The sequence below is a fragment of the Melanerpes formicivorus genome, unplaced genomic scaffold, assembly GCF_026170545.1.
Source record: "Melanerpes formicivorus ecotype bairdi unplaced genomic scaffold, bMelFor1.0.p_v2 SCAF_9, whole genome shotgun sequence".
Lineage (NCBI taxonomy): Eukaryota > Metazoa > Chordata > Aves > Piciformes > Picidae > Melanerpes > Melanerpes formicivorus.
The window spans coordinates 14149161-14219325 of NW_027142361.1; the positions used below are offsets into that span (position 1 = coordinate 14149161).

General features: G+C 50.2%; 2 protein-coding genes across 12 annotated transcripts; one reads left to right on the top strand and one right to left on the bottom strand.

The window, feature by feature from the left end:
- Positions 1-11031: 11031 nt before the first annotated feature.
- Positions 11032-22098, top strand: LOC137443417 (low density lipoprotein receptor adapter protein 1-like). 7 transcript variants are annotated; one of them, XM_068143103.1, is made up of 9 exons: positions 11032-11146; positions 13691-13833; positions 14702-14814; positions 15467-15581; positions 15919-15991; positions 16406-16518; positions 17400-17449; positions 21240-21280; positions 21430-21671. In XM_068143103.1, the coding sequence occupies exons 1-9, from the start codon at positions 11062-11064 to the stop codon at positions 21585-21587; spliced, it is 891 nt and encodes a 296-aa protein (XP_067999204.1). In that variant the 5' UTR covers positions 11032-11061; the 3' UTR covers positions 21588-21671. The 7 variants fall into 7 exon arrangements, with proteins under 7 accessions (XP_067999204.1, XP_067999205.1, XP_067999208.1 ...); XM_068143104.1 differs by having other exon boundaries at positions 21243-21280; XM_068143107.1 differs by lacking the exons at positions 21240-21280; positions 21430-21671 and adding an exon at positions 19309-21214.
- Positions 22099-23293: 1195 nt separating this feature from the next.
- On the bottom strand, positions 23294-42801 carry FNDC4 (fibronectin type III domain containing 4). Of its 5 annotated transcripts, none has more exons than XM_068143112.1 (6): positions 42636-42801; positions 35055-35166; positions 34372-34576; positions 33411-33500; positions 25995-26128; positions 23294-24943 (listed from the first exon to the last, which is right to left on the bottom strand). In XM_068143112.1, exons 3-6 carry the CDS (start codon positions 34559-34561, stop codon positions 24908-24910), a joined length of 450 nt encoding a protein of 149 aa, XP_067999213.1. In that variant the 5' UTR covers positions 34562-34576; positions 35055-35166; positions 42636-42801; the 3' UTR covers positions 23294-24907. The 5 variants fall into 5 exon arrangements, with proteins under 5 accessions (XP_067999213.1, XP_067999212.1, XP_067999211.1 ...); XM_068143111.1 differs by having other exon boundaries at positions 23294-24940; positions 25995-26106; positions 35055-35170; positions 42636-42785; XM_068143110.1 differs by having other exon boundaries at positions 25995-26106; positions 35055-35170; positions 42636-42785.
- Positions 42802-70165: the final 27364 nt, after the last annotated feature.

Sequence of the window (70165 nt, forward strand, 5' to 3'; positions counted from 1 at the left end):
TGACATTCCTGTGGGTAATGGTCTTGCTAAAAAGCTCATCAGGCTTGCTCCTTCTAATTATGCAAACATTCTGGCAAGCAGAATTGTGTCAAGAAATTATGGTGGAGCTCCTCCTACGGTTGGCCAATTCACTGATCAAATGAGACAATTGGAGGATAGCATGACATGTGTTTCTGTGGTTTCAGCCATTGAAACTCTGTCTGGTGAAATACAGAATTGCATGAGAGAGTTAAAGGATGAATTTAAAAACACCATATCCCAAATGGCACAAAGAGATAATTCCAATTCTTCCTCCTGGTGGATACAAGTTTCATCTGTGAGGAATAGACGTCCTCCAAGGAGGACATTCCAAAACAGATCAAATCAAACCAGACCACCAAGGCAGTCACGTAGGACTATTTGCATAACTCTGCGTGATCGGTTTGGTGAGAACATGAACCAGTGGGATGGCCAACCAACTTCTAAACTTTTCAGGAGACTAAGGGAATTGCAAAGTGGCAGAACCCGAGGTAGCAATACCAGAAGGGTAGCTGTTACTTCCACAGTTCCCCAGAACTAGTAGCTCCAACAGTGGCTGCAGCTATAACACTGCACACTGTGCACAATGCACATGTGGGCATGTTCCCCATAACTAGGGGTGCCCTGCCTCCCACCAGGGGGAGGAGAGGGATAATAGAGATAACAGAAACAATTGGGATGTGTACATCCAGTGGCCTGGCACTTCACAATTTCGGAAGTACAGGGCCTTGGTTGACACAGGAGCTCAGTGCACCATAATACCATCAAATTATCAGGGATCAGAGTCTATAACTATTCTGGGAGACACTGGTGGATCTCAAGAATTAAGTAAGGTGCAGGTTAATATAAGTTTATAGTTTCATAGTTTCATTCAGGGTTGGAAGGGACCACAAGGATCATCTAGTTCCAACCCCCCTGCCATGGGCAGGGACACCCCACACTAGATCAGGCTGGACAGAGCCTCATCCAGCCTGCTCTTAAACACCCCCAGGGACGGGGCCTCGACCACCTCCCTGGACAACCCATTCCAGGGTTTCACCACTCTCATGGTGAAGAACCTCCTCCTCACATCCAGCCTGAATCTCCCCACCTCCAGCTTCATTCCATTCCCCCTAGTCCTATAACTACCTGAGATCCTGAGAAGTCCTTCCCCAGCCTTCCTGTAGGCCCCCTTCAGATACTGGAAGGCGACAATTAGGTCACCTCGGAGCCTTCTCTTCTGCAGACTGTACAGCCCCAACTCCTTCAGTCTGTCCTCATAGGAGAGGTGCTCCAGCCCTCTGATCATCCTCGTGGCCCTTCTCTGGACACGTTCCAGCACCTCCACATCCCTCTTGTAATAGGGGCTCCAGAACTGGACACAGTACTCCAGGTGGGGTCTCACCAGGGCTGAGTAGAGGGGGAGGATCACCTCCCTCGACCTGCTAGCCACACTTCTCCTGATGCAGCCCAGGATCTGATTGGCTTTGCGGGCTGCAAGTGCACACTGAGAGCTCATGTTGAGCTTTTTGTCCACCAGCACCCCCAAGTCTCTCTCCTCAGGGCTATCCTCCAGCCAGGCACTGCCTAGCCTGTATTTGTGCCTGGGATTGCCTCGACCCAGATGCAGGACCCTGCACTTGCTCTTATTGAACTTCATGAGGTTGGCCTGTGCCCACCTCTCCAGCCTGTCAAGGTCCCTCTGGATGGCCTCCCTTCCCTCCAGCGTGTCTGCTGCACCACACAGCTTGGTGTCATCAGCAAACTTGCTGAGGGTGCACTCAATGCCACTGTCCATGTCCCCCACAAAGATGTTGAATAAGATAGGTCCCAGGACTGATCCCTGAGGGACTCCGCTTGTCACTGGCCTCCACTGGGACATGGAGCCATTGACAGCCACTCTTTGGGTGCGGCCATCAAGCCAGTTCCTTATCCATCTAGTGGTCCACCAATCAAACCCATGTGTCACCAGTTTGGAGACCAGGATGTGGTGCGGGACAGTGTCAAAGGCTTTGCTCAGGTCCAGGTAAACGACATCAGTTGCTCGCCCCTCATCTATTAATTTTGTCACCTGCTCATAGAAGGCCACCAGGTTGGTCAGGCAGGATTTGCCCTTGGCAAAGCCATGCTGACTGTTCCCAATCACCTCTTCACTATTCTTTTGAGCGAGTAGTGACTCCAGGAGGATCTGTTCCATGATCTTTCCAGGCACAGAGGTGAGACTGACTGGCCTGTAGTTCCCTGGTTCCTCCTTCTTGCCCTTTTTGAAGATGGGGGCAATGTTTCCCCTTTTCCAGTCTGTGGGGACTTCACCAGACTGCCAGGACTTTTGAAATATAATAGAGAGGGGTTTAGCAACCTCATCTGCCAGTTCTCTCAGTACCCGTGGGTGTAACCCGTCGGGTCCCATGGACTTGAACACTTTCAGGTTCTTCAGATGATCACGAACCTGATCTGCACTTACAATGGGCAGTTCTTCCTCCCCGTCCCTGGCTTTGACTTCCATAACATCAGGAGTGTGGCTAGAGGCCCTTGCAGTGAAGACTGAGGTAAAGAAGTTATTAAGTACCTCAGCCTTTTCCTCATCACAGGTGACCATGTCACCATTTTCTTTTCTGAGGGGGCCCACACCTTCCCTAGTCTTCTTCTTCCCATTAATATACCTGTAAAAGTTCTTAGTATTCCCTTTAATCTCCCTGGCTAGATTCAACTCAAACTCTGCTTTGGCTTTCCTGACCAGGACTCTTGCTGCTCGGGCAGCTTCCTTGTATTCCCCCTGTTCTACCTGTCCTTCCCTCCACTTCCTGTAGAGTTTCCTTTTAAGTAATAGTGTGTCCAGTAGCTCCTTGCCCATCCAGGCAGGCCTCCTAGCATTCTTACCTGCTTTTCTCTTTGTTGGTACACAGAGCTCCTGGACACAGAGGAGGTGGTCCTTGAATACTGACCAGCTGTCCTGGGTCCCTCTTCCCTCCAGGGCTTTGTCCCATGACACTTTGGCTAGCAGATCCCTGAAGCGATCAAAATCTGCATGCCTAAAGTCTAGGGTCATGAGCTTGGAATACTTCCTCCTGATTGCCCTGAGGATGTTAAATTCAACTGCTTCATGGTCACTGCAGCCAAGGCCGTCTATGAGCCTCACATTGCTTACCAGCCCTTCCCTGTTGGTGAGAACAAGGTCCACCATAGTACCATTTCTTGTTGGTTCCTCCACCATTTGGAGGAGGAAGTTGTCTTCTATGCAGTCCAGGAACATCCTGGATTGCTGGTGCCTTGCTGTGTTGTCCCTCCAGCAGTTTAACTGGTAAACAATGGAGGAAGCATACAGTTGTGACCGGACCTGATGCACCTTGTATTTTGGGAATTGATTTTCTGAGAGAGAAGCGTGTTTCAAAGACCCTAGAGGTTACAAATGGGCTTTTGGAGTAGCTTCTGTAGAAATTGATGGACAAAAACTAAAGCTGTCAGTGAGACCTGAGCTTTCTGATGAATCTGCAGTTGTGGGACAACATAAGATACAGGACACTAAATTGCCAGTTGCTTCTCAGACTGTGCATCACAGACAATACAGAACCAACCGTGACTCTTTGTTGCCCATTCAGAATCTGATTCGTCAGTTGGAGAGTCAGAAAGTCGTCAGCAAAACTCATTCACCTTTCAACAGTCCAGTGTGGCCTGTGCGAAAGCACAATGGAGACTGGCGTCTGACGGTCGACTACCGAGCCCTGAATGAAGTAACTCCACCTATGAGTGCAGCAGTACCAGACATGATGGAACTCCAGTATGAGCTGGAATCCAAAGAGGCCAAATGGTATGCTACCATAGACATTGCTAATGCATTTTTCTCTATTCCCATAGCAGAGGAATGGAAGCCTCAGTTTGCTTTCACCTGGAGAGGAATCCAGTACACTTTCAACAGACTGCCAATGGGCTGGATCCACAGCTCAAGCATCTGTCATGCAGTAATCCACGATGCTCTGGAGAAAGGCGGTGCTCCAGAACACATCAAGTTCATCGATGATATCATTGCCTGGGGTAAAACTGCTGAAGAAGTCTTTGAGAAAGGTAACAAAATCATTGACATTCTTCTGAATGCAGGTTTTGTCATCAAGCGAGACAAGGTGAAAGGACCTACCACAGAGATTCAGTTTCTGGGAGTGTGGTGGCAAGATGGACGCCGACTCATTCCAGTGGATGTGGTAAATAGAGTCTCTACCATGGCAAATCCCACAAACAAGCAAGAGACCCTACATTTCTTGGGGATCGTGGGATTTTGGAGACTGCACATTCCTGGATACAGTCAGATTGTGAAACCTCTGTATGATGTGACTCGAAAGAGAAACCATTTCCACTGGGGACCTGAACAAAAAGCAGCCTTTGACCAGATAAAGCAAGAGGTAGTTCAAGCAGTGGGTCTGGGACCTGTCCCAGATGGTCCAGACATTAAGAACATTTTGTACACGGCTGCAAGTGACAATGGTCCAACCTGGTGCTTGTGGCAAAAAGCTCCAGGTGAGACACGTGGACGACCTCTTGGTTTCTGGAGTCGAGGTTACAGAGGTTCAGAGGCAAATTATACTCCAACAGAGAAAGAGATTCTATCTGCCTATGAAGGAGTAAAAGCATCTTCTGAAGTGATTGGAACTGAATCACAACTTCTCTTAGCTCCCAGATTACCAGTTTTGAATTGGATGTTCAAAGGCAAAGGCTCCGCACCACATCATGCCACAGACTCAACATGGTCTAAGTGGATGACTCTGATAACACAGAGAGCTCGAATGGGAAATCTTGAAAGACCTGGTCTAGTGGATGTGATCTCAAGTTGGCCTGAAGGTACCAACTGTGCTAAACCTCCAGAGGAGAAAGTAACTCGTGCTGAGGAAGCTCCTCCTTACAATGACCTTTCTGATGATGAAAAGAAATATGCTTTGTTCACAGACGGTTCCTGTTGTCTTGTCGGAAACAAGCGAAGGTGGAAGTCTGCAGTGTGGAGTCCAACATGCCGAGTTGCAGTGGCGAAGGATGGAGAAGGAGAATCCAGTCAGTTCGCAGAGGTAAAAGCTGTCCAGCTAGCTCTCGACGTAGCTGAATGTGAGAGATGGCCAAAGCTTCATCTCTACACCGACACATGGATGGTAGCCAATGCTCTATGGGGTTGGCTAAAGAACTGGAAGAAGAGTGGTTGGCAGAGGAAAGGAAAACCCATTTGAGCAGCCAATCTGTGGCAGGACATTGCTGATCGAGTCGAGAGAATTCCAGTGAAAGTGGGACACATCGATGCTCACATTCCTAAGAGCAAAGCTACTGAGGAACAGCAACACAACCATCAGGCAGATCTAGCTGCAAGAGTTTCTCAAGTAGACATGGACTCTGATCTTGATCTCGACTGGAAACACCGAGGTGAGATATTCTTAGCTCGGTGGGCTCATGATTCGTCAGGCCATCAAGGCAGAGATGCAACATACCAATGGGCTCATGACAGATCCATAGACATTTCCATGGATGCTATCACACAAGTCATCCATGACTGTGACGTTTGTGCTGCTATTTAAGCAGGCAAAACAACTTAAGCCCTTGTGGTATGGTGACAGATGGTGCAAGTACAAATATGTTGAAGCTTGGCAGATTGACTGCATCACTCTACCACGTTCTCATTCTGGTAAGCAATACGTGCTTACTATGGTAGAGGCAAACACTGGATGGTTGGAAACTTATCCAGTTCCACATGCAACTGCACACAACAGCATCCTTGGTCTGGAGAGACAGATCCTGTGGAGACACGGAACTCCAGAGAGGATTGAGTCAGACAACAGAACTCATTTCAAGAACAACCTTGTAAAGAACTGGGCAAAAGAGCACGGTATTGAGTGGATATTCCACATTCCCTACTATGCACCAGCTTCAGGGAAGATTGAATGTTACAATGGTTTGTTGAAGACCACTCTTAAAGCCATGGGGTTGGATCTTTGAAAAACTGGGAAAAACATTTAGCACAAGCAACCTGGCTGGTAAATAGTAGAGGTTCAGTGAACCGAGCTAGACCTGCACATTCAGATCTGATACAGAAAGTGGAAGGAGATAGAGTTCCTGTTGTTAGAGAAAAGAATCTGTTAGGTAAAACTGTTTGGGTATTTTCTCCCTCAGGAGAGGCTAAACCTGTCCGAGGGGTGGTTTCAGCTGAAGGTCCGGGTCACACTTATTGGGTAATGCAAGAGAATGGTGAAATTCAGTGTATTACACAAAGAAATTTAACTTTAGCTGAAAGAGTTTAATTTCAAACTGTTGTACAGCTACATCGCGTCCAAAGGAAGAATCAACGAGGAATGTATGGTGCACGATCCCTGAGAGCCCTGAGTCAACTAAGAGACCCTGAGAATCCCTGTTTCCCTTTTCTTCAGTTCGTCGGCGAAGAAATGAACTGTTTTCCATTTTTCTCATTTTCTGATTTTCTTGGACTTTTGAATCATCTACATCTGAGTATAGCCGGAATGGACTATGAACTTTACTTACAAACTGTAAATATTGTCTTGGATTGGATGGACAGTATGAACAGCCAATGAAATTGTTTAGAAGGGGTGGACTGTGACCGTTTGAGGCTGCGCCTTTAAGAAAGGGACACTGTGACTGAATGTTTTATAAACAAAAGACAGGTCTAAACTAATTTCATTGGTGGATTGGTAGATTACAGCTTTGAACTCTGCGTCCAGCAGAGAATTCTCTCAGTTTGCACTTTTTCCTCCTTTCGCGCTTGCGGCTTCTGGGCTTTCTGCCAGACTGACCTTGGAACTGATAAACATGAGGCCTGAAAAAAAAAAACATCTACTAACATTTTTGCTCTAATTATAACCGCTTTTAATTAACAATTGTTCCTTTTCTCTCTTTCTAACACTCTCTGGGGAAAAAGGAGAGAGAAGGGGGTACAGGGGGAACCGTCCTCCTGGCGGGGGAGGGGAATCTCATTCCTGTGTTACTTTGTTGTATATTTCTGTGTATATATTGTAAATACTGTAAATTGTGCGTGTATATATATATATATATATTCTGCAGCCCCTAAAAACCGCTTGTAAATATAGCACATTCCTTTGCTTATCCGGCTGTGGTTTTCTTTCAATTGTTTTTTCCCTTCACTTTGTGGGGGGGAGAAGGCTGAGGCCTTCCCCTCAACCCTGGACACCCGTGCAGCAGAATTGTTTCCCTGCCCACAGCCAGAAGTAAGTGCTTAGTGAAGCTCGAGTGCCATCTTTGCCTCTCTAAGAGCAGCCACAGTGGTGGGACACCCCCCTGCCCTGAGATGTCTGCTTTTGATTCAGAGGCTGCAGCTGCCCTTTACCTGAGAGACAGCTTGAGAAAACCTGGTTCAGAAACTCCAGCAACTCCATCAGGAGCAGCTTCACCTACATCTTCTGGGGACTGGAACTAGGATGATTCCTCACAACTGCTACTGGGTACTTCAGGGGGATACCTAGCAGAAAACTTCTCTGGTGACATAGAGAAAATGGGGTTCACAGTGTGATGGCAACTGGCTGAAGAGCCTAGGAAAGCTGCTGGGCATTTGCTGCTGAAAATGAGAAAAGCAGTCAGTACTGAGAAGTTTCTCATATTGATGGCAAAGGATTTAGATTTCTGTGCAAGGAACACCTTTGCCTTTTTGAGATACTTCCATCAACCTCAACACAATCCTTCCCAGAGACCTGCTGAGCAGACTGATGCATGGAGGCAGAGCTAGAGCAGCAGAGCACAAAGGTAGCCTGACTGAAATCAGGAACATATGGGAAATACATTGTTGGAGTGAAACCTACATACATTGCATTTTGAGACTTAGAGCTGCTAACTTGTGAAAAAAAGCTGAGCTCAGAATCTCTCCTGCATTTCCCTTTCCCTTAAAACATTTGGTCCACTGATACCTGAAGTTGTCTCCAAGGCTTTACAGCTGACTGCATTGATCATTCAATAATTAAGTACTGTATGCAGCTGGCTGTTATGCAGACGGCTGTTATGCAGCCTCTGAAACCTAGTGAGTAAACACATGCCTCAAAATTCAGAAATTATCTTGGGATCTACCTGCATCTTTTGAAGGGCAAGTGTCAATGACAGTGTGGCCAAGTGAGTATGAGCAAAGAAGCCTCTGATTTATCTGCTGTATGCTGGAGAAAATGGAGTCAAACAGGATTTGGGGGCTCACCGTTTGGATGAACTTGTTGCATATCACCTTCTTGTCACCCCTACAGAAAAAGGCAGACAAAAATGACTATCAGTGAAGCCAGTTCTGCCCATTCTGGTTACCCTGCTGTCTGTATGCAGTACGGTTTACTACTGCCAAGAACAGGCTGTTGCAGTTTTGTACACTGCTGTCTATCAGAAGCCAACTTGAGCAGAAAATTAAAAAAAAACAGCTTCTGAACTTCCAAACTTCTGGCAACCTGCCTTTCTGAGCACTTTTAGCACACCACTTAAGTTCTACATCTATGAAACAAGGGACAGCAGTAGAGGCTTTTCAGGTCCAGCTCCACAGTGGCTCAGCTGGCCAATGCTCCCATAGGGAAATCACATCTGTTGCTCACCACAATAAGATCTGGGTGATTCCCTGCAGATGGGATAATGCACATCTGTCCTGGCTTCAGCTGGGACAGAGCTACTTTTCCTTCCTGATAGCTAGAATAGTGCCAGGTTCTGGATTCAGCAGGAGAAGAATGCTAATGTTTTCAATTGTTGATAAGGAATCCAACTTCCCATGTTTATCCAGTGTGCAGGAGCAGCAGAAGCTGGGAGGGAGCATGGCCAGGACACCAGACCTCAAATAGCCAAAGGGATATTCTTTATCATAAAACATCATGCCCAGTATATAAACTGTGGGGGAATTGGCTGGGGGAATGGATCTCTGCTGGAGCATTGGTCAGTGGATGTTGAGCAACTGCATTGTGCACCACTTGTCCTTTCCATGGGGTTTATTTCTTTATCCCCCCTCATTATATTCCTTTTCATTACAATTATTGTAAGATTTTATTTTAGTTAATAAAATATTATCTCAACCTATGAGTTTTACTTTGTTTTTCAATTCTCCTCCTTACTAGCGACTGCATGGGGTTCAGCTGCTGGCTGGGGTTAAGCCATGACAGCATCACAGTTGAGGATCAAGCAGGACATTGGTACAGTAGTACCAGAAAGTCCACTCCATGGCAGGATGGAGACTGCTGCCCTCTCCTCATAGAATTATGGAACTGGAGCATCTTTCTGATGAGCAAAGGCTGGGACTGGGGCTGTTTAGTCTGGTGAAAAGCAGACTGAGAGAATGTCTCAATGCTCATGAATATCTAAAAGGTGGCAGTCAAGAGGATGGGGCTGGACTCTTCTCAGTGGTGTCCAATGACAGGACAAGGGGTACAAACTGCAACCCAGGAGGTTCTATCTGAACATGAAGCAAAAATTCTCCCGTGATGTTGACAGAGCCCTGGAACAGACTGCCCAGAGAGGTTGTGGAGTCTCCTTCTCTGCAGAGATTCCAAACCTGCCTGGAAGCTATGCTGGGCAACCTACTCTGGGTGACTCTCCTTTAGCAGGAGGGGTTGGACTAGAAGATCTCCCTTCCAACATCCACCATGCTGGGATTTTGCGATTCTGTAATCACAAAATGGTTTGGGTGGGAAGGGACCCTTACAGGTCCAGTAGTCCAACCTCCCCACAGTGAGCAGGGACATTCTCCACCATGCCAGGCTGCTCAGAGACCCATCCAACCTTGCCTGACAAATTATCACAGTATCACAGTATAACTAAGGTTGGAAGAGACCTCGAGGATCATCGAGTCCAACCTGTCACCACAGACCTCATGACTAGACCATGGCACCAAGTGGACTCACCACTCCTCTCCAATCCTGTACACATAGACGATGTTGTCTGTTTGGCCGATGGCAATTTTGGTGGAGTCCGGCGAGAAGGCCATGCCTTTGACCACATAGCTTCTCCAGCCGTACTGTGGGGAGGACAGTGGGGTGAACCCCCAGGGAGGGCTGGCCGGCTCCGGGCCACCGCAGGGTTCCCTGGTGGCACCAGCAGTTCGGTTCCCGGTTCCCAGTCCCGACCCCTCACCTTGGCGTCGGCGGGCTTGGTGGAGAACTTGTCTCGCCGCTCGCCGTGCTCATCGTAGAGCAGCACGACCCTCTCCGCCGTGCAGACGGCGAACCGGGAGCTGCTGACCGACCACGCCATGCATGTCACCCGGGCGGTCCCGTCCTGGGGGCACACACAGGCTCAGCACGCCCGGCTCGCTCCCTCCCCGATCTGCTCTCCCCCGCCCCGGCCCAGCCCGCTCGCCCTGGCCCGTCCTGGGGATACACACAGGCTCCGCACCCCCGGCCCACCCCGCGATCCCCGCCTGGCCCGGCCCGTTCCCCCTCTCCCAGCCTGGTCTGACCTGCGGGGCCAGTAAGGTCCGCACATGCCGCAGTTACATCGCACCGAACGCCGGGATCGAGGCAAGGACCTCCTGGAGAAGAGGAGGCTCAGGGGTGACCTCATTGCCCTCTACAACTACCTGAAGGGTGGTTGTAGCCAGGAAGGGCTTGGCCTCTTCTCCCAGGCAACCAGCACCAGAACAAGGGGACACAGTCTCAAGCTGCGCCAGGGGAGGTTTAGACTCGAGGTGAGGAGGAAGTTCTTCACCGAGCGAGTCATTCGTCATTGGAACGGGTTGCCCAGGGAGGTGGTTGAGTCATCGACCCTGGAGGCGTTCAAGGGGAGATTGGACGTGGCCCTTGGTGCCATGGTCTAGTCATGGGGTCTGTGTTGATAGGTTGGACTCGATGATCCTCGAGGTCCTTTCCAACCTAAGTCATACTGTGATACTGTGATACTGTGATACCGGGACCGGGACCAGGACGGGCCCATGCCGCCACCGCCGCCGCCGCCGCCGCGCCCACCTCACCCCGCCCTCGTTGCCACGGCAACCGCAGCGCCTCCGCCGCTGCTAACGTCATCGCGCCGAGCCCCGCGGCGGACGCCGCTCCCCCACCGCCCGGGTCTGCTGTCGCGCTGCTACCGGCTTGGCTGGGCTCGGCTCGGCTCGGCTCTGGCATGGAGGCGCTGCGGGCGGCGGGACGCGCCGTGCTGCGAAGCCCGCGCCTCTCCCGGCACAGCCTGGGGCTCCGCCGGCGGCGCAGTGAGTGGGGGCCGCGGGGAGCGAGAGTCAGACGGGGGACAGGACGGGATGGGACAGGGCATCGCATCGCTCCGGGCGGGGAGTCTGCATCTCGGTCGGGTTGGGCCCAGGGCACGGCCGCTGCCTGCTGCGGGGAGCGGTGCGGAGCACGGCTGTGGGGCCGCGGGCCGGGGCGGACTGGCAGCTCTGCGAGATCCGGGAACGGGGAACGGGCTGCGGCTATGCCGCAGGGCAGCGGAGGGTGCAGTGGGGCAGGCTGGGACAGGACCTGGGGCAGGCTGTGGGGCAGCAGGCCACGGTGGGCAGCAGCGATGTGGGGCTGCTCGCCCGCTCCTCCCTGCCAGGTTCCCCTGGCCACCAGCCTCTTGCCCCACTTTCCAATCGAGGCCACCCGCAGCGGTGGGCTGAAGTGCCTGGGGCGGCCGTGATGGGTGTTGATGGAGATGCCGGGTGCTGGAACACGCTGTGCCTCATCCGAGGGTACCTTCCTGGGCTCCGCAGGCCTTTCTCCTGCCTCAGCCCCTGCACCAGGTCCTCTGCAGATGTGAGCATAGAATCATGGAATCGTTCTGGTTGGAAAAGACCTCTAAGAGATCATCAAGTCCAACCATTAACCCAGCACTGCCATGTCCCACTAATCCATGTCCCTCAGCACCACCCCTACATGGCTTTTAAACCTCTCCATGGATGGGAACTGCACCACTGCCACTGACAGCCTATTGCAGGGCTTGACACCCCTTTTGGGGAAGAAATTGTTCCTCATGTCCAATCTAAATCTCCTTTGGTGCAACTGGAGACCATTTCCTCTTGTCCTATCGCTTGTTCCTTGGGAGAAGAGTCTCACACAGGCCTGCATGCCACTGACTGCCACACCACCTGTGGTATAAGCAGCTCTGATACTGGTCTCACAGGCACATGTGGGAGCCCTGGGGACCAAGGGAGGTGTGCCTGGGCTGTTTTGGTCACAGCTGGAGGGTCTGAGCTTGCTCTGGCAGCTGAAACGCGTGTGGGCTCTATCTCAAAGTTCAGAGTCAGTTGGTGCTCTCCTATCCTGGGCAGAGGTCCTACGTGGCACCAGGTGGGTTCCCTGGCAGTTGTCATTTGTGCAGGAGTATGCTGTGCAAATACAGTCTCCTGATTTCCCTGTGGGTTCAGGTTATTCCAATTATGAGTTGAGCCTTCTGCAAGTGTGCCAGTAATGTTCAGGGAGCTAATCCCAGGAAAGAGATGAAAAATAACCCTGAACAGTACTGGCAAAGTTGTAAACAGTAGATACCTGAGCAATTCCCAAGGCAGGGTGCAGACCTGCTGAGTGCAGCACAACATGTAATGTCTGTTCCCTCCCTCCTCTGTGAGCTGAATCTCCAAGGAGAGACTGTGACTCACCATGTCTTTGGCCCTTCTGAATATCTCCCCTCTCACCATCCTTGTACTCTTTGGCATCTAGGTAAACATGCTGACAGGTCTCCTTGAAAACTGTCACCAGGCAGTACTTGGCACAAGGGACCCTTGTGTCCAGGCACGCTGGTCTGATAACCAAAGCTTTTGCCTTTGATGAGAGTGAACTTGCTGTTGAAACTTTGCCCTGTGGGAGCAGAGGTTGAGTGGATGGTTCTGAGGAGCTTGGTTTGTATGTTCTGTGTCCACAGTGGTTGTGTGAGGGCAGATGTAGGGCTATGACTCCTTCCACCAGCTGTGAGGCAGAACATGCTGGTGAAACAGGCTGGCTTCTGAAGGAAGCTGGAGATGCTGAGGACTGGCCCTAGGGAATCTTTCTTGACTGAACAGATACTCTGCTTATTGGGTTTTCTACTTAATTTTTTAATTTCTTGTCTGCAGCAAAGGGATTTGAAAAGCGAGGGCAGAGGAAACAGAAGCTGGTGCCCCTTTAATTCTGTGACCTGCAAAGTAATGCATGGGGGAGCTCTCTTCCCTCTGTGCCTTGGAGTTCATCCATAAAACATGTTTTCCAGGAAGCTAGTTTGTGTCCTTGAAATGCCAATCTCAGCTCTTCCTTATCACAGAATCTTTGTGGTGCAACTGCTGCTCAGCCACCTCAGCTTGAATGGCAAGTGCTGGAGGAGCTGCCCCTTCCCTGCCACCTGCAGGCTCTGACTGGGCTAATGTGGAGATTTTGATCTGACCAAGTGTGGCAGTAAATGCCAGAAGTGTGCCAGTGGCTTAGGTGGGTGAGATGAGTGCTCTGCTGAGAACATCCTGCTCATAGAGAAACAGATGAGACTCAGGAATGAGGACTTTGCAGGTAACAGTGAACACTGCAGCATCTGAGGCCCTTTGCAGATATTCAGTAGCTTACCATCTGTGCTGATGGAGCCTGTATCTCCATGGATGGAGGACCAAAGATGTGAGGGCAAACTGTCCTCTCATTCTGTTCCTCTTCCAAGAATGTCACAAAGTCAGGAGAGTGCCCAGTTGAGTGCAAGAGGCAGCAGTGAGGCTGCAGCAGGTTGTGGGGGGGAGGTTCTGCTGGGACCAGCCATGGGGCCTCTGGCTCACAGCTTCTAAGATGTTTTGTCTTTGCAGAGCTTCCTGAGAGCTGGGCTGATATGCAGGAGCCGCTGCTTGAGGGGATGTGCTTCACACTCAAGTATCTAGGCATGACACTGGTAGAAAAACCCAAAGGAGAAGACATGGCTGCTGCTGCCATCCGAAGGATTGTGGCCACGGTGAGAGCCAGGGTGGAGAAGAGACAATTCACAGCCCAGGCCCTGGACTCCAGGAAGGGTCTCTGTCTCAGCTCTGAACCCCAGTGAGGGAATGAGCTGTCCCCAAAGGGAGGGTGAGATGTAGGAGGCTGGCTGTCCCTGCCTATGTCAGTGGGTAAGCTGTGTCCTGCAGGCCAGCCATTGCTGCTTTCTTCCACACCAGGAGCATGGTTGGGAGCAGACATGTGCCAGTCACAGCATAGAGAGGAGGGGGAAGTGCCAGGGAGGTGAGTCTGTCATAGAATCATAGAAATCTTAGGGGTTGGAAGGGACCCCTAGAGATCATCTAGTACAACCACCCTGTCAAAGCAGGATCACCTAGGGCAGGCTACACAGGAGCATATCCAGGTGGGTTTTGAAAGTCTCCAGAGGAGACTCCACAACCTCTCTGGGCAGCCTGTTCCAGTGCTCTGTCACCCTCACCATAAAGATGTTTCTCCTCATGTTGAGGCAGACCTTCCTGTGTTCTAACTTAGCATTGTTCCTTGTCCCATTACTAGGCACCATGAAAGAGACTGTCACCTTCTTTTGACACCCACCCCTCAGATATTTATAGACATTAAGATCCCCTCTCAGCCTTCTCTTCTCAAGACTATACAGCCCCAGTTCTCTCAGTCCTTTCCCCTGTGCTTGTCAATGGTGTGCATGCATTCCCAGGGGTGCTCTGTGCAGGTCATGCCTGGGCTCTGCTTTCCCACCCCTGCAACAGGAGCTTTGCAGCAAGGGTCCAGGTGGGTGGCACTCCATACAGGGTCTGGGAACTCCTGCCAGTGACAGATGACAGTCCTTGCCAGATTTACAGAGGTGTCTGTTGTCTCCCCACTGGCAGGCACGGGTGGGAGCTCGCAAGTTCCAGAAGGTGATTCTGACAGTGTCTCCAAGGGGCATCTCACTGCAGGATGCAGACACCAAGGAGATGGTTGAGAACATCTCTATTTACAGGTGGGCATGGCATGTGGTATGGCATGTGGAGGTATTCACCAGCAGCTGGATAGAGACCAATGGGATCTTGAGCAGCCAGAGAGGGCTGCCCTTCTGCCAGTGGTACCTTCAAGCTTAGGTCTTCCTTGGCTCCCTGAGGTCTGTGCCCTCTCTCTGCTGTGTCTTACAGTATTGCCTGGGGCTGGTTGCAGGCAGGGTCCTTAGTTCTGGCTCAGTAGATTTGTCTTTCCCTGGACCCAGCTTTTCTGTTCTGATGTTCAAGCAGGAATAGGCTGATGGTTAGGAAGTCCCTGCTTGTCTGTCTCTCCACAGACACAGGACCACCATTTTGGCTGCAATGACAGGAGGGTGTCATTGGCTGATTGGGGATGGCTAAAGGCAGTTGCTGTGGGAGCTGATGTGGGGGTTTTCTGCTGCTGCCAGCTGTGCTTTGGCCAAGTTGGGTGTCTGTGGGTGGTGGGTGCGATGGGAGCATGGCTGCAGGCTGGTGGCTGGAAGGGAAGCAGATACAGGACATCTCTTTGGTGCTGCCAGAAGGTTGGGCTACCTTATCAGCGGGGGCAGATGAAAGCCTCAGGCTGTCAGCTAGGAGCTCAGCAGAAGAGCTGTGCTGGGGTCCTTACTGCCCTGAGCAGCTCCTCTCTGCCTGCAGGATCTCCTACTGCACAACAGACAAGCTGCAGAACAAAGTCTTCGCTTATGTTGCCCAGAGCCAGGAGAGTGGGGCACTGGAGTGCCATGCCTTCCTCTCACCCAAAAAGAAGATTGTAAGCATTTCCCTTCTGCTCTTGGCTCCATGAGGTAAGGGTGGGAGCAAGAGCCTTCCTTCTCCATCTTAAGAGAGAGAAGGTCCTGATCTCTGTGCACCTTGGCTGAAAATAAAGCCAGGGAGCATGTATGCTCATGATGCAGAGGCAGGTAGTGAGCAAAAAAGGAGGTTCTTCTATCTCAGCTCCTCTGGCATCTCCTCTGGGGGTCTGTGGGGGTCTGCTCTGCAGACAAAGGCAACAAAGGAAGCCTGGGGCCTCTAGGTTTCATGGCAGTGTGGTTGTCCTGGATTGAGGGCCCAGATGGAAGCAGGCATCCTCTCTTTCTCATACACAGGCCCAGGCTGTGACTCTGACTGTGGCCCAGGCCTTCCAGATGGCATTGGATCTCTGGGAAGCAGCACATACAGGTAGGAGGAATCTCTCAAATGTGTCCCTCTGCTTAGCCCTGGGACAGGGGTCTCCCATGTGGAACCCTGTCCTGGGCTGTGTGGAGAGATGGCTCACTGCTTGTCTGGTGAGACACCAAACAGGGAGAGCCTTGTCCCTGCCGTGGTGTTCTCTGCTGCTGCACTTCATGCCAGCCTGCACTGTCTCTGTCTGGGTGGGTGTGGGGCTGTCCCTGCTGTCCATGCTGAACTCCTCTGCACTGCTGAGCTGTAGCACACTTGGGGGCCCTGTGGCACCTGCCCTGAGCACTGATCCTGCACTCTCATTTCCACCCCTCCCCTGGGCACAATGGGGGCATCTGCCCCTTGCCCACAGTCCTGCCTGTACCTCCCCAGGTTGTAGGTACTAACTCTGCTGCTTTTGCCCTGTCCCAGGCTCTAGGCAGGAACAGCCCCTTCACCCTTCATGTGTCTTGGAGAGCAGTGAGCCCAGCAGACCCAGTGAGCCAGCCCCCCCGGGGAGCCCTCCCTTCAGACACCAGTTTGGGGTACAGTATGTGCAAGTCTGGCCCATGCCCAGGGAATGCCTCACATTAGGGAAGGAAAAGAGTAACCCTTATGCAGCTCCCTCCTTCTGACCTTCCAGGACCCTGTTAATGTTTGTGTAGCCTCCCTTGCCTGACATGAAGAAGGGGACTGTGCTCTGCTGGCTCCCAAGGCAGGCATGGTTCCTTGGGAGCTCTCCTGTCAGGCCCAGCATTGCTGCATCCCTCAGCCCTGCTCAGACATGGAGTTGGGACCTGCTCTGCACACTTAGTGCCATGGCTAGAAGTGAGATGCTGTCTCTGAAGGAGAGGAATTTTTAGTCATCATCTTGCCAGCCTGGGCTGTGTGGTCAGCCCTGCCCATCTGCACTACACCCTCTGCACATCCAGAGCCCAGCAAAGCATTGCCAGAGTTGCTGTTCTCACAGTGTCCCTGCCCAGGAGCCTCTGGATGCTTGGTTCTTGGCCTCACGCTTGCAGTGGTGGCCCAGCCTGGGGCATCTCATGCTTACAGCCTGCTCCTGGGTGGTCCCTCTGCCTGACCCTCCAGCTAAAGATGTCTCTGGGCAAAGGTGCTCTGGGTGCAGCAGCCATCTTGGCTTGTTTCCTGCTCACAGCCCTTGTTTGTGCTCTGCTGACTGGAGGAGGTGTGAGCAGAGCTGAAGTCTCTTTGCCCTTATGCCTGAGCCCTGAAGATTTCAGTAGCAGAGTGCTGCAGGTGCCACCTTTTCGCCTTTGCCTGTGCCTGGTGGGTGACCATGTCTTGTAGTGGGGCTGGGGACTGCCCTGTGCCTCTAGAACAGGCTCTGGGCAGCCCAGTCCTGCTCCTGACATAGACTGATCCAGGCAGTAAGGTGTCATGGTTGGCTTTGTTTGTTTGCCAGGAGGAGGAAGAGGAGGAGGAAGATGATAACATCGGCAAAACCTTATCTAGGTAGGTGATGAGTAGCTGCGTATGTTCAGGGAGCCCTCTGATGAGCCCTGTCTTCTTTCCTTCTCTGTACTCCATGCAAGGGGAGCTGCTGAGGCCTTGAGCATAGTGGGAGCATGGAGGAGATCTGCATGGAATCAGGGGAGAGCTTCTTGCTGTTCTCTGTGCTTTGATCAAGTGAACAGGGAATGATGCTGTAGTAGGGAAGATGCTCACCCTTAGGATGTACCCAGAGATGGTACTTATTCTGTTTCTGCCTCTGTTTATTGAGGCCAGCTGTCAAGGGTTAACCTCCACCTTACTTAACTCTTGAGATCCACCAGTGACTCCCAAAATACTTATAGACTCTGATCCCTGGTAATTTGATAGTATTATGGTGCACTAAGCTCCTGTGTCAACCAAGGCCCTGTACTTCCGAAATTGTGAAGTGCCAGGCCACTGGATGTACACTTCCCAATAGATTCTGTTATCTCTATTATCCCTCTCCTCCCCCTGGTGGGAGGCAGGGCACCCCTAGTTATGGGGAATATGCCCACATGTGCATTGAGCACTGTGTGCAGTAATATAGCTGGAGCCACTGTTGGAGCTACTAGAGTTGTTCTGGGGAGCTGTGGAAGTAACAGCTACCCTTCTGGTATTGCTACCTCGGGTTCTGCCACTTTGCAGTTCCCTCAGTCTCCTGAAAATATTAGAAGTTGGTTGGCCATCCCAGCGGTTCATGTTCTCACCAAACTGATCACGCAGAGTTATCCAAATGGTCCTACGTGATTGCCTTGGTGGTCTGTTTTAGTTTAATGTGTTTTGGAATGACCTCCTTGGAGGACGTCTATTCCTCACAGATGAAACTTGTATCCACCTGGGGGAAGAATTGTCATTATCTCTTTGTGCCAATTGGGATATGGAATTTTTAAATTCATCCTTCAACTCTCTCATGCAATTCTCAATTTTTCCAGACAGAGTTTCAATGGCTGAAACCAAAGAAACACATGTCATGCTATCCTCCAATTGTCTCATTTGATCAGTGAATTGGCCAACCATAGGAGGAGCTCCACCATAATTTCTTAACACAATTCTGCTTGCCAGAATGTTTGCATAATTAGAAGGAGCAAGTTTGATGAGCTTTTTAGCAAGACCATTACCCACAGGAATGTCATCAGGATTCAGAGTTTCATGTTCACCATAGAGTATCTCTCTAACAGCAAATTCTCTCAGGCGCTTAATTCCCTCATCTATGTTAGTCCAGGGTTTAGGATTCCATGGAAGATCATCTCGGGAAGGGTATCTCAGGGCAACTGCAAATAAAAGGCGTGCCCACAAATTAACCTTACCGAGAATCTTGGCTAGATGTCTATCTATTCCATTATCCTTCGAGAGATTTCCTAGCTGAGCTGCTGACTTGTCTCCAACTATTAGAGCTGGAGCACCTGTATCATAGCACCTACTAAGCCAAGTTAGAATTGGCTCCTTATCTGCTCTGGTGTAATCTTTACAGACGTTTCTTAGCTCTTCGCGAGGTGAAGGACACCCAGAAAGGTCATCATCTTCTCCATCTATCACATCTTCCTGAACATGTTGTCCCCATAATCCTGCTGTCACTCTCTTAAGGATCTCTCTAAGCTGAGAAGCGCCCTTAGCTGCTGTCCTAGCTGCATCTCTTTCTGGTGTTGATCTCAGTAATTCAGCTAGATCTTTAAAACAAATCTTCTTTTCCTCCTCAGCAGGATCTTTTCTAGTAGAAGATCCCTCACCAGGATCAGTCTCCTGCTCTTCTTCCCCATTAGCTCCTGGATCATCTTTGGCCTTTCCACTTCTAGTCTTTAAAACTGCTACTTGCTTAATTGGAGCTGTGTTTGAATTTACAGCCAGCTTGACAGAAGCTGACAGGTTTTGAGACAGATCAGCTGCTGTGGTAGTGGCTTCCGGTCCTGCTGTGCAAGGAGGCGGAAACGACTGTGCCTCGTTAATGGCCGAAGAAGAAGGAGGGGGAGCCGCCATGTTGGGAGTTGCTGCCACCCGTGGCAGCTTGCCAGAATCAGCCACAGAGCCATTCAAAGCAGCTTTTCCAATAGACTTTTTAGCTTTCTCTTTAACTGACACAGATTCTCCACTCTCCTCATCGCTGGACGTCTCTGGGGCTGACCCAGAGGAACGCCGCTGCTTCTTTGATCTATGCTTAATAATAAAACACGCCCTGGACACCTTTTTCTCCCGACGCAAGGAAAATAGCAAATATGCAATCACTATCAGCAGCAGCAGATTCACACACATCAAATAAATCACCTTTGGATCCCAGCCATCACTTAAAGTTACTCTTTCCCCCACTGGGATCTTAAACTCCTTTATCTCAATCGGGAGAGTGCTAGAGGTCACATTCCTGTATCTCACAGTCCAGAAAAAATCCAGGCAGCGACCATACAGGAGCCTCACCCTGTACATAAACCACAAATAAATTTTGTGCATCAAATATTTACCCAGATGATCCATAAGGAGGCCCAGACAATACTTGTAGACCAGAACCCCAAAAATTGAGAAAAACATACGCTCCAAAATCCAAAACACCTTCATGTTTGCTAGTCCGGCTCGAGCAAACAATAAATCAAGCTAATTATCCTCAAGCCCCATGTTGGGCACCAAAAAAATGTCGAGGGTTAGAGAGAAAGTCTCAGCCTTCTCCCCCCACAAAGAAAAAAAAAGAAATAAAACCCACAGCTAGCTACAGCCAGAGAAGCAAAAAAAGGGAAGTGCTATATTTACAAGCAATTTTTAGGGAATGCAGGATATATATATACATGATTTACAGTATTTACAATATATACACAGAAATATACAGCAAAGTAAAAAAAACCAATAATACAAGAATGAAATTCCCCACCCCCCTTTCTGGAGGAGGGTTCCCCCCCTGTACCCCCTTCTCTCCTCTTTTTCCCCAAAGAGGGTTAGAAAGAGAGATAAAGAGCAGTTGTTAATTAAAACAAAGTGTTAGTAGGCCACGCTTATCTGTCCAAGGTCAGTCTGGCAGAGAGCCTAGAAGCGGATGAGCTGCAAAAAGGGAGGAGGGAAGAGTGAACTGAGGAAAGTCTCAGCAGCACTCAAAGTTGCATTCTACCAATCTACCAATGAAATTCGTTTAGACCTGTCTTTTGTTTACAAACCATTCAGCCACAGTGCCCCAGCACTGTCCCTTTCTTAAAGGCACAGCCTCAAACGGTCACACCAGCCTATCCAGACATACTTCTCAAGTGGCACTCAGACTTCTCCCACTGATTTCCCTGGTTTTGGGCCAGGATGGAGGCCTGGTTGTGGTGACTTCTGCATGGAATATGGTCTGGGGCTGAGCTCACTGGTGTCTGTCCGATGCTTGGGAGGAGCTGATGGTACCAGTTCAGCAGTGGAGGATTAACCCATAGGTGTTTGCTGAAGTGCCTGTGGTGATGGGTGCAAGAGGCCTGTTCCATCATTGCTGTTCTCCATGTGCCTGGCACCTGGCTGGGGTCTGACAGCACTGAGCCTGGTCTGAGCTGGTGTCAGCTGGCCATCACTCCATGCACAAGCAGGAGAGATGTCTGTGCAGGGCCTTGGGAAGTGGCAGCTCTTTGTATGTGGGGGCTCCTGATGGGGTGGGGATGTGGCTTTGCAGCCTCAGGACAGGCTGGACTGTGGAAAGGGTTTGGTGGCTACTGGGCTTCTGCACTCTTAAGTGCCTGGTACTGCTGCACCATGCTAGTGTTGTCAAGGTGCTGCATATCAGCAGGCCTCGCTTGGTGTCTAATAGGTGCTCTGTTCTCTTCCAAAGCAGCACAGAGAAGCTGGGGAAGGGAGCCCACAGCCCAGCAGGTACGTTTCTTCCTTCAGTGCTGAGCTGCCATATCCCCAGCATGGCCTCTGCAGCAGAAGGTGGTGGCTCACCTGGGAAGGTCTGCCTCCCAGGCTGTGCTGGGCTCCAAACCACACACCTCATGGTCTTCTTTCATCTCGCTTTTCAGGGTCAGCACCTCTTATGCCCAGAGCAAGCTCTCCTACTGCACAGCTCCTGTGCTACCGTCTGGGACAACCCCCAGATAGCTGGAGGGGGCCAGGAGGGGTTGGAGACCTCCCTACAGTTGGCCTCAGGACTGCTGGCCCTGAGACTCCTCTGGGCTAAGCTAAATCTCGGCGACAATGGACCAGCCACTCAGGATTCACCCTATGCCTGCCCCTGGGCCAGACAGCGCCTGCCCCTGGCATTGCCTGCCAGGCTTGGGGCCTGCTGGCACCGCTGCCATGCGGTGCACAGACTGCAACGCCTGCTCCTTGTCCTGCATGAACCGCTGCAGCTGCTCCCTGCTTCCATCTCAGGCTGGTGGACCAGTGCTCCCTGCTCTGCACACTCCCAGTGCAGGCAGAGCAGCCCAAGTGCACCTCATGCTATGCCGTGTGCCCTGCCTCGCTCACCTCTCCTGCCCTGCTCCTTGTGGTGGCAACTGGGGACCAGCTGAGGCTGAGCAGCCCCTGGAGATGGTGGAGGATTTGCTCAGCATGCGTGACCCTCAGGAAGCTGGAGGAGTGAGGAAGGCCTTTCCCCTGCAGTTCAGCCCCACACCTTCTCACGAGTGAGATGAGCTGGTTTTTAAAGGAAAGTTCTGCCTTTCTAGGGAAATAAACTAAGTTTTTTACTGTTGCCAGTTGGGTTTGATGGGTTACCAGGCACAAGTGTGCAAGGTGCTGTATCTGCTGCACTTTCTGCAGTGAAGAGTCCTGGGTATATCCTGAGCTCACAGAGCCTGCAGCTACCCATCTTCAGCTGCTAGTGCTGACAGAGTGGTTCTCCCTATGCCGAGGGCTGCGGGGGCCCATGGTGGCCCTTATCTGAGGGGAGCTGGTTCAGACTGTGCTGGTGTGTCTTAAGCACTGTAAATGTCATCTGGCCCACCAGTTGACCATGCTGAGGCCAGCCAGAGGGGACACCAGCCCCTGTGTGTCAGCAGGTCTCAAACGCTCCCCATGTGCATACTTCTGCTCTGGGGTGCCTCTGTCCTGCATGCCTGGCTGTGGTCTGGAAACACAGGTATGCCATGCCCTTGGTCTGCTTCCCCAGACAGCACAGGGGTGGCTGCAGCCAGCAGGATGTCTGGTTCCTCCAAGTAGCAGGTTGCAGTTGCTTGCTAGGTGAGGGCATTTCTTCTGGGTTCCTGTAACGTTGCAGCATGTCTCCTGAGGCTGGTGGCACTGACAACCCCAGTGGAGCACGACTCACTGTGAGAGCCTATTTCCCAGCTGGTGCTGGTGGCAGGTGCTGTGGGCAAGGCTGGCAGCCTGGTGAGGCTTGAGGAAAGGCTGGCATTCTGGCACCCCTATTGTTTTTTTTAACATACTGCCTTAAAAAAACAGAAGTCAGTGAAATCGAGGTGATTTGTTTCTCTGGAGCTATTGTCGTGCTCCCTGTAGCTGAAGTTACAGTCCAGCATCACCTGTACTCCACCACCATGGTGCTTTGCTCCTCAAGTACCTCTCTTCTCACCTGACCAGGGAGAAGCACAGCCCCCTCTAGTGAGCAGCCTGATGGATTCTGGCCCTGTCCTCCTTCCTGGCCCTGGCCGGCTCTGCTCTCTGCAGCCTGTTTTGTTGTGCAGAGAACAGAACTGTGATGCCATCCTCAGTGGGACAGGCTGGAACTGCGCCTTGTCCAGCAGTGTGATATGACTCACCTGCAGCACTAGCCATCCTTCAAGGGCTGGAGGTGTGCAGGACAACCTCAGAAGACCTGCAGCTCTTGCATAGCAAGAACAGGTCTCCTAAGTGCCAGACACACGTGTTCAAGAAGTGCTGGTACACACAGGCACAAACACAACCCCACAGAGACAACGTTGCTTTTGAGCCAGGATGCTTTTATTGAAAAGACCTTGCCACAAGGAGTCCCTTATCCTGTCCCATCCTCACCTCATCCTGCAGCAAGAGCTGAGCAGCACCTGGAAGGAAGAGTCTTGAAAGTGCTTTACTGGGAGGTTTATTCCTGGAAGACACTGGATCCTGTGATGCTTTGAGTCCAGGGCTGCAGCGTCAGCACCCCAGCTGAGGGACAGGCCACAGAGGAGAGTATGGAGGGAGAGCAGCAGCCCAGGCAGCAGCTGCCATCTCTGCAGCAGAACCTCCTCACATCACCCTCTTCCCTCACCACCACAAGAGGGATGTCTGGGCTGGGCCTCAGGCTCAGGCACAGAGCAGGTACCCAGTCAGGGACTGCTGCCTGCAGGCTCTGGGGGGCAAACAAGCACCATCCAGACACCACCACCAGACAGTCACTAGCCCCAGGGCGGTCGATGGCTCATGCTATCCTCACATGAGCAGGTAAAATGGGCACATAAGAGGGAGCCAGTGATCCACCAGCTCTGGGCAATCAGGGCCAGCATTTTCCAACAGCTCTGTGTCACATCAGCCAACCTGGGACTAGCACCAGGAGAGAGGACGCATCCACAGTGGCCATGCAAAAGGAGCGAGGAGCAGGATGTGACACTGTCAAAAGCTCAGGTTGTCCCCAGAATGGTCATGAGCTCTGCAGCACACATCCTGCTGAGGCCACCAAGACCTTGCTGGGCCTCACCCTCTATGCCAGGCAGTGCAGGCATCACTGCTCACAGGGTGCTCAGCACCCCATAATGTGTCAGGACTGAGCCCCAATGGGGAAGTGGCAAAGCTGCAGCCATACCCAGGCACTGCTGGCTCCTACAGCCCTCTGGGGCTCACTCCACCCCATGGGATGGCTCCTGCCAGCACTTCCCGCCCTACCTGCAGGCTCTAAATGCTGGCCAGGCACTGTGGCAGCGACAGCTCCTCATGTTTATTTGTGTTTGTATCCCCTGCATCAAGGAGAGGCCTTGAAGTCCTTGCATGGCAACAATGGAGAGCAGTGGAACCCTGTTCTCAGCAGGGATCCACTCTGGGCCTAGGCCCACAAACCCTCCTACCACCTGGCCATGATGTCCCTGGCAGCACTGAGGTCAGTGCTCACCCTGCCCCATCCTCTCAGTCGTGGGGCCAAGAGGGGAGCAGCTCCTGCTCTGTGAGCGCAGACACCGGAGCCAAGAGCAAGAACTGCTCTAGGATGGTTGCTGGGTGGGCGGCCGGTGCCATGTGGTTGCACCCAGGCCTTTGTCCAAGCTGGTGCACAGGGACATTGCCTGCCCTCGAGCCAGCCCATCTGCTCCCTGGGAATCATCCCCCAGAGCTGGTGGTGTGGCCCCCCACCCTCCCTCTGCTCTGCAGCAGCAAGGGAGTGGGGCCAGGCGTGCGGGATGGGCAGGGCCCTGTGCTGCATGCACGTCCGGGAGCCGGCTCCATGCACATCCCTCAGGAAAGTGTAAGTTTGGATACGCAGATCTTCACATGCAGAGTTCCAGCTGGGTGCCTGCTGCTGCCTCCTCTTCCAAGGCCTGCTTTGGCTCTGGCAGGATGCCCAGGACCATGGACGCAGAGCTGCTGCTGCACTTACACCTCGATTATATTGACTGAGGGAGATGTCTTCTGTGAGAGAAAAACATGTTGCAAAGCTCTACTTTGTGAAGCCCCTGGGATGCAGACCCACAGCACATCACCAGCCTCCCCAGCACTGAGAGCAGCAGATCTCCTCTGCAGAAGGGCTGCAGCTGGAGTTGAGCCTCTGCCCAGAGATGAGGGTAGGTGAGGTGAAATCAGACACCCAGCTTCAGTGTTTCCCTCAGAAACAAGGGAGCTAACCCTGAAATCCCAGCTTTTGGCACAGATGGGTTGTCTTGGCAAAAAGGCTCTGGCAGCTCAGATCTATCACCTGCAGCTGGTGACCTCCTTCAACCACACACTTACCTCCCCAGGAAGCCTTTCTGCTCATTGCTGTGCCCAAGGATTCCTGGGTAAGCCATAGCTCTATCCCACACTTGTCAACCTCTATGGCTAGTAGATGGCTGGGGATTTCTACCTGGTTCTCAGTGGCAGCCACTCTACACCTGATGCCCTTGGACAGGAGCAGTCAGAGCAGAAAGACAGGAGGTAGGAGGATATCTCCCATTGGGCAGAGAATCCACAAAGCACAGAAGTGTACAGTGCTGCTAGATGGAAGCGCTGCTCCCTCTCCATTTTCAGACCAGAACAGTATTTCCATTAGGATGAGGAAGGGGCTCTGTGGTCCTTCCTATGAAGTACTTGTGTGGTGATGGCCTAGAGCAGGTCCCAGTGAAAAAAGTGAGCAGTGAGAGACCAGTGCAGAAACCATAAGAAGAGCTGCCCAGTTTGTCCTGAAGAGGCAAGAACTAGCCCTGTCTATGGGATGCAGAAGAGGTGCAGCCTTGGAGGGGCTGTGACAGGGAAAGGACCCTGTGATGTGAGAGCCATACCAGCTGATACATCCTGCCATCTCTTCCAGTGCTTCTCCTGCAGTTACTCATGGGGCACACACACTGCTTCAGAGATACTAAACCCCTTGGTTTTAGGTGAGCATGAGCTGGAGTGGTTTTGTTTCTGGAGAGAGCCAGAACCTGTCCAGGCAGCAAGCCACAGCAGACGCCAGAGACCATCCCACCTGGCAGCCCTCCCCACTCACCTTGCTGCGCAGCAGCCCTCCGCTTGGTCGCTCTGGTGTGCTGTGCTCTGAGGATGGCTTTGTCTTCTCCTTGTTGTTATTGGAGTCATTATCCTTGATGATGTCATACTGTCTGCAGAAGAGGGCGATCACCGCTGTGAAAGACAGGGGATGAAGGACTCCCTCACACTGCCTGTGCCCTGCCTCCCCTCCCCACAGCATCCTGGATGGAGAGCAATCAGGACCAGGGCACTCTGGGGTGCTGGTCACCCAACTCCTCCATCTGTGTCAACCTGGACCAGCCCAGGCACCTCTCCATGTGCGGCCAGGCCAGTCTCCTTGGGCAGATGAGGCATGAACACACCTGAAGGCACTGGGGCACAGGTGAGGTGTGAGGTGCCCACAGCAGATACCAAAGCACTTGAAGAGGGACAGCCCATAGGGCTAGTGAGCAGTTGAGTGGGTTGCTGAGTGGGTTGCTGAGTACCTCCTGCAAGGCACTGAAGTTACTAGGCCAGCACTTGGCTTTGTCCCATCTTGCAATCCAGCCATGGGGCCAGTCATTGTCACAGTGTGTTGCAGTTTGAGCTGGGTGCCCCCCTGCAATGTTTACTTCCTGTGTCCAGAAGTCCAGCCCAGAGGGGTGGACACAGGAAATTATGTATTTCTTACCACAATTCTTTGCACCACTATAAGATCCAGTGCGGAGTCTAGCACTTCCTCTTTTCTTCCTCCTCCGTCAGCCGGTAACTGGGGGAGATGCCTCCTGGCTTTGGGCCTGGCTAGGCCCAAGGCCACGGGGGGATGGGCAGTCTCAGATCTGGCCAGCTGAGACTAGCCTAGCAGTGGGGGGGGGAAGAAGGAGCCCTGGGGGTCTTGGGTGTACCCTCAGGTGGGGATGGGATCTCTCTGGGTCTGTTTTGGGATCTTTCTTTGTCACTGCACTTTTGGTTTTCTGTAAAAGTTCACTGCTTTCTATTTAAACTTTCTATCACTTTTGCAATCCCTTTGTCTGAGTGTTTATTGTTGCCAGGGGTGGGGAAGGGGGCTACCTCAACCCTTAGCACATTCTTGGTAGCAGAGGATGGTTATGGTGGACAGGCGGTGTGCCTCAAACCCACCACATTCCTGGCATTCTGCAGATCGGATTGCAAAAGATAAGAGAGTTTAAATTTAGTTCTGGGCGTCGTTTTGTTTTTTTGGCAGTTGGGGCTCAAGTGTTGCTGTTGGGGCGATTGTGTGAGTTCTTGTGGATTGCAGGGGGATACCTGGTGCGTGGCCAGTGGCACGGAGTCCCTCCTGCTGTTTCAAGCAGGGGTGGTTCATAACCATCGGAATTGGGGCACCGCTTGAGAATGCGGGACCTGCCCTTCCTCCACCTTTATTCTCCGCAGAGCGGCAGAAGTGGCGGGGACTGAAGCGGGGGAGGGGCAGTGGCGAGCAGATCAAAGTCAGGTCCGTTCTCGCTGCGGGGTAGGGCCAGCCGCAGCGAGCGGATGAGCCCGGCTCCCTGAGACCAAGAAGGGACTTGTGACCATTTGAGGCGGTCCCTTTAACAAAGGGATACTATGGCCGAATGTTTGTAAATGAAAGACAGATCTAAACTAATTTCATTGGTGGAGAGGCAGAAGCACTGCCTTAAGTTTGATTCCCAGTGGGACTAGTCGGAGTTCTTCCCCTCCTTCGGTGGCTTGCAGCTCGCAGCTTTCTGGGCTTTTGGCCAGACTGACTGATAAGATAAGGCCTCTTCTAACACATAACCGCCTAACTGCTTTTTAACATTTTTAACATTTGCTCTTTTTCTCTCTTTCTAACCCTCTCTGGGGAAAGGGGGAGAGAAGGAGGAGCAGGGGTGGGGAACCCCCCTCAGTAGAGGAGGGAACTCTCATTCCTGTGTTACTTTGTTGTATATTTCTGTATATATTGTAAATACTGTAAATTCTGTATATATTTCCCTGCGTTCCCTAAACTGCTTTGTAAATATACAGCACACACTCCTTTGCTAATCCGGCTGTGTGTTTTTCTTTCCCTTCCAATTTTTTTTTTTTTCCTTCCCTTTACTTACAGGGGGGGGAGAAGGCCCTGGCCTTTCCCCCAACCCTAGTACAGGACTCCAGCTGGAAAGCCGTTCTCAAGGGCCCTGAGGACGCGCTGTGAGAGACTAAAAGTTTGTCCCTCTTGGTGTGACTCAACAAAGGTAAAATCACTTGCTGCTTGCCCACACAATTGCTGATATGTGTTGGGCAGAGCCACTGGAAGGAAGGCGCAAAGACCAATCCTGGATGCAAATCAGCTTGTGATTGCATCGTGATAACACTGGACTACAAAGATGGACCCAAGGGCCCAGCCATCACGCCTTTAGGGCAAGATAATCTCCACCCATCAAGTACCCTGGGAAGGGTGGCACAATGGATTCACCACCTGTTTCCTGATGTGTAAGGAGTGTGGGGGCTTGTCTGGATGGAGACGGAGGAGGTGGAGGCCGCCCCCCCCCATCCAGAACCTTGCCCAATCACACAGAAATGCACAGAAAGATCTCCGGGGGAACAGTACCTGGATATTTACCTAAGGATTATTTTCTGCCCCTGGAATTCCTGAGGGACAATACTTGGATACATACCTAAGGACTAAAAACTGTATAAAAGACTTGAGCAACTACTGGCTTGTCGGGAGAAGAAAAACGGAGATGAAGGAAAACACAGGAGACAGACCATGCCGCTGAGAAGGACAATGCTGCTCCGGAGAAAAGAAGCCTCAGCACCCTTTCTCCACAGACCCAGGCTGCCCAGAGGACCACAGCTCTTCTCCAGCCAGAGCCTCAGCACCGTTCCTGTACCAACCCAACATCTCCTGCAGCACCTTTCCTCCACAGACTCAAACTGTCTTGGGGGGGTGAGGGGTGTGGTAATATAATTCCTTTCCTCTTCTCTCTTCTTTCTCTCCCTCTCTATTTTCTCCCTCTTCCCTTCTTATGTCCACTTTATTTATGTAATAAATAGTCTAGTTGTTGATATTTTGGCCTCGTTTGTGCCTCTAATTTCACAACACGGGAATATTCAAAAGAACTGTGTCTCCGGACCGAGACATTAATTGGCGTAGTCGGCAGGATACCCGTGCAGTGAAAGTATCACAGCAAGATTATTGCATTTCTGAGAACCCCGAAATGTGTGTGTGTGTCTGAGACATACTCTGAGTACGAAGTGAGTGCGGAGTCCAGATTCGTGTTTTCACCCTCCCGAGAGGGACGTGGCCGGAGAAGGACGAAGCGAAATTTTCAGAGAGACTGTGTGGGAGTTCTCAAAAGCTTTAAATGTGTGTGCTTTCCCGGGGAAGATTATCTGGGGTACAACTGTTGACTTTATAGTGTGACCTCCTCGAGAATCCTCTGTACCCTGCTTTAAATGTGTGTGCTTTCCCGGGGAAGGTTGGAAAGGATCTCGAGGATCATCGAGTCCAACCTATCAACACAGACCCCATGACTAGACCATAGCACCAAGTGCCACGTCCAATCTCCTCTTGAACGCCTCCAGGGACGATGACTCAACCACCTCCCTGGGCAACCCGTTCCAATGACAAATGACTCACTCAGTGAAGAATTTCCTCCTCACCTGTTGACTTTATAGTGTGACCTCCCCGAGAATCCTCAGTACCCTCTTTTGGGAAACCCAGTTTTGGTGATATTTGTAAAGTGTGTATCCTCTCAGGGAACGTGTGGCTTTCCCGAGAAGCCCAGTATTGAAGCAAAAGTTGAGAGATTTTTCCAAGTGTGTGTTCTCTCAGGGAAACAGAGTGACTCTTCCCTAAGAAACACAGGGTTGTTGTCCTGGTGTAACAGAAAATTTGAGGTACAAAAGCTGAGAAGCTTTTGCAAGTGTGGGTTCTCTCAGGGAAATAGTGTGACTTCCTTGAGAAGCCCAGGTTGTTGTTGTTTTTTTTCTTGTCTGTGACCTCTCCTGAAAAATCTATTGTGTATTTTTCCAGGAGAAGATTATTTTGGAGTAAGCCTTTTAAAAGTGTACGTTTTTCCAGGGAAGATTTTGTTGGTACAAACAGTGTTTTGATCTGAATTCCCCGTGAAACTTAGTGCCCTATTAAGAAATGCTTTGTGAAACAAAAGAGATGGCCAGGAGTGAGTGGCTTTTTAACCTTTTAGAAGCTCATGGTGCCCGCCCATCTGTACAGGTACTTGACTGGGCCCGTGAAAATTGGCATAATTTCCAGAGTGTGACTGATAGAATTGTGGCCCTGCAGAAAGATGCAAGAGCAAAAGCCGGGAAAGGCAAAGCTTTTGTTTGTGTGGTTTTAGGTGCCTGTTTAGCTGCCTCAGTGAAGGAGAAAGAGGAATGGCATGAGCAGGAGAATAAAACTATTTCCTCTTTGCAGGACTTAGTTTCATCACTACAAAGCCATGTCGCCACTTTGAAAGACTTAGTGGCAGACCTTAAAATTCAATTGGAAAAGGAGAGGAGGCAAAATTCGTATTTGGACTCAAAAGAGGGTGTGAATTACCTGAAGTCTGCCCCTATGTACCCTCGGGCAGAACTGACAAAAGCTAAGGAAACTACTGTGCATGTTAGACCTCTCATTAAAACTGAAGTTTTATATGAGGATGGGGAAACTACCCCCACTGTCACAACTAAAGGTGCACCTTTCTCCTACACTGTGCTGGCCAAAATTCATAAAGAATTTGCACGCTCTGCTGGGGAATCTGAGGTGGAATATGTATGGCGAGTTTCAAAGACTGGAGATGATCAGATTATGTTAACAGAAGCTGAAGCCATGGGCTATTGGGGTGATAATGTGTTTCTAACTACGAAAACCAGGAGTGGTCCCTGGAGCCTTACCCAGCAAGCTGCCTACTGGGCAGGGGGGTTTGATCCAAAGGAGAGAGGGGAACCTGTAGTTCTGCGGAGAGGGATGAATCAGATAATGGAGAATGTGCAAAAGGCTGCATGCCTGCAAATGATATATGAAAGAGACCTAAAACATAATTTTGAATCCCCCAGGGAACACTTGAATACCCGGCAATATTGGTGGGGGGTGGGTCAGAACAAAGGTATTCCAAAAGAAATGGTTGATGGGGTAGCCACGAGGCAATTAGAAATCATTGTGAAATGCTGGCCTGAGCCTAAAAAGAGGGCTGAGGCCACTGCTCCCCTCTTGGTAGGACCATTTGGTGAGGGGAGGGGTATGCCCCCCAGGGCAACCAAGGGCTTCACTTCTCAGTGGTGAGTGGGGACATGCGCTTATGGCTTTTGCTGGAGGAGCTGTTTGAATGCCCAAGGGGTGGAGGCGATTTTGATTCTGTACCGTGGTGGCAGAGGTGGGCGGAGCCCTGCTGTATAGTCGGGCTGCAGCGGCGGCAGGCCTGGCCGTGCGCTTGGAGCAGCAACGGCGGCCTCGGCTGTCCACTCGGGCTGCAGTGGCGGCAGGCCTGGCCGTGCACTCGGAGCAGCGACGCTGTTCCTGGCCGTGCGCTCGGGCTGCGGCGGGGCCGGCCCTAGTCTCTTCCCCGACTTTTTTCAGACGAGTTCCGAAAATGGCGCCTAGCACCTGGCTCCACCTATCTTCTTCTCAGTAGGTTGTGGTGCAGCCCCTCCCTCTTCCAGGGGAGGGTTGTGTTGTTGGATGCTGTCACGCCTTGGTACATGAAAGCCCAGTTGGAAGGCAGTGTACTGTGACATGCATCTGTATAGCCTCGGGCCGCGGCTGGAAGCGGTCAGCACTGGGCTTGGGATAGGTCGGTGCAGGGTTGTGAAAGGCTCAGCGTGCTGTTTTCCTGGAGGTGTGGAGAAGCAGTTAGAGCCTGATTGTTCTGACTGGCTTGCCCCAGGAGTGGAAATATGCCATTGAGTAAATAGAGATGGGAATAAAGGTTTGGTTGAGAAGTTGTGAGGTTCTTTCCAGGTGACCAGGATGTCCAACAGATACATGAAGAGCTTACACTGCAAAAGAGTGAACTCTGCATCGCTGAGAGGTTCCATTAGATGAGAGAATAACTGGAATGGACTGACACTTGAGCCTGAATGAGAGACTGTTTGGGTGGACGCCCAGATGAAGATACGGACTTCGCCGGATATGTCATCAGAAGATTTCTGATTTGATGATGTGTTTGGGTGCAAAGATTGTGGTATGAAATAAGGGGTGGCGTGTTGCAGTTTGAGCTGGGTGCCCCCTGCTGTGTTTACTTCCTGTGTCCAGAAGTCCAGCCCAGAGGGGTGGACACAGGAAGTTATGTATTTCTTACCACAATTCTTTGCACCACTATAAGATCCAGTGTGGAGTCTAGCACTTCCTCTTTTCTTCCTCCTCCGTCAGCCAGTAACTGGGGGAGATGCCTCCTGGCTTTGGGCCTGGCTAGGCCCAAGGCCACGGGGGATGGGCAGTCTCAGACCTGGCCAGCTGAGACTAGCCTAGCAGTGGGGGGTGAAGAAGGAGCCCTGGGGGTCTTGGGTGGGGATGGGATCTCTCTGGGTCTGTTTTGGGATCCTTGTCACTGCACTTTTGGTTTTCTGTAAACATTCACTGCCTTCTATTTAAACTTTCCATCACTTTTCCAATCTGTTTGTCTGAGTTTTTTTATTTCTGCCTGTGGTGGGGTGGGGGCTGCCTCAACCCAGCACACAGTGTTACAGCACCTATCACATGCAGCACATGTCCCACATCTGGGGACCCTGGACGTGGGACTCCAGAGCAGTGCTGTGAACTGTCATCATTACATGTATTGAACTCATTGAAAGAACAGAGCATTGACACAGCCACCCACAGACTAGGTCGATCTCTCCCTGTTGGCATCGACACACCAACCTATATGAGGGGTAAGCTTGCAGTAAACATCTTGTGTCAGGAAGGTATTCAAATCTAGGGCATGGAGAGATGCCAGCAAGATGCCACTAGAAAAATGGCATTTATTGGGAAGGGAGAAGGGAACAAATGACTTCCCATTTGCAGCAGCTGCATGTGACTAGTCAGGAGCTGACTGTTGTCTCCAAGGTTTTCTTGCTTCAAGGACAACCTGCTCTGGCTTGAACAGGCTGCTGGGCAGGAGCACTTCACCTGTCTCACAGTTCCAGCAGACTGAGGCACAGTCACTCCCAGCCAGTGCAGCACTGTTATCAGACATCACATAAGCCAGCCAAGACCCAAGTTACATGATGGTTCACGTCAGCTGGAATATTTCCACCCTGTCCCACATTGTCTCCTGCTCTTCCTGCCCAGCAGTCAGGCCAGTCAGCCCACATGCTCCAGATCATCACTGCTGAGTGACCATGGTCACTTCTTTTACCTCACTGGCTCAAGCTTCTAGACAAACTCAATGGAGTTGCTGGAATGGCTGAAAGACCCATAGCAATTGCTTGTGCACTATCTTGAGCCCCATCCTCTTTGTGGACCCTGGACTGGACCCCAGTCTGCTGGAACATTGCTGGTGGCACTCACCTGCCCACATGAGCAGCACAGCCACAATGATGATAATCTCGCCTGTCTGCAGCTGCCTTTCTTTGTCCAGCCCTTCCATGGTGATATCACCTGCAGAGAAGAGAACCCAGGCAGGGCTGGCAGCAGATAGTATCCCACCAAAACCTACTTCAGGACCAGCAACACTTGGGGATCTGAGAGAGAGCTCCAGAGGAGAGGCCCACCTCTCACAAACAAGGACGGGTATGGAATGACATCTTGGCCAGGAAGGAGGCGTGCAGCCTGTGGCTTTCCTGTGTCAGATAAACCATCCTCACTACCAAAGGCAGCCAGGGATTCTAACAGCTTGTCTGGGTTCAGGTAGAGACAGCACAAGGCATGGGACTAATGACTGAGGTTACTCCCCATGTAGGGAGCAGGGCAGGTTAGGGAAGCCCTGAGTTGAACACAGAAGCATTGATGAAAGTAAACCATCTTCTTGCCCTGCTATACTCTACTCAAGCCCCTTTCTTATGCCTAGAGCTTCAGACAGACTTCTGTGCCTAGTGGAACCTGTCTTGGATGTTTAGATCATCTGTCATAAACCAGCATATAGATAACCCCAAGGCAAGAAGGCACAATATGGACCAAATAGGAAACTGTGAGGCTCTCTAATTTGTCCTTTGGTAGCTTACAGGCTGGGAGATCTGAAAGCCTGTCCAGAATTTTCCTATGGGCATGAGCTAAATAAGCTACAGCGGTTGTCCTCGCCTCAGACTGCTTAGCTGGACAGGGTGCTGAGGTCTGGGACAGAAGGGCTGTAAACCAGGACTTGTGGACATAGGGACAACAGCAGCCATACAACCCTGCTACCCATTATGATTTTCTGTGTCCCATGCAGCACCTTCCTTACTGGCTGCTGGATCCCTGCCTGTGTGCTGTGGAGACCTCCAGGTGTGGCCCCACTGACAGCACCAGGGCAAGTGGGAAAGAACTGCCTCACCTTGGTTGGAGCTGTTGGAAGGGAGGCGGTCGGTCTCCTTCAGGGTGCGGAAGTGAACGCGCTTGCTGGCCTGGCTCTCTCCGTAGAGGCCAATGCTCTGCACCTGGATGATGTAGTCAGCATCCTCCGCCAAGTCCCAGAGCACGCAGGCGCGATTGGTGGTATTCACCTCCCGGATGAAGCGCTGCATCTGTCCATCCTGCCGCTGCCGGAGCCAAGAGCTGTCATCCCCAGGAGCCTGCTCCCCGCTGCACCAGGCACAGGCCCCGCTCTGCAGGGCTGTGCTGGGCACACTGCCTTCACTCCTCCCTTCCCAGGCAACCATCCATTCCTGGGGTGCGCCAGGCTGGCCAGTACTTTGCTATGCGCAAAGGCACCTCCCTGGAGAAGCCACCATCATCTGGGGCTGTGGAGGCACAGCAAGGCAAGCAAAGAAGGGTTATGTCATGGCTGAAGCACCATCCTTATCCAGAGACAACAGGGAAGCTGATGGAGGGACAGCTACCTATGGTCTGCTGCCTCCCACCAGGATGGGTGGCACAGACAGGGTGCCCAGGCAAGGGCTGCTCAGCAGCAGAGCTGTCCTCGGACAGGTGCCAGAGGAACTCAAAACTGTGGGAATGGGGCTGACATAGCAGCATGCTAGCAATTAGTGAGAGATAATCTAGAGAGAGTCTGGATACCTGCTGTAAGATGGCATAGCCGATGACCACATCTCCTTCTGGGACGTCCCAGGAGACTGTGGCAGAGTTTGCCTTCAGCTGCGTCACAGTCACGTTGACAGGGGATGGTGGCCTGTCTGGGTGAGCCAGGGATGGACCGAGGAAAGGAGGAGGAAAGAGGCAAAAGAAGACATCTGAGAACAGGCACTTGCTCCTGCACACCACCATGGAGGGCCCTCTTCAACATCTGCCTGTGGCAGCACATTGGTCAGGGATACAGGGAGCAGCATCCAGCAAATTTATCCCTGGAGTGGACTGACAAGAGTCCAGGCACAAGGATGAGCTTCTGCCAGCAGCCAAACATGCAGGGCACAGTGCTTCTCAGGCTGATGTGGGGTGGGGATGTGTCACAGAGCTACCCTGTGCCTGGGCAGCCACTCCTCAGTCTCATCAGCTGCACACCTCACCCTCTGCAGTACCCTGCAGCAGGGAAGGCAGACAGACTCACGAGGCATCTGACTGGCTTCTCTCTCAAGGGCTTGTGGTGGCAGACGCAGCCCATTGCTCATAACGTGTCCCACGTCAAGGGGATTCACAATGCTGACCATGTGCCCAGGCTGCCACACTCAGGCTAAAGACATGAAGGGCCCCTAGGAGGCTCCTTCCACCTCACAGACATCAAAATCAGAACTGCATGAAGGCCTGTCCTGAGCAAAAAAAAGGACAGAAGTTTAAGAGACTGTCATGGCAACTTAACAAGACCCTGCAGATGAAAATCACACAAAAAGACAAGTCCCTGCAGCCTGCCTCAAAGTGCTGCAGAGACTCTGCTATCAGAGAGAACAATGACATTCATATCAGCTCTTCATGAGGGCACCTGCTTGCAGATCTGAGGTACCTTCGCTGCTGCTCAGATGTTCATCTGCAGGAAAGTTTACTTCATTCTGCTCCAGAGCAGAAGAGGGGCTGCCTGGCATGACATGCTCCTGCTCAGCCTGGGCACAGGGGTAGATTCTTGGCAAGGAAGTCCTATGTTTCTGTAGGGTCCAGAAAGTCCAAAAAAATCCTACATTAATGCAGTTCTTCAATGGTAAAATAAGGTTCCTCTAAGCTCTGGGGCTGCCCCTGGATGTGCACATCACGAATGCCTGGCACACCACCCAGGACTGCGTAGGAAGCAGTTTCAGACACAGTATTTATATATCAACTGTGACAGAAAAATGGGGCAGTTTGGAATAAACACACTATGCAATTCAATCTGGCCATCTCATCTGCCTGGCACTACTCCTTCCTTCAGAGTTGGGAGGAAAACCCAATACAAAGCTGACTTTCCCAGCAGTGCAATGCCATTGGCTGCAAAGCCAGCAGCAGTGCTCAGCTCTTGCTCTCCTTCATGGTCTGCACTATCACCATTCTGAGATTTCGCAGCACTAAGAGCATGGCAGAATCCTACACAGGTACACAGACCTGCACACAAAGCCAAATTCTGTCTGGAAATTAGACACAAGAGCACATGAGGCTGTTGTTCACATTTCCTCTCTTCCTGTAAACAAGTCAGTGTCCTTCTACAAGCTGCTTTTGAAGCCCCAAAACAGATAGCTTTCGAGAAATAATGGGTTAAAACATAGAATGTGAAGCAATTGAAGAAAGCATAAACCAGATAGAGCAATAAATCGGCTAAGGCATGGGACACTGTGACAGAAAAAGGAGATAAGGAATAAAAGACTGATAAGAACTGTTAGAGCAAGCATGATTCAGAGCCAACAAGGTCAAACTGACCCTAAGAGCCTTGTCAAGTCAGCGGAACCAAGCCAGGCACACCGGGAATTGACCAAATTAGGAAAGGAGTTCAAAAGTTTAAGGAGGAAGACTCATCAGGAGACCCCTGCCCATGATGAAGGCCACCGGAATGACCACCAAGAAGATCCTCAAAAGAGATGTCCCCGCCCACGCTCCGCCTACACCACGCCCCATATGAATATGTATGCAAAGATATGATTATGTATATGATCTGATGCAATACTACATCCAAAACTGTATAAAAGACATGCTTTTGTTACGGGAAAGGCAGAAATCCATTTAGTGATTTCTCCAACGCGTTGCTAATAAAAATACCTCCTGTCTATCTGACTTAAACTGAGTCTCTTAGGCAGTTATTCTCGCCTTTTGGGGCAAAATTCGGCATCACTTTTGTAGCACAAATTCAACACTGTGATGTATGTAGACAGAAAGAGAGTCCCAGAGGGCACCTAAGATGAAGAAAAAAGACAACTACCAACCACAACCATACCACCACCAATGGCCTCAGAATGACAAGGAAAGGTCAGCTATTTAAATGCTTTCATTCACATTTAAAATTGTGGTAATAGTAACATTTAGGTTGGAAAAGATCTTTAAGATCATTGAATCCAACCACTAACCCAGCACTGCCAGGTCACTACTAAACCATGTCCCTCAGCACAACTACATGGCTTTTAAATCCCTCCAGGGCTGATGACTCCCCCACTGCCTAAGGCAGCCTGTTCCAGGGCTTGACGACCCTTTTGGGGAACAATTTTTTCCTCAGGTCCAACATAAACCTTTCCTGGTGCAATGTGAGGAAATTTTCTCTTGTCCTATCAAATTTGAACACAGCTCCAGATCCAACCAGGACAAGGCTGTGATTCCCACTGAGAGAAATGCAGGGTTGTGGTCTGCCACAGGCAGTTAAGACACATAGGAGGGTTCCTCTCTGAGTCCAGAAAAAATGTTCTCAGAGAGACACATCCCCATCAGAAGCCTGACACATCACCAAGAGGCAGTCTTTGGAGACAAGAACAAGACCATGACAAGATGCTGCACCTTCTCTTTCAGAAAAAGAGGCAGGGAAACTGAAAATGATTTAAAGATACAGTCAAACACCCTTTATCCCATTAAGTTTTCCCCATGGGAATCTGGTTCATCGACCTGTGAGCCAATGTCTCTGAGCCAGGTCCTCAACATTACACCCTCATCTCCCAACAACAAAACAGGCTGAACATAGCTGCAGACCCCAGATCTGAGCACTGTCTGGGGCAAGCGTCTTCTGTTCACACCAGAGCTCCCAACAGATGTGCTCTGGGTTTCTGCTCCAGCCACAGCCAATGTGAAAGTTTGCTGCATGACTACCATCTAAGCTGTAAAGCATAAGGACAGTTGTTCAAGGCTACCACTGCACTAGCAAAAGGGTCAGGAATAGCCCAGGAATTCAGTGGTAGAAAGTAGCTCCTGGGAACTCCTTTGGTCTGAACCAACCAGCATAGCTCAGGAGTCAACATGAGCCACAAACTGCTCCTAATCAGTAGCACTCGTGTTCTCTCCTCTTTGGAACTCATGAACTCAGTGTGATGGATATGAACCAGAGCCTGCCAGCTGGCCTCAGGACAACAACAGGACCTGCTACTTCGCAGGATGCATCTACAGTAACAAATTAGGGAGCTTTTTACATCTAACAGAATGAGAAGAAGTCTGACCATGCCCAAATGGGTTGTTAGATTTTCCAGCCTTTAAGTGTGTGTGAGGAAATTAAAGGCAGGATCTGACATCTCTGTGATGCAGAAGTCCATGAATGGAACTAGTGGCAGGCTCCTTGCTCTGCACAATAATTTTCTTGGCTTCTGCAAGGAGCCCAGCCTGGACCAGCCCAGGTTTTCAGGCTGGGGGTGCCAAGACATGGCCCTAGGGCAGAGCTGCAGGGCCCACATGGAGCTGGCAGTATTATTCCTTGAACTGTGATTCACCAGAGCTTGCAGAGGTCCCACATCGGGGCTTTCACTCACTGGCAGTAAAAGAGCATCCTGGAGGGACACCACCCTAGTACCAGACTGCAATGACTCAAAGCCAGCATGATCTGCTGTTACACTCAGAGCCCACAAAAATTTCCCAGGTGGAGAGAAGGGAGGGTGAGAGGACAGAAGGGCCATTGCAAAGCCACAGTGGACATGGCCAGTCAGAACTTCAGACCACATGTACCATAACCATGCTTTGTGCAGGCTCCAGGCAATCAGACCTGAACCTGCAAGACTTGAAGGTGTCCAGGCAGCAGTTTGTCATTAGAGAAATGAACATCCCTTCGTCAGTCTGCAGGCCAGCAAACTGCAGAAAAGACAGCTCTGAGTACACAGGATATGCACACCTGGCAGGAAGACACAGGATAAGAAGTTTCACAAATCAAAACTGAAGAAATTGACCCTAGAAACACCAGCCAGTGTTCAGTCCCAAGGATATGGAAGATAAGACCTCACGGAAATGTTATGACAAGATGTGGCCGTTTGAGGCTGTGCCTTTAAGAAAGGGACAGTGCTGGGGCACTCTGGCTGAATGTTTTGGAATATTAATGAAAACAATCAGATATTCTAAACGAATTTCATTGGTAGATTGGTAGAATGCAACTTTAAGTTTTGGGTTCAGTTGGAACTTTCCTCAGTTCGCTCCTTTCCTTCTCCCTTTCCAGCTCATCTGCTTCTGGGCTCCCTGCCAGAGCAACCCTGAACAGATAAGCAACTAAGGCCTACTAATATTCTGTTTTATTAATAACTGCTCTTTTTCTCTCTTTCTAACCCTCTTTGAAAAAAACAAAAGGGAGAGAAGGGGGTACAGGGGGGGAACCCTCCTCTGTCACGGGGGAGGGAATTTCGTTCCTGTATTGTTTTGTTTTTTTTTTACTTTGCTGTATATTTCTGTATATATGTTGTAAATACCGTAAATTGTGTACATATCCTGCATTTTCCACATTGCTTGTAAAATATAGCATTTCCCTTTTGCTTCTCCAGTTGAGTTAGCTGTATTTTTTCTTCCTCTTTGTGGGGGAGAGGAGGCTAGGCCTTTGACACTGTCCCCCATAGCAAACTCCTGGCCAAGCTGTCAGCTCATGGCTTGGACAGCAGCACTCTGAGCTGGGTTAGGAACTGGCTGGATGGCCGAACCCAGAGAGTGGTGGTGAATGGTGTCACATCCAGCTGGCGGCCAGTCAGTAGTGGAGTCCCCCAGGGATCAGTGCTGGGCCCCATCCTCTTTAACATCTTTATTGATGATCTGGATGAGGGCATTGAGTCTATCATCAGTAAATTTGCTGATGACACCAAGCTGGGGACAGGAGTTGATCTGCTAGAGGGTAGAGAGGCTTTGCAGAGAGACCTCGACAGGCTGGACAGATGGGCAGAGTCCAACGGCATGAGATTTAACACATCCAAGTGCCAGGTTCTGCACATTGGCCACAACAACCCCATGCAGTGCTACAGGCTGGGGTCAGAGTGGCTAGAGAGCAGCCAGGCAGAGAGGGACCTGGGGGTGCTGGTTGATGGTAGGATGAACATGAGCCTGCAGTGTGCCCAGGCGGCCAGGAGGGCCAATGGCATCCTGGCCTGCATTAAGAACAGTGTGGCCAGCAGGAGCAGGGAGGTCATTCTGCCCCTGTACACTGCACTGGTTAGGCCACACCTCGAGTACTGTGTCCAGTTCTGGGCCCCTCAGTTTAGGAAGGACGTTGACTTGCTGGAACGAGTCCAGAAAAGGGCAACAAAGTTGGTGAGGGGCTTGGAGCACAAGCCCTATGAGGAGAGGCTGAGGGAGCTGGGGCTGCTTAGCCTGGAGAGGAGGAGACTCAGGGGTGACCTTATTGCTCTCTACAACTACCTGAAGGGGGGTTGTAAACAGGCAGAGGTTGGTCTCTTCTCCCAGGCAGCCAGCACCAGAACAAGAGGACACAGTCTCAGGCTGCACCAGGGGAAGTTCAGGCTGGAGGTCAGGAGGAAGTTTTACACAGAGAGAGTGATTGCCCATTGGAATGGACTGCCCAGGGAGGTGGTGGAGTCGCCGTCACTGGAGGTGTTCACGAGGAGACTTGACAGGGTGCTTGGTTACATGAGTTAGTTGATTAGGTGGTGTTGGATGATAGGTTGGATGCGATGATCTTGAAGGTCTCTTCCAACCTGGTCTATTCTATTCTATTCTATTCTATTCTATTCTATTCTATTCTATTCTCTCCAAACCACCACACAGGACAGCTCACAGCACAGAACACTTTGCATATGATCCCCATGTTAAGCCTAACATTCTTCAGCCTGCTCTGCAGCTGAGGTCAGAGCAGTTTCATGCCAGAGCTGTTGTCATAAAGGTCTATTGTCATAAAGTGCAAGGGCTGCAGAAAACATTCTCTCTGAAGCCAACTATTAAAGCCAAGATGCTACAACACCCTGCACCCTCTCTGGGGAAAGCATGCCATGATTAAGTCCTGCCCAATGCATTAATTGCTAATGATTCTGCATCATTTATAATTTATCCAGCTACATTTTTTATTAAAGCCATACTAAAGAAATGGACACCACCAGAGAAAGAGCAATCACTTTCTGGCACACCCATTGTGTTGTTGGTGCTGCATAGCATTCCTTGCAGGTCTGCTTAAGAGGTGGGAAGACCTGGCCTCTCTGAGGATGGGCAGCAGGAGAGTTGACCCATGAGCACTGGACTGGGTCTGCCATGTGACTTGGCTTTGTAGATTAAATAAGAGGCCTGGCAGATGCTCCTCAAGAGTGATGTTGGCAGATGTGGGTCTGCACAGGGATGGGGCAGAGCCCTCTCCATCCTGCTGTGGCTGCAGAGAGAGTACCTTACCTGTCTCTCAGCCCACGTCCTTGGGGCTGCTGCTCAAGGGCACCCAGATGTTTGCCCAACTTAGCCCTGCAGCAGCGAGGAGAGCATCTGCTTGCACATCTAAAAATAAGTGGCCCCTTTTTAATAACCCTGATGGCATTTGTTCCTGAATCCTTCAGACCCTGGAAAACATTTTGCAAGGAGACTGAAAACATGGCAGAACACGTCCAATACTTGTGACTCCATTGAGTAGATCAGTGACCTGACAAGGAGCAGACAGACAGCAGACGGCTGCCACTGACACCGGATCGTTCAGACAGTCAAAGGAAGAAAGGACAGCGGCACCCGGGGTGCGACAGACCTCAGTGTCTCAGCAAACACTGGTCCAGAGACAGCAAGGCAGGAAGGTGGGTAGGGAACCCGCCAGCCAAGGACCAGCTCAGAGTCAGCCTGCAGCAGCGGAGCATCCCCGAGCAGTGGCACTGATGCACTCGAGACTCGCTGTTGAGGGGCAGGAATGGGAGACAGGGAGACCCTCCTGTGACCCGCGTTCCCGCACTGCCTGACTCAGAGGTGGGAGGCTTCGGGAGCCAGAGCTGCAGGCGGCGGCTCTGGGCGTCCCCGGCAAACCCGATGCCCTCCGCACGATCGCACCTCATCCCTCGCGGAGAGGACGCGGCACGGACGCAGGCACGGCTTGCCTGGAGGCACTACGGGGATGCCCCGGGTCCGGAAGGGCCGAGCCAGGCACGTTGGGTCACGGCCAAAGTGATGCTGGGGCCGGAGCCACACAGCGAGAAGGTCCGGCGAGGGGCTCCGTGCCACAGCAGGGTCCGGCAAAGGGCACCGGATCGCCCAGGTCCGTGTCCCCCGGGGAGCGCCCACCCCACGCTACAGCCGGGCCTCCGGGGAGCAGGGGGATTTCAGGCCCGCCGCCCATTCCCTACCCCCGACCCCCGATCCCAGCCCGGCCCCCGGCCCGGCCGCACTTACTGGCTCGGATGAGGCAGAGGTCGCAGCTGAAGAGCACCAGGACGGGGTTGAGGAAGGCCGAGAAGCGAGCCATGGCGGCGGGCCGGCGGCCCCGGCCCGGGCGGCAGCCCTGGCACCGGCCCGGCTCTCTGCGCCGCGGGACAGAGCGGGGCCGAGCCCCGGCCGCAGCGCCGGGCGGGCGGAACGGCCGCTGGGCACGGCCCTCCCGGCCCGGCCCGGCCCCGCCCCCTGAGCGGCACCGCAGCGGCTGCAGCCCGCCTCCGGCCCGACCACCCCAAACCGCCGGCGCCGCCCCCCGAGCCGCACCTCCGAAAATAACCGGTGCTGCTGAGCGCCTTACCCTTCAGCCAGCCACTGATGCCCCCCACTTGTTGTCCTACCCCCGTAATCACCAGTGCTGTGTCCTGTGCCGTTTCCCAGTAACCCCGCACGCTGTACCCCTAGTAGCCCCCAGAGCCCCTCCACATGTACCTCGAGCAACAAGCAGTGCCACCCTATGCTGCATCGCCAGTAAACCCCAGCGGGGGCTCTCCTCAGGCGGTGGGTTCACGTGTCTCTGATTACACAACCACCCTCCCTGCATGCCCTGTCCCCCTGTGTCACCCCTGACACACAGGCCCATGGCTCCTACCCTGCAGGTTGGCATCAAGGGCCACATGTCCCGCAGGTCCCACGGCCCCATGTCCCACATCTGCATGTTCCATAGTACCTCCCATGGCCAGTCGTCCCATGACAGCATGTCCCACAGTAGCACGTCATGTGAAACCACATCCCACTGCAGCAGGATGTTTTCTCAGTATCTTGCAGCTGCTGCCTGCATGCTCTGTCCTGCTGTGGAGGCATTGATGTGTGAAGAGCAACGAGGGACTATGCAAATGAAAGGGGTCAGTCTCCAGGACCTTTGAGGGCTTCTAGGCCACTGGGCCAGCACTAACTGTTCCCTTGCTGTACCCACAGCAAGATACCTCGTCCGTCACACAGCTTGTGGCACAGGTTCCTCTGTTCAGGCAGCCATGAGCAGCTGTGTGTGCTGATGTCAAACAGCTTCTGCTCATACTTTTGCACTAACTCAAACAACCTAAGTTTGGTCCTTCTCATACACTGAATGACTGGTTTCATACCATGCTTAGTTTTGTCCATAATTGACTTTTGGAGTTTGTTCTGTTTACATTTTAGTACATGAGTTATTTTACCTGCATGCTGAGCTGCTACTTCAGCTCCAGTTGTTGTCAGCACCACTACTTGGCTTCCTGCTATAGCATACATGTGTCATGTACAGAAACATAGACATGTTGTATACATGAACATACACATATTTGCATGATTTACTGGACGTTTCTCAGTATGTTCTTGCTACACATCCCACAGCCTTTGAAGCACATCCTAAATGCTGACACATTATCTGCTGGCTCACCAGTGGCACAGTTAGAACCTCTCCAGCTCCACCACAGCTGCAGTACTTATTCGATTCTCCCTGGTTTGCCCAGCATGACTCTGCCCTGCACAGGTGTGGGCAGGTGAAAGTGATGTGGTAACTTCTAAAAGACTTTCTTTTGGAAACTCAGCACTGCTCTTTGAGAGGAGAAACAGATGTCCATTAGCACTGTGGGACAATTTATTCTGCAAAGCCCCCCAAAGCCACTTTCAAGGGATTTAGAGTTTTGTGTCCTTTCCCTAGGCTCCAGGCTGCTCACACAAGAGGAGGATCATGCTGTGATCAGTGGAAGTTTCTGTCTGACCACCCCTGGACACCGCTGTTAGCTGAGTGGCATCCTGGGCTTTGTACCTCCCTCAAACCAGTTGTCCTGGACACAGGAAAGGACATGCTGTGCCACTCAGGGCAACCCTGGAGTGAAGCTTAGCAACCATCTCTCTCCAGTGCCATCCCATCCCTTGTGCACTGCTCTGGCGATGTGCACGGGGAGAAGCAGGGTGTGCTTTGGGAGTGGAGGTGGGTTCAGGGTGCACACATATTTCATCATAATTGGAGTGTTTGGGGGTTTCAGCCAGGCAAAATGCAATCTGCAGTCACAAATCAGGAGCTAATACATCTGAACTGCGTTATCTGCCTTGGAGCACCTTGTACCTGGAGTTCAGCAAGGAATTCCCACAGCAGGCTTGAGAGCAGCCTGGGCAGCTGGGGCTGCCAGTCCCACATCACTGCCTGCCTCAGGTCCTCTCCTCTCCCTGCCTTCTGGAAGAGGCTCCATAAGTCCCACTGGTCATCCAGCTTTGACCTGGGCACCCCTCCAGGATGCTCTTCTCCTCAACCACCCCTCTCACCCATCTGCATCTGGCGCTTGTGGCTATGCTTCACTCCTCTTTGCTAGGACAAGCTGGGCTGTGAGCAAAGGCCACATGAGGACAATGAGCACAAGTGCCACCTTGGCTGCTGCATGTCACATCAGCTGGGTGACTCTGCTGATGGGTGTATCTGGCTTTGCTGCCTCTGTGCTGGCTCTGTCCTGTGTCCTGCACACCCTGCCTAAGACACCCACAGGCTATAGGAGGTTCTTGCAGTAAGAGAGAATTTCCCAGAGAATCTCTGTTTCTGGAAGCCCCTAAATACATCCAATATCAGTCTTTAGTTTTGGAAATCACTGAGGCAAGTGTGAGGCTCTGGGAGAGGTGCTGGCAGCAAGGGAATGCCCTGATCATGGTGCAGGAGGCTCCTCTTCCTGCATCATGTCACCCTGCTGTCCTCTTTCTCTGCCCAATACTGAATACACCAGGAAGGATTCCTGACACATTAGGCACCTCTCTGCCTATGCCTGTGGCCCTTGGGAGCTGGGGAAGTTTCAGAGTTAGGATATGCCTGTGCAGAAACTGCCCATACTTTGTTGTGCACAAATGTTATTGACTAAATGAAGCCTGCAATGGACACATGGATTTTGTGTGATCTAACCCTTGCTCATCTTTTAACTAGCCTGAGATGAGTGTTGAAAGGAATTAACATGACATGACTTGCAAGAGCCAGGTCCTCACCTGGGGATCCTGGACCTCTGTGACTGTTTCCTTCCTGGAACACCTTACTCGTGCAATTATTTCCCCAAGAAACACCCAGTTTATGAATGTCTGTGCAATTCTCCATGTCCTCCACTCTCTGTGCAGGTCCTGTTCTGCCTGTCTGCCTCCAGAGAGTGGCAGAATGATGATGCCCAGGATGAAATTCTGGCTGCTGCAGCTCCTGCTGTACAACATGCCATGGCCATTTGTGACCTGATTATGCCCATGGAAACAGACAGTAGCTGCTTCTGAGACTCAGAGTGGCCTTTTCCAGGTAAGCATCATCCTTCAAACAGCTCTAGGGGTGACCTAGAGGAGGGCTAGACAGTGTACAAAAGTCAGACTTGCCCCTGCCCTCCCAGAGTCCAGCTCTCAACTTGTCCCATGACTGTCCACCATGTGTTTTCACCAACTTTGCTGTAGCTGCTGCTTTGCATTGTCTGTTCTCTTGCCTCCTGTTCACTGGAAGATAACGTCCAAGGTATGTTGTGTGGGTTCATCCACATCAGTTCAGCCATGTCCATGTGCTGGCTGCTGTATCTTATTTCTTTCTAGGGAGATGGAATTAACTCATCAATCCCTTGTGATAATAATAATAGATGATAAAGGTATCACAGATATTTTCCACAAAGCTGCTGCAGAAAAGTCCCCCATTGTCTTCAGACAAGGAATGATCTCAGATCCATCACCAGGCTGTGGATACCAGCCCTTTGTGACTTTATGAATTTTATGAAGTGTGGAAGGCCCCTCTGCTAAGCATTAATAATTCCCAATCCTCCTCTTTTTTTCATTTGGTCATGGTGTGGGGTTTTTGTACCATCTGCTGCATAATTGGTTCAGGGAATTCAGTGCTGGCCAAGAACAGACATTTATAGGTTTGATTTTTTGATTATCCCAGGGTATTGTGAAGTCAGGAGTTCTGCTATGTAATTATGTGCCATGTCAAAAGTAACGTATTCTGTTGGGTTCAGACCAGCTGCCCAATTATTTCTTCTGGCTGTTCCTAGTTCCTATTGTAAGAAACAGCTAATAATTGTTTGCTGTGTTTATGTGCAGCACCATTTGTGACTCTGCAGATCCTTACCACCTTTCCCAGCTGCTAAGCTCTTTTCTACCCTTTTTACAATGCCACAACTAGACAGCTTAAGGTGTTTGAGGTGAGAGTGTCCTGTGTATTGATACACTGATAATAATATTGCCACTCAGCCCTTTCCCAGGTCATTTACACCACATCAAGGACTCAAGGCCAAGAGCCAAGTAAAGCTAAAAAGGGATCTGACAGATGTATTGATCCAGTATCATTATGGTCATGGAGCACAAAAATGATGAGAGTTACAGAACTAGTTTGCTTGGGAACCAGAATCAGCCTCTATCTAAGGCCACTGCAACATCCCTGGGGAAGAAGTTTATTCATTATTGCTCATTCTACAAGGGTGAAGATGAGATACATGCAAAGCACTGAATCTAGAGCAGAAATGCTAATCCCACTGAGAAAAAGAATGTGGAGTACCAGGCATGTGCTGCATCCCATGTTGAAAACTATTCTGTCGTGACTGACTCTCGTGAAAGGAAGGGTCATGCACCTGTGGAAATGGTCACAGAGCCTGCTAGAGACCTGATCTGCCTCATTTTCTGCCTGACAGTGCTGATATTGGTGTCCAGCCAGAAGCTTGAGCTTCAAGGAGAGAGAAAACTCTCCCAAGAGTGCCTAGGAGGGAGGTTTGGGCAAAGAAGCTTATGGTGCATGCCTAAATTAGCCTGGGTTGTTTAGCCTAGAAACTATGTGTCACCGGCTGAGGCTGTCCCCTTAAGAAAGGGAATATGGTGGACGGATGTTGGTAAGCGAAAGAAGAATCTAAACTAATTTCATTGGAAGAGTGGGAGGAAGCACCTTCTGAACTGGGAGTGCAGAAAAGTATACTGGGCATTCCAGCACTTTTCTTCAGTCTTGCTTCCGCTTTTCCTTCGGGCAGCAGCTTTCTGTGCTGGGCTTTCTGCCAAGGCTTCAGCCTTGAAACCGATAAGATATAAGGCCTGTATTAACTGCTTTCCAATTAACACAAAACTGCTTTTAACTTCTTTCTTTCTCTTTCTCTCTCTCTTCTAACCTGCTCTGGGGAATAGGGGGAGAAAGGGGGAGAGCGGAGGTGGGGAACCCCCTCAGCAAAGGGGGGGGAACTCTCATTTCTGTGCTACTTTATTGTATATCTTTGTATATATTGTAAATATTGTAAATTTGTATATATTTCCCTGCATATCCTGTATTGCTTTGTAAATATACAGCTCCACTGCTTTGCTAATTCAGCTGTGAGTTTTTTTTCCCTTTTCCCTTCAATTTTTCTTTCCCTTTACTTTACAGGGGGGAGGGAGGAGGCTTTTGGGCCTTACCCTTCCAACCCCACCACACTATGAAACTGTGGGGGATGTGCTGACAGCTTCTCTTCATATGTTTGACAGCTGCCAAGTTTGTACAAGGCTGCTGCAGAGACTGGAATGATGTCTTCTGTGCCTGGGGATAGGACTTGAGCCCATGGAGCCCAGGGGCTATTCACTCTTTCTACTGTGAGACTGGGGGGATATTGGTCTTGTTTCCAGGCCCCCCAGACTCCACCAAGGTCTGTCTTGCTGCCTTTCCTCTGACACCTCCTCTGTGGTGTTGCTTCTGTCAGGTCCACAGCAATTTGTCATCTGCATTGCTGGCACTGGGATCTGCTCACTGTGCTGACTCTGCATTTGTTCCCGTTGTCTGTGAGCAGAACTGAAGCTCCTGGATGGAGAGGGAGCATGTCTGCCAGCCAGCCTGGCTCCTCCATGTGCCTCTGCTCAGCATGGGTGCTGTACTAACCTACACTGGATGTGCAGTGCTCCACAAGGCCAGGTGAACAGCCAGGGTGGCCTGGGACAGGGTGCAAACATGCAAAGATAGTCTGTCACTAGCTTAAGGACATGGGGCAGCAAGACAAGGCATTAACTGGGCAGCCCATGCAATGAAGAGCCCAATGTCATCGGGCTATTTCATGCACCAAGCATGGCAGTGGTTTGGTGGCATGTAACCTTGCTCTCCAGCACAGGATAACCCTGGGGATATGGATGGTGACCAGGGGAGGCTAGGGATGACCAGACTCTCTTGTTATGCGGTGGGGACACAGTCATCCTGTCTAGAGTGAGTAGAATCTACCAGACTCAGACCGTTGTTCCAGCCACTTCTGCCAGTGAGATGCCCTGTCCCTGCAGCAGGTGATTTGGCTCTGACATGGTCCTGGAACTGGTGCACATAGACTGGAAGTGTCCTCTCTGCTCTGTGCCACTCAGCATAGCAGCATTTCTGAGGTGGGGGCCAGGGCCATGCCTGTCTTAACATGCTCCTGTGCTGACCCAACCACTCTCAGACAGACTGGACCACACTGCCAGCCTTTCCCTGTTGTGGTTGTTTGGAGAGAAGGGCCTAGCTTTCTCTCCCCCACAAAAAGGAAGAAAAAACACAGCTAGCCACCAGGAGAAGCAAAAGGAAAAATGCTGTATTTTACAAGCAATTTGGAGAATGCAGGATATGTACACCATTTACAGTATTTACAACATATATACAGAAATATACAGCAAAGTAAAAAAAACAATAATACAGGAACAAAATTCCCTCCTCCGGAGGAGGGTTCCCCCCCGTCCCCCCTTCTCTCCCCTTTTTCCCCAAAGAGGGTTAGAAAGAGAGAAAAAGGCAGGAGATTAATAAAGCAGAGTGTTAGTAGGCCTTATCTGTTCAGGGTCACTCTGGCAGGGAGCCCAGAAGCAGACGAGCTGGAAAGGGAGAAGGAAAAGAGCGAACTGAGGAATGTTACAACTGAACTCAAAACTTAAAGTTGCATTCTACCAATCTACCAATGAAATTAATTTAGAATATCTGATTGTTTTTGTTAATATTCCAAAACATTCAGCCAGAGTGTCCCAGCACTGTCTCTTTCTTAAAGGCACAGCCTCAAACTGTCACACCTGTGAACTGCCACAGACCGACCCTGACTGCTTGGTGCTCTCGCACTATTCACCATGGCATCACAGAGGCACTGTGTTGCATTAGACTCAGATGTGTCTCCAGCAATGAGAACATCCCTGTAGGCTGAGATGAAGGTGTGGGGATCCCACCAGCCCCCTCCATCCACCGAACACATCATCTGATACCTCTGTAGATCATTGCTTCCTACCCTCAAGCAGCTATGAGAGGCAGCACTTGTGCATAGCTTTAGAGTGTGGCAATGCCAGCAACGAGCAGTGTGAGCAATCTGGCAGTGTAGGCCTAGAGCCTGACATGGTGGTAGACCATGCTCAGCATAAGTGCAGAGCCAGCTAGCAGTTTAGCAAAACAGTGCTGTGCCTGCAGCATGTAACTAAAACAGGGCACTGGTAGCTATAAGCATAGAAAGTTATCTTGGAACAACTGGACATGCACCTGCATCAACAAACCTTGTGTGTTGTTAGTAGTTGGACCAATAATCTAGAATAGTGCGATGTGTGGTCACTCATAGGGAACCAATGAAGCCATGCCAACAAGGCACTCCGAGTTTATAGAAGTTGTAGAAGTTCCCTTGCTACGCACTTCTGCCTTTCCTTTCTCTTCTTCTTCTACGCTTTACTTTACTGTGCTATACTCGCACCATAGGCCTGCACCATAGGCTTGCAATACTGGAACAATAAAGGAACAATACTCGATCATATTGGTCAGCTGTATTGACTCCAATCTCTGTCGTCCCATTATCTGGCACCCGAATATACATGAATCCTCGAGATCCTCGGAGTATGATGCTGCTTGACTCAGCATAAGAGGTATGTCCGCGTGATACGGAAAGACGGTCGAACTAGCACTGCCCCGGTGCTGGAAAAATTAGCAGCACATGCTCATAAAGGAAGTGAATCTCACCTTGGCCCAGTGAGTGACCAGGGATGGGCAAGGGGAAGCATGCCACGAAGCAGAAGAGGCTGTGCTAAACACCCTCCAAACTATCCTCTCCATGAGAGGTATTACTGGCGATTCTGGGATCTTATAAGGGCTATTAGCCTGGGCCCGGAATCATCCCCACGGCAAATAAGCTTTTACTTCCGAAGCACGGGACAAAATTGCAGCCCAGCTGTGGGATGAGGTGCTAGATACTTTAAAAAGAAGTTTTTCGCTATAGCACCGTGTGACGGACTGTCACATACAGTGCAATCAAAAATAGCAGAGCATTCTACTTCTGATTCAGCTGCTGTGTCATTGGTTCTAACTGAGATGAAAAAGGGAGACTCGGAAGGCACCCCCGCCCTCCGCCCCCTTCCTCTCCCCCTGCACATCATCTGCCGCTCCATCAGCATCCTTGTGCTGGGTTGAGGCAGCCCCCTTCCCCACCCCTGGCTACAATAAACACTCAGACAAATGGATTGCAAAAGTGATGGAAAGTTTAAATAGAAAGCAGTGAACTTTTACAGAAAGCCAAAAGTGCAGTGACAAAGAAAGATCCCAAAACAGACCCAGAGAGATCCCATCCCCACCTGAGGGTACACCCAAGACCCCCAGGGCTCCTTCTTCCCCCTCCCACTGATAGGCTAGTCTCAGCTGGCCAGATCTGAGACTGCCCATCCCCCCAGGGCTTGGGCCTAGCCAGGCCCAAAGCCAGGAGACATCTCCCCCAGTTACCGGCTGACGGAGGAGGAAGAAAAAAGAAAATGCTAGACTCCGCACTGGATCTTATAGTGGTGCAAAGGATTGTGGTAGGAAATACTACATAATTTCCTGTGTCCACCCCTCTGGGCTGGACTTCTGGACACAGGAAGTAAACATTGCAGGGGGGCACCCAGCTCAAACTGCAACACGCCACCCCTTATTTCATACCACAATCTTTGCACCCAAACACATCATCAAATCAGAAATCTTCTGATGACATATCCGGCGAAGTCCATATCTTCATCTGGGCATCCACCCAAACAGTCTCTCATTCAGGCTCAAGTGTCAGTCCATTCCAGTTCTTCTTCCCCCATCTAATGGAACCTCTCAGCGATGCAGAGCTCACTCTTCTGCGGTGCAGGCTCTTCATGGATCCGTTGGACATCCTGGTCACCTGGAAAGAACCTCACAACTTCTCAACCAAACCTTTATTCCCATCTCTATTTACTCAACGGCATATTTCCACTCCTGGGGCAAGCCAGTCAGAACAATCAGGCTCTAACTGCTTCTCCACCCCTCCAGGAAAACAGCACGCTGAGCCTTTCACAACCCTGCACCGACCTCTCCCAAGCCCAGTGCTGACCGCCTCCAGCCGCGGCCTGAGGCTATACAGATGCATGTCACAGTACACTGCCTTCCAACTGGGCTTTCATGTACCAAGGCGTGACAGCATCCAACAACACAACCCTCCCCTGGAAGAGGGAGGGGCTGCACCACAACCTACTGAGAAGAAGGGAGGTGGAGCCAAGTGCTCGGCGCCATTTTCGGAACTTGTCCGAAAAAGTTGGGGAAGAGACTAGGGCCGGCCCCGCCGCAGCCTGAGTGCACGGCCAGGAACAGCGTCGCCACTCCGAGTGCACGGCCGTGCTCACCGCCGCCGCAGCCCGAGTGGATGGCCGGGGACCGCCGTCGCTGATCCAAGCGCATGGCCGCGTCCGCTGCCACCGCAGCTCAAGTGGACGGCCGGGGGCCACCAGCGCTGCTCCGAGTGCACAGCCGTGCTCACCGCAATCCGAGCATACAGGAAGGCTCCGGCCACCTCTATCGCCACGGTACAGAATCAAAATCACCTCCACCCCTCGGGCATTCAAACACCTCCTCCAGCAAAAGCCATAAGCACATCCTCAGGGCCCTTGAAAACAGCTTTCCAACTGGAGTCCCCATTCGCCCATAGGGAGCCGCCCGCTCGCCACGCCTGACCCTACCCCGCAGCGAGAGCGGACCTGACTCTGATCTGCTCACTGCTGCCCCTCCCCCACTTCACTCCCTGCCGCTTCTGCCGCTCCGCAGAGAATAAAGGTGGAGGAAGGGCAGGTCCCGCATTCTCAAGCGGTTCCCCCATTCCGATGGTTAAGAACCACCCCTGCTTGAAATAGCAGGAGGGACTCTGTGCCACCGGCCACGCACCAGGTGTCCCCCTGCAATCCACAAGAACTTAACACAATCGCCCCAACAACAACACATGAGCCCCCAACTGCCAAAAAACCAAAACGATGCCCAGAACTAAATTTAAACTCTCTTATCTTTTGCAATCCGATCTGCAGAGTAGCCACAATAACCAACTCCTACTCCTGCCTGGCTCGCCAAGAATGTAAAGGGTTGGGGGCAGACCCCCTGCCCACTGAAACCATCCTCTACTACCAAGAATGTGCTGGGTTGAGGCAGCCCCCTTCCCCACCCCTGGCTACAATAAACACTCAGACAAATGGATTGCAAAAGTGATGGAAAGTTTAAATAGAAAGCAGTGAACTTTTACAGAAAGCCAAAAGTGCAGTGACAAAGAAAGATCCCAAAACAGACCCAGAGAGATCCCATCCCCACCTGAGGGTACACCCAAGACTTCCAGGGCTCCTTCTTCCCCCTCCCACTGCTAGGCTAGTCTCAGCTGGCCAGATCTGAGACTGCCCATCCCCCCATGGCCTTGGGCCTAGCCAGGCCCAAAGCCAGGAGACATCTCCCCAGTTACCGGCTGACGGAGGAGGAAGAAAAAAGAAAATGCTAGACTCCGCACTGGATCTTATAGTGGTGCAAAGGATTGTGGTAGGAAATACTACATAATTTCCTGTGTCCACCCCTCTGGGCTGGACTTCTGGACACAGGAAGTAAACATTGCAGGGGGGCACCCAGCTCAAACTGCAACAATCCTCCTCACAATTTCAATTGCCCTCTATTCCTCCTTCTACATGAATCGCGGCTCTCATTACCGTCCTTTCACGCAAAAAAATCTGCTCCTGCCATGTCTATAGCTGAAGAAGCGAATCCTGATCGAACTGATAAGGCGCACGAAATCAAAATGGAGGTCGCTACACATTAGGAATTAGACAAAGAAGACGCCATGCCCGCCATCTTGGCGAGCACACCGTGTTTATTAGATACCACCACAGCCGTCCGCACCCAGCAGAGAAACCAATAAAAAGTCAGCGAAATTTGTGATTCAGCGTTTTCAGTCCCCTTTATCAACATCTTCATCTTCCTCCGATACCGCCAGCGACGGCTTGGACTTGGAAGACAAGAGGACCAATGCTGGGAGGCCGGACAGTGCCGGCTCTGCCCTACAACTCCTATTGGAAAAATGGAGCGCTTGGAGGCTCACAATTGCATCATTCTTGCGACCACACCCCTCCCGTGAGCCCCAGCCGCCCCGGCGGTGGTTCCCACCCCAGCGGCGCCCCACCTGGCAGTTGTCCTGGTGATGGCTCCCACGGGCCCCCATGGCCCCCGCGAGTACCGGCGGCTTAGATCAAGGTGGCATCGACCGACGCACCGCCAATACCAGCACTGACACCCGCAGCGGCCATCCCCATGATCGCGGCAGCAATGGCCCGCACCAGTGGCCCCTTCCCCCCAGCGGTTTCAGCTGTGCTACACCCCCCACCCCCCGCCTCCTACATTCCAGACATTATCATCAGAGTATAGCACTTCGACGGAGGGTCCAATCAAGTTCCAATAGGATGATCGGGAGGTGGGAGGGACAGAGAACTGTCCCGCTGCGCTGGTGGAAAGGTATTGTGGGAAATGTAGTCACAGATGGAGAATCTGTAGAAGGTTAACAATGACTATGGCAATCTCTGGACTGACAAATGTTAAAGGAAGCTTGACAAGCCGTAGCTACCTATGGATTACAGTCAGGATACACAACTGCTGTAATCAATCAGTTGTTTTCAACAGATTTGTTAATCCCTTTTGACACACGTATGTCAGCAAATGGTGTTTATTACATGATCTGAGAGCAATCGATCATGGAGGAGATGGGTGCCTGTCGTAGTTTGGGCTGGGTGCCCTCTGCTACAGGGGTGTTTCCTGTGTCCAGAAGTCCAGCCCAGTGGGTGGACACAGGAAATTATGTATTTCCTACCATGATCCCTTGCACCATGTCGTAGTTTGGGCTGGGTGCCCTCTGCTACAGGGCTGCTTCCTGTGTCCAGAAGTCCAGCCCAGTGGGTGGACACAGGAAATTAGGTTATTTCCTACCATGATCCCTTGCACCACTATAAGTTTCGCGGCGGGGTCTGCCACTTGCTCTTTTCTTCCTCCTCCGTCAGTCGGTAACATGGGGGAGAGATCTCCTGGCTTTGGGCCTGGCTAGGCCCAAGGCCACGGGGGGATGGGCAGTCTCAGATCTGGCCAGCTGAGACTAGCCTAGCAATGGGAGGGGGAAGAAGGAGCCCTGAGGGTCTTGGGTGTACCCTCAGGTAGGGATGGTTTTCTCTGGGTCTGTTTTTGGGTTTCTCTCTCTTGTCACTGTATTTTTAGTTTTTTTTTTTTCTTTTTCTGCACGCACTCACTGTTCTATTTAAACTTTCCATCACCTTTGCAATCCGTTTGTCTGAGTCGTTATTTCTGCGCGTGGTGGGGAGGGGGGGCCTGCCCCAACCCATTACACACCACTATAAATTTTACGGCGGGGTCTGGCACTTCCTCTTTCCTTTCCTCTCCAACACCCGGTAACTGGGGGAGAGATCTCCAGGCCATGGGCCTGGCTAGGCCCAAGGCCACGGGGGCATGGGCAGTCTCAGATCTGGCCAGCTGAGACTAGCCTAGCAGTGGGGGGGGAAGGAGGAGCCCTGGGGTTTTGGGTGCACCCTCAGGTGGGGATGGGATCTTTCTGGGAATGTTTTGGGGTCTCTCTTGTCACTGTGTTTCTATCCTTCTGCATGTACTCACTGTTCTCTATTTAAACTTTCCATCACTTTTGCAATGTTTGTCTGAGTCGTTATTTCTGCGCATGGTGGGGAGGGGGTTTGCCCCAACCCATTACAGTGCCTTACAACCTAGCCTCCCAACTCCCAGTCCCCACAAATTGGGACCTGATTATTATTCATTTGAAGGATTGTCTTCTTTACAATTTGCTTACACCCAGAGGATTCAACAAAGTCTGCATCTACTGAGTCATCGATTAAGGCAGACTCCACCCACCTATATCAATAGGCAGCCTCAAGGCATGCCAGTATTCTCTGGCTTGGCTTTTGTTCCCATTTAGACAGACCCATTGTGACTTTCTCATTTGTAATTCCATGGATGATACTCTAATTGCAAAACAAGTTACATCCTAAGACAGTGCTCTCTGAGTTTCAACCCATGTCAGCAAGCAGAGGGTTGAAAATAACACCATGCCAGACCTTGCAACTTCTCAGTTAAGCGGCAATTCACTTGCAAATGCCTCGGAAGCCACACCCCGGCAGCCAGCAGACTTTTTCACTGCTATAACCACCCCGTTGGGGCGAGACCTTTGCTAGATCATATCAGCAATTGCAGCTTCCTGATAAGGCTTTGCAATTAAGTCAGGATATAATGATCAAAGAGTGGTCCAGAATCTAGGACAATAACTCTGATCCTGTGCTTTTCACTACTCAGCAGGGCCACTTGGTTCCTTTGTTGATACCATACATAGAGCATTCAATACTAATTTAGATCTGACCCACAATATGAAGGTAAAAATGCTGGATATTTTGGCATTTGAAAATGCTAATGAAGAAACTAAACAGGTTTTCAGCATTTTCTCAACAGGTGCCACTGTTTCATGACAGCAGAACGAATGAAGCACCGACAAACAGCAACGTATCTAGCCACGGCCATAGAAGCAGTCCTGAAACCCCCAGTACAACCACCGCACAAGGGAAACAACCTGGGTGGAAATCATCGTGCCTCTGAGAAACCTAGGTACCTTAAATCAAAGTGCCTGACTGCTGGACAAACTTGAAAGTGTCACAGACCTAATCATTTTACTCCAGACTGTCGCAGGCAGGGAAGCTGCTCCCGCGCGACGACACCAAACCAGGGTGCTTGGACCGTGCACCCGCTTCCCCCACCCCCCCTCCGCAGCCCCCCTCTGGCAGCGCATAGCGGACCTGACAACAGCCGCATATCACTCTTGAATCCACAAAGCGTTGTCGAGTTCAATTGGCGCGGTCCTTTGGGTCACAGACCCTGTGCTCTGTTATTTGGCAAATTGTCTACCTCTAGACAGGGCATCCTTATAATTCCTGGTTCAATACATTCTGATTATGACTGGGCTATGAAAATTATGCTCCATACCATTACCCTTCCTGTTAGCACTCTTGTTGGGACAGAAATTGCTCAGCTAATGCCATCTGAGTCCCGAATGCCTAAAACTTCCAACAGGATCCAAGGGCAAGAAGGCTCGGGTTCCACCGATGTGCCTAATACCTTATTAGCCCTAGAAATCCAAAAGGGAAAACTGGAACAGATTGTAACTGTCAGACACCCTTGTGGACAAATTATACAATTTTCAATGATTATGGATACTGGAGACGATGTCATTATTATACCTAGTCATAAATGGAATGGTCATTAGCCATTGCTCATGGTAAATGTTGAAGTCATGTGTTTAAAAGGTATCCAAACAACCTGTGTTAGCAAAGAGCCAGTGCAGAGCTTTTAACTACGGCAAATCAATCACTGTAAGACCGTACGTGTTAACCATTCCAGTTGCTCTATTGGGCTGAGATGCCTTAAGTTAGCTACGAGCAAAACTTGTTATTGTTCCTTTTCTGTAGCGGCTACTAGTCAGCAACCAACACTCAAATTAAAATGGAAAACAGATAATCCAGTATGGGTGGAACAATGGTCGCTCAGACACGATAGGCTGCAAGTCGTTAAGACCCTAATACAGAAACAATAGCAACTACGGCACACCTTGCTAGCCACCCTCAACCCACCCCTACCCCCACCCCCAGAAAAGGGAGGATTTTCTGGTAGGACTCTTGCCAACCAAAGCTCTGCTCTGATTCAGAGCAATAGTACTAATTTCTCCATTTCTGATTGCAATGTCCTTAAGAGATTTGTTATTTAGAGTTTTGCTAAGTTTTCCTGGTAAGCATAATGAATGGTAAGCATTTGGTATTCACAAGTACTTAATACATAGTAATTGTAGTAAGGTAAGTACTTAGTAACGAGTTCACATTGTAAGATTTTCTTTTGGTTCGAACCTTCTAAGTTGTGTGCCTAGGCATTTCAAAGGAGCTCCATGTAATATAGTTAAGATTTGTAGTAAATAGGTATTCATTTTAAAAAATATTCCTTAGCTAAGGTAACGTCTTTATATTTCCTTCTTAGACATAGACTAGAAAAAATACAAAAAATTAAAAAAGGTAAACAAAAAGGTAACAAGTGCAAAGAAAAAATTTAAACATAGAAATATATAACAAAAAGTACAAAAACTCTGGATACAAAAAATAGAGTACTAAATAACATAATAATAATAAAAAGAAGAGCAACAATAAAAACAAAATATTAAAAACAAAATATGACACACTAAAAAATCATAAGGATTACTAACACAGAATAGCTATTTACAAAAAACTCATAAAAATTGTTAGCAAAAAATAAAAATAAGAATTATCAAGACTACTAGATTAAAACAAACAAAAATCTATAAAAAGAAAAAAATCAAGAAAATTAAAATGAAAAATTATAATAAAAAATAATTAATAGAAAAGAAGGTTAAAAAATATAATACAAAAGTAAAAATAAAAATTAAAATAGAAAATCGATTCAATAAAACAAACATGCAAAATAAAAATAATTACAATAAAGAATATAAGATAAAAAAATAAAAAATTAGACACTAGATAAAAATAAAAGAAATTGAAAATAAAAAATTGATTAGAATAACAAATTAAAATACAGATTAAAAAATTGCAATAACAAAATAAAAACAATAATAAAGAAGGTAAAAAAGAAATAAATTAAAAAATGACAAAAGGAAGTTAAAAAAAACTTTAAAGAACAAAGAAAAATTAAAATAAAATACAAAATAACAAAAAATTAATTAAAAAATATATCAAAATTAGATTAAAATTAACAAAAAAATTTAAAAAATATAGATAAAAATAAAATACAATTAAAAATTGAAATAAAAAGAAATTAAAAAAATAAACAAAACCAATTCAAAACATGTAAAAATAATGACAAAAAATATTAAAATTAAACTTAGGAAAAAATATATATAATGAAAATAACATAAAAATTAAACAGATTTATTAAAAATATATTTCAAAATATTAAAGAAATGAAACAAAAATTAATTACAAAGTTAAAAATAGACTACATTCAAAACAAATAGAAATAATTAGTTACAAAATATGTGGAATCATAGACTCGTGGAATGAGTCAGGGTTGGAAAGGACCACAAGGATCATTTAGTTCCAACCACTGCCATGGGCAGGGACACCTCACACTGGATCAGGCAGGCTAGAGCCTCGTCCAGCCTGGTCTTAAACACCTCCAGGCATGGGGCCTTGGCCACCTCCCTGGACAACCCATTCCAGGGTTTCACCACTCTCATGGTGAAGAACCTCCTCCTCACATCCAGCCTGAATCTTCCCATCCCCAGCCTTGTTCCATTCTCCCTAGTCCTGTCATTTCCTGACATGCTAGGATGTCCCTCCCCAGCATTCTTGTAGGCTCTCTTCAGATACTGGATGGCCACCATCAGGTCACCTCGAGCCTTCTTTTCTGCTAACTGCAATCATCGCAATAAACAACGGCAGAAGAGTCAAGACCATGAGGACACAGCATTTCCCATGCAGTCGAACATCGATCACAATAACTGTTATGATAATCTGGGATCAAACAGCATCACTCAGAACAATGTACCACAGCATCATGTGAATTAGGACTGAATATTGTGGTTGTTTGATAACTTTGTATTCTCTCTTGTTAACTGTGTGCCTCTGAATGTAGACATCCTAGAGGATACACTTTCATCTTTACATTTTGCTTAGTAGAGATTATTAACAAAAAAAAAAAAAAAAAAAAAAAAGGGGAAAAGAGAGAATACCCCATAGCAAAAAATTGGTTCATGGCAACCCTAGAAATGCTGTAACCCTAGGAACATCAACCCTAGAAAGTGCTGTAACCCTAGAAACATCAACTTTGCAAAATACTGTAACCCTCTCACCACAAGACACATGAACACGGCACAACTGTCATGAAAATGACAATCAGCAAACCTGCTTAGCACTGACCTCAACGACTGTCACGATAATCCAAGATGTCAACAGAAAGCTTCTAACTTATGACTGAGTGTTGTGACTACTTAACTGTTGTGTGAACATCAAGAGATCAGAATTACTAGGATGAGCAAAACCACATTATTCTGTGTAATTTTATATTGGGCAAAGCAATGAATCTCCTTTTGCTCTTGCTGCTTGCCTGCAAGTTTTCTGTCTGTGAAGCTAGAGCCTGGCCAGATCTACCTTTACAGATTAAAGAAATCTTGCTACCATTAAACAATTCATGATTTTTGACCATCCTAGAGAAAATAAAGATGCAACATAATCCTAAAGCAGATTGTAAGAGACAGTGCTAAGGATTGCATTTGTGCCTCAATCTCTGTGTGCAATGCGTTCAGGCATAATCAAGTCTTCTCTGTCAATAAGAGGAGTGAAATGTAAAGATCAGAACTATTAAGATCTAAGTTCTTCTTTACAATGTTTGTTATCTTTGACCATGTATTATGCCAACTCTGTAGAGCATTGTAACTAATTCAACTTAAGCGTCATGCCTTGTATGGGTTACATCAGTCTGTTAGACATGCTGCACTACAGAACTCTTGCTTTTGCTATACAGCTTAGCTTTACCTTGCTTGCTTCTGTGTTTGCAGTAGCATCTTGTATGGGATGAGAATAACTCCCATGACCAGATTGCTCACAAAAACAAAAAGGGGGATTTGTGGCAATGCCAGCAACGAGCAGTGTGAGCAATCTGGCAGTGTAGGCCTAGAGCCTGACATGGTGGTAGGCCATGCTCAGCATAAGTGCAGAGCCAGCTAGCAGTTTAGCAAAACAGTGCTGTGCCTGCAGCATGTAACTAAAACAGGGCACTGGTAGCTATAAGCATAGAAAGTTATCTTGGAACAACCGGACATGCACCTGCATCAACAAACCTTGTGTGTTGTTAGTAGTTGGACCAATAATCTAGAATAGTGCGATGTGTGGTCACTCATAGGGAACCAATGAAGCCATGCCAACAAGGCACTCCGAGTTTATAGAAGTTGTAGAAGTTCCCTTGCTATGCACTTCTGCCTTTCCTTTCTCTTCTTCTTCTACGCTTTACTTTACTGTGCTATACTCGCACCATAGGCCTGCACCATAGGCTTGCAATACTGGAACAATAAAGGAACAATACTCGATCATATTGGTCAGCTGTATTGACTCCAATCTCTGTCATCCCTTTATTAGAGGGCATGAAAGGTCTGAGTTCATGGACAGATCATTCTCTTTCTTCTCTTGCTGTGTCCCACCCCCTCAAGGCTTTACTGTCTTGAGATGAGGACCCAGGCTAGCAGCCATGTGTGTCCCCACTCACCCCAGCCACAGCTCCTGCTGCCATCTCTTTGCCTTGTGCAGCACCTTGGACAGGCCTCAGTGCTTAGATGTTGCTCCACTGCAGGGCCCCCTTGGAGCCTGTGCCAAGTGCCTTTGTGCCATCAGAACCAGATCTGGGCAATGGTGCCAAATGCAGGACCACACTAGTGCTTCTCCTTCCTATTTCTCTTACAACCATGATGAGTAGTGCAGGATGATCAGGGTGCACTTGTCATGCCATGGTCTGATGAGAGCTGCACATTTCTGGACAGACTACAGCTAAGGACTTGGGTCAGGTGCAGCCCTGCCTCCCTGCCCCAAAAACTGTGCTTGGCCATTATAGCAAGGCTGGGATTGCGGCACTGCACAAGGAATAAGGGCTCTACCTGCTCTCAGGCATGGCTAGGAGTGGAGGAATGTCATGCCCCTGGACCACAGGTACATTGCAATGCAGCAGTTGCATGAGGCGCATGAGGCTATCAGATTAAAAGGAATCCAAACCTGGTGCACACATTTGTCTGCTTCTGATGAAGAGATGCACCTGAGGAAGAGTTGTCTGGGGTTGTCTCTCTCCTGCAAAGGTCCTGCATGGAAGATGGGCACTTCAGCAGGGAGAGCTGGAGTATCACAGCATCCCGGTGGGGACAAAACTGCACGAGGACATACTGCTTCTGTGTGCTGTGCATACAACAGGCAATGGAGATGCTGGAGGACTGAACTCAAAAGGGTTCTAGTCTGAGTGTGAAGACATGAGATGTCCCTCTAGCCTTGGGGTGGCCCCCAAGCCCCCGACTTCATCTGACCTTGCATTTTCCAGCTCAGCCCTGTAACAGACATTGCAAAACTTATTTCTCCACAGCATGCACCTTCTTTGTATAAAATTTCTCTTTCCTACCCATGTACTCATGCATGGCATCAAATCATGTCATGTCTCCTCCCTGCCAAGCTCACACACTGAGCCTTCAGGTCTCCTGCTGCCTTTGTTAGTGTCTTTCTCTCCACCAGGAGAGGGGCCCAGTGAAGTGCAGGGGCATTTTGCAGATTTCAATGGCTGTGCAGGGTGTCCTCCAGCTTTTCTGTAGAGAATAAAGCCCCCAGTTGTGGCCAGCACCATCAGGGTTTGGTAAGGTTTCTGCTCATTCAGCCAGTCCCACTGTCCCTGCTTAGAGGCCAGCATGTTCCTTTCCATGACATGTGGCTGTGCTGTACTTGCTGGTTGCCTTGGCTGCTGGTCCTTGTGCAGCGGCGATGACGTGGGCAGTGCCCTCATCCTGCTGGGACTGGGAGACCTGGTGTCTAGCTGGAGACCTGGGTGGATAAGCTGGGACAGCTCAGTGTGGCAGCCAGACGCAGGGCGAGAGCAGCAGCTTGATATTTAACTGTCTGGATTAATGATTACAAGCGAGGGGCTGGCAAAGGTAGAATGAAGTGAGCTGCAGCAAGCAGTGGAGCCCAAGTGCCCAGCCTGTGTTGGACCTGGACCCAGCCAAACTGCATCAGTACCTGGCTCTGGGCCCTGCAGACTCTGCCAGAGCCTTTTTGGGGCCTGGACTATGCGAGGGATGAAGAAATACAGGCATGTCATTGAGACACCAGACCCTGGCAGGTGGGAGGTGAGGACCCCTGTGTGGTGTGGGTCAATGTGCTTCACATGGGGAGGGAGGGAGAGGGAACTGGAATGTGCAGTGCCAGGCACTTGTGGCAGGAGCATCCAGGAGATCTTTGCTAATTGCTGCTGCTCCATGCTGAACTGACCTTGCCAGCTACTCTTCCCCTGTCATTGCCACCCTCAAGATCCTTTTCCACTTGAGGCAGATGAGAATGATGAGCTGCAGGAGGACAAATCCTCATGAGCAGCTAGCTGCAGATACTGCCAAGACATGTTCTCCCTGTGAGTTCAGTACTCAGTATTCCTAAGGTTGGAAGAGACCTCAGAGATCATCGAGTCCAACGAGTTCCCTGTCTGAGCAATGCTTAGAGCACAGATTCATGAGTTATAGCCCCAGAGAGATTCTCATGCCTGGCAGCTGTGACCCTCAGCTGAGGTCATTACCTGGAGTTCATAAGAACAGCCATCTCAGTTCAGAGGAAAGGTCTGTCTAGCCTTACCATGGATACTGCCAGAGGCTGGATATCCCTATCCCTACACCCCACCAGTCATCCCAATGGTAAACTGTAGTTACAGAAAATGTGTTTCATGTCTGGACTCAACTAGTCTTAACAAGCGCAGTGGGCTCTGTAAGCAGAGCTTTGCAAGGGAGCTGTGGATGGGAGCCCTAAGGAAGGCACAAAGAAGTCAGCCCCCACCAGAACATGGCATCCCTTGTGCCCCAGAGCAACACAGGGAGTCACAGCAGGATCTGGTCTGGGCATCAGTCAGCTTCAATTGAGGCAGGACAGCTCCATCAGCACAGGTCCCAGTCTGACTCAGACACTGCACTGAAGAAGCTGGACCGAGGGCTTGTCTTTTGTTGTTTACTAAATTCAGAGTATGAAGTTTCCTCAGACCAATGTGGTTTCTCTTACCCTGGTAAGAGCAGACATTTAGAAAATGTCAGTCTTGCTTCAGTAGCTTGAGAGACTTTAAGACAATGCTGAAGGGAATGTGGTTGCCAAGGCAGGCTTTTCAGAGAGTGGTCATGCCAGACCAATATGTGATCTCTCTTTGACAAGGCAAAATACTTTTTTCCACGTGAATGAAATCCATCAACTCTCACCTTCCTGGACCTCAGTTCTGTTTTCCTAAGCAGTGTACTTGATATGACAGGCTGTGGGATGTGAATAGTTACTGGGATTTCTATAAGGGATTTCTGGCAGCCTGTGTTTCTGGGAATGACTGTGATGGTCTGTGCAGGGCCACATCAAAACCTTTGTCTCAGGTGAGTATTTTCATTATGAACTTTTGTACAAAGCAAACAGTGAGGTGATGAAGCTCTCCAGTAGCCCAAATTAAAGGATTTTGCTAAAAGTAGGAAGGAAATATTGCTCAGGAACTGAACAAGGATTGCTGAGGACTGAAGCACTGAATATGCAAAGATACTCCAGCTGAGTCTAAGCATTGGTCTATTGGCCTATGAAGTGAAGAGACATCTCTAGGAAGGCAGTGAACCTTGGTGGTAAAGGGTTTCCCTGCTGAACATGTAAAATGCTGAGGCATGGTCTCCCATGACTGCCAGTGGGCTGTCCCTAAGACAACAGTCTTGATGAGGCCCCTGACTTTTGCCAGCAATGTTTAACTGATTTCTGGAAAGCTTATTGGTGCCCAAACAGGGCAGTTCTGCACAAGAGTTGGATAAGATGGTGCCATCCCCATGGCTTGCTGGCCCTTTTCCATCCCACAACCCTGCACTCACCCCACCTGTGGCCACCTTGCAGCTGGTGGGCTACAAGGCTGCCCTGCCCATCAGTGAGAAGTCCAACCCCATCACGCGGGAGCTGGACCGGGCTGACCCCATGCAGATTGTCCAGCTGCTGAAGGAGTGTGATGCCGAGATCTTCCAAGAGGAGGAGGAAGCCTTGCTCAACTACAAGGTATCTTGGGGCCCAGTCTGATACCTCCTGCTCCCTCACAGCTGTCAGTCCTTGATCTGCAGAGTGGGTGCCCATTGGGAGCCATCCTGTGGCATCTGCTGGGCAGCAGCCTTGCCGGTGCAGGGTGGGCACAAATCTGGGAGGGAGGTCTGGTTCTGGTCCCAGCACTGGCTGCAGCACTGTGAGGAGATGCCAGCCCTGCTGCAGGATGAGGAAATGGCCCCACCAGCCCTGCACACCCCTCTCCTTGGGCAGCATGGGCTGAGTGCTCTAGCAGTGCCTACAGTGCCCATGTGCTCCTAGCCCAGCTCTTCTTTCCCAGAGGCTCTACAGCCAATCAGTATTGGGTGACGGAGATTGGAATCAATACGGCTGACCGATATGATCAAGTATTGTTCCTTTATTGTTCCAGTGTTGCAGGCCTATGGTGGAGGCCTGTAGTGCAAGTATAGCACAGTAAAGTGTAGAAGAAGAAGAGACAGGAAAGGCAGAAGTGCGTAGCGAGGGAACTGCTACAACTTATATAAACTCGGAGTGCCTTGTTGGCATGGCTTCATTGGTTCCCATCGCACTATTACAGATTATTGGTCCAACTACTAATGACACAATGAGGTTGTTGATGCAGGTGCATGTCCTGTTGTCCCAAGATAACTTTCCATGTTTATAGCTACCAGTGCCTTGTTTTAGTTACATGCTGCAGGCACAGCACTGTTTTGCTACACTGCTAGCTGGCTCTGCATTTATGCTGAGCATGGCCTACCACCATGTCAGGCTCTAGGCCTGCACTGCCAGATTGCTCACACTGCTCATCGCTGGCATTGCCACAAATCAGTACTGAAGATGATGATTGACATCATCAACAAAGTGCAGGAGGTGCTGAAGGTGAGGACCTGCAGTATGGTGCAGGGCTGCAGGCTCTGCACAATGTGCAAGGGATGCCTTCTGCCTCATGGCTGGGACATGTGGCACACCTGGGGCTCCGACCCTACTCTCTACTCTACCCATTCTGCAGGACCCAGAAAATGGTCTCATTGTCCTGAGTGGCAGTGACACATCAGGCAGGCTGGCCTTCCTCATTGCTGTGAGTAGCCTTTATGTGCTGTGACTGGGATGGAGCCCAGTCTCTATATGATCCTGCCCCATCCTCAGAGGCCACCCTTTCCTAGAGACCCTGCTTCCAGCAATGCCCTCTGCCCTCAGATTGACAACACACCTTCTTTACCTTGGGTCTTCTAGAATAGCCATGGAGTCAAGTGTGGCACCGGATGAAAAGGGGTCAGGGAATGTCTAGGCAGACCCATAGGACATCCTGGAGCCTCTGCAGGCTTGTAATCACCCAGCAGAAGGCCTGGCAGAAGCCTGGGAGAGTGTGCTGCTCCACACTGGGAGATTCCCTGGGGGTATGGTTCCCATTTCTAGTCCCATTTCAGTTTGTTATGGGGCAAACTGGAAGCACCTGTAGGCAGTTGTAGAAAGACTCATTGGTATTTTCTGAACAGAGCTGGTGACTGGCTCAGCATGGAAACGAGGGATGTCTCTTGAGTCTGTCACTTTAGTACCTACTTTGTCTGCCACTCTCATGAGATCTGACCTCATGTACTGCACTGGCCAGGGAGTTCCCAAGGGAGTTTCCAAGTTTTTTATTTGTATCCTGTCCTTTTTAATGTAATGATTACTTCCCTCTCTCATCAGACTTCCTTTAACAAGCTGCTCAGAGGCCTGGGTCAGCTGCCCTGTTACACACACATCATTGCTGGGGGACACAGGTAAGGGAAAGCACTGAGTTTGCTGTCAGCCCTCGAGTGTGTGCTGTGGTTTGGGCAAACAGGAGTATGTGTGGCTTTGGAGCCTGGAAGGCAGTAGGATGCCTGCCTTGATGGGTGGTTGGGTACAGGCAGGGCTTTTGTGCTCCAGCCCTGAGCTGTTCTGACCTGCAGCAATTGCAGAGTGAATCCTTGTGCAAGGGCCTCCAGGATCAGCAGGAAATGACCACCAGAGGGGAAGTTTCACATGGAATTTATCAGGGAGCAGTAAGTCCCAGACATATTCAATGATTCAGCTGTAAATATACTGTTAGTATTGACAGCAGGTGTGGACAGTGGTTGGTGGGCAGGGTTGGTGATCCTCAGGTTAGCAATCCTCCTGCAGGACACTCCCAGGACTGGACACGCTGGGACAGAACAACTCTGGTGCACTGGTTAATTAAATGTGACCAGCACTTCTTTCAGGCCCTGAGCAAGGTGAGCCAGAGTTGTCCATGGTGCTGCTGTTCAGCTCTCCAGAGAAGGGTGTATGTGTACAGACTGCTCATCAGGAATGGTCCCTAGGGCATGCTAATGTCTGAAGAATGTCTAAGGGTAGTTTGCTAAAGTGTTAATCGGCTGAGGATATTCTAATAGCAATTAAACAGCAGAGATGACCACGCTTCAGTGCCCAGGCATGGTCCCTGGCCTTCTGTAATTTATCAGTGTAGGCATAGCTACCATGTCTCATTACAGTCAACTGCAGACTGTGCCTACAGATGGGCTGTGTCCTCCAGAGTGGTGGCTGCACAGGATTCATGAGCTGCAGGGACAAGTGTTGTGGCTACATGAACAAGGGGACAGTGAGGAGATTACTCTTCTGCATGCAGATGATAATGGAGCTGTGGAGCCTGATCTGTAACCTCACCTGAAAAGAAGGCGAACATTTGAGGAACACAGAGCAGACAGAGACAATGATCTGAGGACTTGAAATATCTCAAATGCACAGACAGAAAGAGTTCAAACTGTTACAAGAAAAGCCTATAAGTTGTCATTTAATGCACACACAGACCTGGGAGCGTGTACTGAATGTTAGAGGCCTCTTTGTTCTTCAGAGAGAAGTTACATAAGGTTCAAGAGCAAGGAATAACATCACAAATGTTCTAGTTAGAAAAAAAGGTATGAGATTAACCCTTGGCTTACCCTCCTGGCTGCTCAGTTCATAGTCTGTTGACAGCATCATGATGGACCCTACTTTGAGGTCTGTTCTGAGGATCATTATTTGTTTGTGATATACATATCAAGATCAGGAACTGCAGACAGGACCCTCCACAGATGAGTGTCTGTCATGACGTGACCAAGCCAGCCTCCTCTGGGCAGACAGGGAATTTAGCCCAGGCTGAGGCATGCTCCAGGTTCCGACCACTCAGACCTAGTGGTGAACCCAGAAGTCTTGGGGCCAAACACCTGCTCCTTTCTCCTCTGGGCTGACTCCATTCAGGAGCCAGGAGAAGGTAAGTACAGTGCCTCATAGGTGGGCAGAACAGTTACTGAGCAGCTGCTCCTTTCTGCCTGTAAAGGGACTAGAGGCCAAGTGGAAAAGAAGCTTAGGGCTGGTCTGCCTGGACTTGCCAACAGACTACGGCTGACTCTGCAGAGTGGACTGCTGCTTGCACCCAGGAGAGGACTTTGTATGGACAATGTCTAGTGAAGCCTCTGCTTGTGGATGACAGTCTACATTCCCCACCCAGGTTCAGGTCACCCAGTGACATGCCTAGCCAGAGACCTCTACTATTACCTGATGATTTGGCCAAACTGAAGTCTAAGACACCACATCAAGCCAGACCCCTGTTCTTTGGTCAGCGCATTGCCAGTGCCAAGAGTGGGTGTGGAAGGCAGCACTGCCTGACCTGATGCTGTATAGAATAGGTTCAGTCTTGCCCTGGAGGCAGAGTCAAGAGCCTGAGGGTGGGGGTGTTTGTCTTCTAGTTTGTGAGGAGGGAACTTCTGCCAGCAGCTCTACTTTGTCTGGATTTCCCCGTGAGTAACTCCAGCATGGCTGTCTTCCCTCACAGATCCTTGGTGATGTCTCAGGAGGGACTCAAGGACAGTGATCTGCTGGGGACTGAGGAGCTGAGGAAGGTGAGGTCAGGGAATGGGGAAGAGAAGTCTGACTGATCCTGCAGGCATATGTGAGCCAGCCTGGAGGATGAAGTCACCAAGGGCTTGGGGTGCTGGGGAGATCTAGAAGCAGGGCAGTGCCAGAATGCAGAACAAGAGTCAATGCAGACAGGTTCCTGCTTGTGTTATGTCTCAGGTGAACTCCTTCTGGTCCCAGTACCTGGAAGAGTGTGGTGCAAAGGCACCTTGACCACCTTTCCCAGCAAGAATGGTTGCTTTCCTTCAATGAGTGCACTGAGAAGTTTCCTTTTTCATCTGTGGCTGCACTTCCCTTTGCATCAGGATGATTCACAGCTCCTTGACAATCTAACACAGGGAGAAATATTTTTTCCCACCGGCACAACGCAGTTTTCCCTTTTTTCTTCTGCCTCAGGTCTGTGATGGGAAGAAGAAAGTGGTTTTCATTGGCATCTCCTGTGGTTTATCTGCAGATTGGCTGGGAGCGAGACAGGTTCACAGTGCTGATGTATGAAGGGGAAGCTGCATGTGGCTGGGGAGGATCAGTTAACTGTGGTGGAAACAGTCTTGGATAGGTACCTGGACTGGGAGTTCATCACTTCTGCCTGTTACTGATGGATGGACACTTGATTTTTTTTTTTTGCCATGGGTTACCAGATGGTGTGAGATGAAAACTCCTGTAGATCTTCAAAGGTGTCTTCAGACACTGTTGAGGAATGGCTTGAATCTAAGGGACATGGGTCTATGGAACAACTATTTGAGCAGAATGTGTAGGCCGTACTCCATCTTGTTGCTTACTGCTCAGTTAGCTAAAATGCTGATGTAGCAAGGTCATCGTGGCCCTGTAGCTATGCTTGCAGCTGCGCTTAAAGATAACAGTATGTGTCATCATAGCTTTGTAGCTATGCTTGTAGCTATGCTTCAAGATAACAGCATGTGAAACAAAGTATAAGTAAAACAAAGAACTAATTAGAGAGGAGCTTGTGAAATTGCACATAGACCTAACTGCAAGTAGGCTGGATATTATAATGTAACCCTGGACTAATAGCCAATGGAATGATGACACTTGTGCATATTTAGCTGAGATTCTTTATAAGCCGTGCTTTCAAACAATAAAGTTGAAGCTTGCTTATCAATCATATTGATTGGCTGCGAGTCTTTCCTTGCCGTTGTCCCGCCAAGAGTCGTCCTGACAGTTCCTGACAAGTGGCGCCTGGAACAGGGACCTAAAGGGTTAACAGGGACAGAAGAACTGTTGGAGATACTCTTGCTGCCTTTGTGGAGAAGGGCGAGCTGGAGAGCATCGATAGGGTATTCCCTGGTTGTGCAGCGATCAACGGGCAAAGTACGACTTGACGCAGGTGTAAGGAGTTCATACCATGCCTGGGCAAGAATTCAACAGGAGGAATTCTGCTCACCGTCCAGGTAAGGGCTGCAGTCTCTTGGTTCAAGGCTGCACTTAAGGAAATCCCCGGGGTAGGGAGAGCGAAGTAGCCCTTAATTTATTTAGAAGTTTCCTTTAGAAATGAAAAGTAGAGGATGTGATGGGGATGACAGTGCAAGACCGCACCGATGGGTCAAAACGGCAGCCAGTGA

Coding starts and splice junctions, on each gene's coding strand:
- LOC137443417 (XM_068143101.1), top strand. CDS start 11,062: ATGGAGGCGCTGCGGGCGGCGGGACGCGCCGTGCTGCGAAGCCCGCGC. Junction 14,815..15,466: donor GAGAACATCTCTATTTACAG/GTGGGCATGGCA, acceptor CTCTGCCTGCAG/GATCTCCTACTGCACAACAG. Junction 15,992..21,239: donor CTGGGAAGCAGCACATACAG/GTAGGAGGAATC, acceptor TCTCTTCCAAAG/CAGCACAGAGAAGCTGGGGA.
- FNDC4 (XM_068143108.1), bottom strand. CDS start 42,708: ATGGCTCGCTTCTCGGCCTTCCTCAACCCCGTCCTGGTGCTCTTCAGC. Junction 33,501..34,371: donor TTCCAACAGCTCCAACCAAG/GTGAGGCAGTTC, acceptor TCTTCTCTGCAG/GTGATATCACCATGGAAGGG. Junction 24,944..25,994: donor GAGGGCTGCTGCGCAGCAAG/GTGAGTGGGGAG, acceptor TTTCTCTCACAG/AAGACATCTCCCTCAGTCAA.